At 42.4% G+C, this 72,089-nt stretch overlaps 3 protein-coding genes and 2 long non-coding RNA genes across 5 annotated transcripts; all 5 read left to right on the top strand.

The window, feature by feature from the left end:
* The first annotated feature begins 16,714 nt into the window (after nucleotides 1-16,714).
* Nucleotides 16,715-18,589, top strand: LOC138583825 (uncharacterized). The gene is made up of 3 exons (XR_011305434.1): nucleotides 16,715-16,735; nucleotides 18,067-18,128; nucleotides 18,336-18,589. It is a non-coding gene; the product is annotated as an uncharacterized lncRNA (long non-coding RNA).
* Nucleotides 18,590-18,826: 237 nt separating this feature from the next.
* On the top strand, nucleotides 18,827-22,524 carry LOC138583726 (uncharacterized). The gene is made up of 9 exons (XM_069655688.1): nucleotides 18,827-18,987; nucleotides 19,149-19,431; nucleotides 19,636-19,820; nucleotides 19,961-20,243; nucleotides 20,447-20,610; nucleotides 20,772-21,054; nucleotides 21,258-21,421; nucleotides 21,583-21,865; nucleotides 22,041-22,524. Exons 1-9 carry the CDS (start codon nucleotides 18,882-18,884, stop codon nucleotides 22,216-22,218), a joined length of 1,929 nt encoding a protein of 642 aa, XP_069511789.1. The 5' UTR covers nucleotides 18,827-18,881; the 3' UTR covers nucleotides 22,219-22,524.
* Nucleotides 22,525-45,741: 23,217 nt separating this feature from the next.
* LOC138583826 (uncharacterized) lies at nucleotides 45,742-47,392 on the top strand. Its single transcript, XR_011305435.1, has 3 exons — nucleotides 45,742-45,762; nucleotides 47,094-47,155; nucleotides 47,363-47,392. It is a non-coding gene; the product is annotated as an uncharacterized lncRNA (long non-coding RNA).
* Nucleotides 47,393-47,445: 53 nt separating this feature from the next.
* Nucleotides 47,446-48,864, top strand: LOC138583725 (fucolectin-like; the record flags this gene model as incomplete). The annotated part of the gene is made up of 4 exons (XM_069655687.1): nucleotides 47,446-47,645; nucleotides 47,851-48,014; nucleotides 48,176-48,458; nucleotides 48,663-48,864. Coding segments are annotated over 4 exons (849 nt in total), but the record flags the coding sequence as incomplete, so codon positions are not given.
* Nucleotides 48,865-49,210: 346 nt separating this feature from the next.
* On the top strand, nucleotides 49,211-51,551 carry LOC138583824 (uncharacterized). The gene is made up of 6 exons (XM_069655835.1): nucleotides 49,211-49,270; nucleotides 49,474-49,637; nucleotides 49,799-50,081; nucleotides 50,285-50,448; nucleotides 50,610-50,892; nucleotides 51,068-51,551. The coding sequence occupies exons 2-6, from the start codon at nucleotides 49,532-49,534 to the stop codon at nucleotides 51,243-51,245; spliced, it is 1,014 nt and encodes a 337-aa protein (XP_069511936.1). The 5' UTR covers nucleotides 49,211-49,270; nucleotides 49,474-49,531; the 3' UTR covers nucleotides 51,246-51,551.
* The last annotated feature ends 20,538 nt before the right edge of the window (nucleotides 51,552-72,089 follow it).

The following is a 72,089-nucleotide window of genomic DNA, read 5'->3' as shown; positions in this document are numbered from 1 at the left end:
CCGCAACCTAAGATCGACTGATGCCAACCTCCTCACCCCTCTCACCCGAACCAAATACCGGACCTGGGGGGACAGAGCCTTTTCCATTGCTGCCCCCTCCCTCTGGAACTCTCTCCCCCAACACCTCAGGACCTCTCCCTCTCTTCCTTCCTTTAAAACTGCACTCAAAACCCACCTATTTAAATCTGCTTTTAACCAATGACCTGTTATTTGTGCATTGTATATGTTCTCAATGTTTTTAATGTATTTGCTATTGTTGCTTCTGTTCTTTCTTTTATGTAAAGTGCCTTTGAGTACCTTTTAAAGCGCTATATAAATAAAATGTATTATTATTATTATTATTTATGATGTTTGGTACATGGAGAGAGGTAATATTTATTTTCAGTCTGTTCAAACAATATGCAATACACACACAGACATAGGTTGACCATTTTTTTTTCTCTCAATTTTCTTCTTAGACAGCTGCACATACTAGTGCTCTTTCCTGTCAAGGCTTGGAGTACAAACTCCAATAGAATAATACTTTATTTACTATGTGTTAATTAACTACGTTCCTGCATTACTAGGACTGTCCAAGCAACTTGAAAGGATCTGCAAAGTCAAGGATTGTGAGACGTTGAAGGATGCGCAGTAGTAAGTAAGACACAATACCGTCTAAAGCAGGGGTCGGCAATTAAGTTTGGCCTTGGGCGAAACATTTTTTAAGGTATTAGGTGGCAGGCCAGAACATGAGTTTATCAAAATAGGCCTAATCAAAGACTGAAATGCGAAATTGATTTGTTGTAACTGCATACAGCTGTGGCCAAAAGTATTGAGAATGACACAAGTATTGGTTTTCACAAAGTTTGCTGCTTCAGTGTTTTTACATCTTTATGTCAAATGTTACTATGGTATACTGAAGTATAATTACAAGCATTCCATAAGTGTCAAAGGCGTTTATTGACAATTACATAAAGTTTATGCAAAGAGTCAATATTTGCAGTGTTGACCCTTCTTTTTCAAGACCTCTGCAATTCGCCCTGGCATGCTGTCAATCAACTTCTGGCCAATATACTGACTGATGGCAGCCCATTCTTGCATAATCAATGCTTGGAGTTTGTCATAATTCGTGGGTTTTTGTTTGTCCACCCACCTCTTGAGGATTGACCACAAGTTCTCAAATGGGATTAAGGTCTGGGGAGTTTCCAGGCCATGGACCCAAAATTTTGATGTTTTGTTCCCTGAGCCACTTAGTTATCACTTTTGCCTTATGGCAAGATGCTCCATCATGCTGGATAAGGCATTGTTCGTCACCAAACTGTTCTTGGGTGGTTGGGAGAAGTTGCTCTCGGAGGATGTTTTGGTACCATTCTTTATTCATGGCTGTGTTCTTAGGCAAAATTGTGAGTGAGCCCACTCCCTTGGCTGAGAAGCAACCCCACACATGAATGGTCTCAGGATGTTTTACTAATGGCATGACACAGGACTGATGGTAGCGCTCACCTTTTCTTCTCCGGACAAGCCTTTTTCCGGATGCCCCAAACAATCGGAAAGGGGATTCATCAGAGAAAATGACTTTACCCCAGTCCTCAACAGAATATCAGTCTGTCCCTGATGTTTTTCCTGGAGAGAAGTGGCTTCTTTGCTGCCCTTCTTGCCACTAGGCCATCCTCCAAAAGTCTTCGCCTCACTGTGCGTGCAGATGCACTCACACCTGCCTGCTGCCATTCCTGAGCAAGCTCTGCACTGGTGGTGCCCCGATCCCGCAGCTGAATATACTTTAGGAGACGGTCCTGGCGCTTGCTGGACTTTCTTGGGCTCCCTGAAGCCTTCTTCACAACAATTGAACCTCTCTCCTTGAAGTTCTTGATGATCCGATAAATGGTTGATTTAGGTGCAATCTTACTAGCAGCAATATCCTTGCCTGTGAAGCCCTTTTTGTGCAAAGCAATGATGACTGCACGTGTTTCCTTGCAGGTAACCATGGTTAACAGAGGAAGAACAATGATTTCAAGCACCACCCTCCTTTTAAAGCTTCCAGTCTGTTATTCTAACTCAATCAGCATGACAGAGTGATCTCCAGCCTTGTCCTCGTCAACAGTCTCACCTGTGTTAACGAGAGCATCACTGAAATAATGTCAGCTGGTCCTTTTGTGGCAGGGCTGAAATGCAGTGGAAATGTTTTTTGGGGGATTAAGTTAATTTCCATGGCAAAGAGGGACTTTGCAATTAATTGCAATTCATCTGATCACTCTTCATAACATTCTGGAGTATATGCAACTTACCATCATATAAACTGAGGCAGCAGAATTTGTGAAAATTAATATTTGTGTCATTCTCAAAACTTTTGGCCATGGCTGTAGTAGTCCACTGCACCAACCTGTGATTTAATTGTGTAGGACAGCCAGAAAAAAAGAGCTCCACTTGTCTGATCTAAAGGTTTGTGTTAGTGAGTGTTTTTGTGATGTATTTCTTTATTTCCCTAAAGACTCTACCTGTCTGCCCTGCATTTCAACGAAAATGCTAACCGACCTCAAAAGACAGCTGACGGTGGACTGCTTTTCAAGGTCCACTTTCAGAAATCCAAGGAGGGAGAGTGCACAGCCAAGCCAGTCAAAACAGATGCAACCTTCAGTACGTTTACCAAGGCACATATTTATTGCACACATAAAACTTTGAAAATCTAAAATTTACATAAAAGTAAAAATGTTAGAACAAAGTATAAAATATATTACAAAATAAAATATATAAAACAGAATTTGAGTATTTACGTGAGTCAATACACACTCGGATCTAATGTGACATTAATGATATTTTTTTTCTCCACAGATCACGTCGATGAGTTGATGGACCTCATCTTCTATCAGGTCTTCCAGGATCCTGCCCCTTTCGTGAAAGAGGTGTTGGAGATCCCCATCCCAGTAGACCTGTGTGCACAGTTTGACAGGCCAGCATAAGAGGAGGTCATTGCCAGCTATGTCCCACGGTTCAATCAAGAGGCAGTCTGAACCCTTCATATGTGCCTTGAGCGTCAGGGAGCTCAAGGCGTATGCGTAGCACCACACGAGCCGGTATGACAACTCTGATCCTGCAACCCAAAAATCCCCAGCACCAGCTCACAAAGCTTCTGTACGCTAGGTACCTGTAACGACTGAGTAGAGGGGACACATACATCCACTTGGTATGGGTTTTAGAATGCAACGAGTATTCAAGTGAAACTTGAGTAGGTACTTAAAGTACAGTATAACATAACACAACAGCAGGTCACTATGATCCTGCAACTGTTCATACAAACAGGATTTTCTTATGTTTCCCTTTTATAATAAATTATTTTTTGCACCGACAGTCAGTGTTGTGGTGACTTCTTGTACTCACATTTAGTCACATGGATGTATTATGAAAATAGACAATCATAATGAAGCACCATGTAATTGTACAGTGTGTAAAATTATAGAACTATCTTCAGCGTAAAGAAGAACAAGAAGTCCTGAAAGTGATGGTATAGCCCCCACAGAGCCCTGATCTTAACATCATCAAGTCTGTCTGGGATTACATGAAGAGACAAAAGGATTTGAGGAAGCTTACGTCCACAGAAGATCTGTGGTTAGTTCTCCAAGATGTGTGGAACAACCTACCAGCCGAGTTCCTTCAAAAACTGTGTGCAAGTGTACCTAGAAGAATTGATGCTGTTTTGAAGGCAAAGGGTGGTCACATCAAATATTGTTTTGATTTAGATTTCTCGCCTGTTCTTTCACTGCATTTTGTTAATTGATGAAAATAAACTATTTTTGAAAGCATTCTTAGTCTACGGCATTTTTTTGCACCAAAAACGTTGCACAGTACTGTATATATTAGTAGTTAATTATATACATGTTAGTAGTAAATACAAATAACTTTTGTCTTGTCCAGAGAACCATCTAGCAGGGCTTTGAAGCTGAACTCAACATTTAAAAGAGCTAAAAGAAACTAAAATAACACGTCTTTGACTTCCAGCCGTCAACTCTCCTCTCATCAACAGCCGCTATATTTTACACATGCGGCTGATGCTGCATTTTCACTGAAGTTGAACGTTAGAGTGGGGACTTCCTGTGAGTTCTCATAAAATAAAAGTTGATTTATTTCTGATGGAAAGTTTAAAGCGCTGAGTTACAACTGCTATGGACTGTTCAATCATGTCCTGCCTCCTGCATCCGTCCCCAGAGACCACATCTGACAGGACAATCTCCTGTTGTGTGCTTTCATTGTGAAAGGGCAACTCCGGAAAATGTCCTCACCTGATTCTCCGGACATTGTATGCTAACTGAGTAGAAGTAGGTGTTGAGTCAAAAGTCAAAATCAATCAAGGTCAAAGAAACCATGACATCTGTAGGACGAGTGGAGCAGTGTATTGCCTCCCTGCTGAGGAGAGGAAAATCTGTGTGGCATTGGAGTTCACAGCCCATTCTCAAGTATGGAATGCAGGTGGGGGACTTCATGTTGGCTGTGAATATCCTCCTCTCTGGAAATAACTATGCAAAGGGGCACTGCTCTTCAAATTCATGAACATGGGGATGGTGGGAAGGTCGACCTTTTTCAAAATCCAAGACACCGACTGTGTAGACACCATCAAGCACTTTTTACACAGATTTTTTTTTTATGAAGGCTATTAGTCAGTGTCATATTGTTTACGTTTCTGAATGTTTCTGAATATTTTATTTGTATTTTGTTTTAAATGCACAATACTGCACAATACAGCGTAATGGAGAATGACTCTCTATCTCTATGGTGACAGTGGACAAGCGAGAAACAGCACTGAACAGTGTCATCATGGACTGTACTTAATGAACCACATTCATACCCGTTGGCTATGCCACCGGGAGCACTTTGGGGTTCAGTGTCTTGCCCAAGGACACTTCGACATGTAGCCTGAGGGAGCTGGGGATCGAACCTCCGACCTTCCGATTGAAAGACGACCGACTCTACCACTGAGCCACAGCCGCCCCTTCATGGAGAAGGAAGGACTTTTGACATACTTCGTCAGGACCTGGCAAATCTGAGAGAAATATGTACTGACGCTCGTAGCCAGATAAATGCACTTTTTAGTAAGTATATAGTTTATTTGTTTTGTTCATTTCTCATTCATGTGTTAACTCATGTAGGAGTGCTACAGATGTCTATACTGATACATTTATTTTGTTAAATTTTCATACAGCCAAAGGCATATATAAATCTCGGGAAGTTCATCATACCCTTGACATGTGGCACGGATCGAAAAAATCAATTTTACTCCGTTGGACCAAGGATGTGTGTAACCACTTTTGGTTTTGCGCCAAAATGGCAGACAACTATGACGACTTCTTTGTAAGTAATACATGAAAAGTAATTTCTGATGCTAACCAGATGAGACTCGACAATCAACCGTTTCCAGGCTTTCTGCCTACTAAAGCTTTAAGCGGCAGATAAACACAACATTAGAGACTGAACACACACAAAAAGACCAATTAAAAGAATGTAATTCAAGAATTAACACACACACGTCAGACCTGAGATATGCAAGTGAAGTCAACAGAGCGTGGCATCATTAGAAATGCAGGCATGACCTACTTTTGAGTATCCTTTATAGTGACTATGTGCCTTGTCACATGTATACAATTCAATAGAGACTACGGGTGTGCATCTCTCTCGATCAGATACAAAATACTAGATTCTTACTAATGGCACAAATTTGAGCTCTGTGTGCCTGCTAAGAAAGGATGGTGCGTTACATTTGTACTCGGAAGTCGGAATTTCCGAGTCCCAAGTCGGAAATTCCAACTGGAACGCCCCCTGAAGTCAGATTTCCGACTCGGAAGGTCGGAGGAACCTCACCAACCCCGACCTCATATCTCCATCAACAGTGAATGAAAGTTGTAGTGTCAACTGTTTATCATCACTTCTATCTTATTTGTGTCTCAATTAAATCAGCAGTACTCACATGTCCAACTACTATCTCTGGACATGTTGTTATGGTGTTTGTATACGCAAAATACCGCATAATGTGTTGTTATCAACTGGTATTGCTAACGATGGCTAAAGCAGAGAGCAAGTCAGGTGTGACGTCATTCCCAGTTCCGAGGTAAATGGAACGCACCAGGAAAGCAATGAGCATGCAGTTGTCTTAAAATGATAATCACAAAAATATAAAGATTTCAGTTTTCTCATACCTTAATTTTGCTGTTTGTCACATATGAATTGGTTTCACATAACGTGCAGTCACCAATTATTTCCATTTCAAACTCGGTTGTATGACAACTCCGAACTCCCGGTGGTCTGAGCTCCTGTGCTAGTCTGAAAAGTGACCAGTAACCAGTGATGTTGCTCTGTATATGTCCTGCGTCTCTGACGCCAGTGTTGTGACCAAGTCATCTTTGCTCAAGTCCCAAGTAAGTCTCAAGTCATTTGGTCCAAGTCTCAAGGAGTCTTGAGTCATTTTTTCTTGGGCAAGTCAAGTCACGTCACAGGTAATGTCAAGTCAAGTCGAGTCCTTAGTTAAGGCAAGTCAAGTCCCATGTCAAGTCTCTTTTTTCCACCCAAGATACAGCACTCTTACCTGTAGTATCTGGTCTTTATAAAGAAAAAATACAAGGTGTAAGTAGCCCGTCTAATAATGATGTTATTGGCCAATTTATATAACCTGTTCAAAAAGTATGACAATGAATTGTACCTGTATTATCTTGTCACAGACGCAGCCATAATGATGGTCTGAGACCGTATTGAGTTGTAACGAGTACGACTCACGAGGCTTCTCTTTGGAAGGAAAACATCAGGTATCCTTGGTCATCCAATCATGGCAGACTGGGGAGCTTTTTGAGTCGTCCAATCATGATTCCCAGTTTGCGCTGCATACATACCTGATAGACAGAAACTTTGAATTATATCATTTAATATTGAACAGCTTACATTCAAACTTATGAACACACGCAAGTCATCCAAGTCATCATGCCTCAAGTCAAGTCTCAAGTCATTAACCTGCAAGTCCAAGTCGAGTCTCAAGTCATTTATTCGATTATTATTCAATACCCGATGTGAGAAAAAGAGAGAAAGAGATCAGCACCTTCACTGAGTCGGACATATCTAATGCGGAGGAGTTCATCCAGGTCATGAAGCCAGTCAAGGTGGCTACAAGTGTTATGTCAGATGAGAACAACCCCACAGTCTGTCATAGCCCCACTCCATGCGCAACTCCTGCAAGCCACCCAGGAAACCCTCGGAGATCCTCCGTTTGTTAGAGACCTGAAAGATGCCGTTCACCAAGACCTAAGAGGTACACGTTGGAGGTGGAGAAGGCCACACTTAATCTAGCTTCAGCGCTATATCCAAGGTTTAAAGTGCTGCCATTCCTGCCAGAGGAAGAGAAACAAGAAACATTTTCAAGAATGGTCGCTGAAGCTGCAGCCACTGTGGAGCATTGTCAGGTAAATAAATAAATATATACATACATACATATATAAACAAATAAATAAATAAAGCATTAGAGACATGTTCTAGGAGTCTTTCATTCACAATTTAGTACTACAGGGTTTTGTGTGTGTTTTTACACTGAACATTCTGGAGGTGTATTTATTTTAAAATGTTCACATTATGATTATGAATCATAATGTATGTAGAACACTTTGCTAATATTGTGTCATGATGTGTTGCAATGTAATTATCAAATAAGTAGAATGCTGTCAAAGAAAGAACATGAAGACATTTATATAGTGTACTAATTATTATTTTTGTACCACTGTGTCTTATTTGTTGTAGGAAGTGGTGAGGCAGGACTAGGAGGAACTTGGCGATTGTGCAGCTGCTGCAGAAGAGGGTCAGAATAGTGAGGGCACCCAACCTTTCGGCCCTGTGAGAGTGGTGAAAGAATCAACTCACTGCAATCAGGTGTGTGTGGCACTGATTGGCTTTGATTAAGCCCAGGTGTGGGGAGTCTTCATATACCCTGAGTCTCCAGTGCCCTGTGCTGACTCATTATCTCACCTTCAGAGGTAGTGAGAGGTTCTCCATGTGGCTTCTCTAGTTGTCAGTTTATCTGCAAACACCAACTCAGAACTTTGTGTGTATTTGTGGTCAATTGCCTGTTTCCCAGGGAATAATTTGGGGTGCTGGAGAGTTTGTGTGACTCCAGCCTTTTGGGTTATCAAAGGCCTCCCTGGCAGCCTTTGCCTTTAGCTTCGAGTTTTCTGGGTCTCCTGGACAATTTTGGTTTTGAGTCAGCTGCTTGGCAGCGGTGATTAAGTTAATCATTTTAGTGCTTTATTTCATTAAGGAAGCCTGTAGCGGCTCTATACAGTTTAGTTGTCTTTCTTCCTCCCCTTTCCAATCTATTGCTACTGCACCCCTGGGTCTGCACCTGCGTCGAACCCCTGCGTTTGTTGTTGAGGTTGATGCCTCTGATGTGGGAGTTGGGGCAGTTGTGTCCCAACGTTCTCCAAAGGACCAAAAGCTCCATCCGTGTGCATTCTTCTCTCGGCGTCTTCTACCAGCCGAGAGAAATTATGATGTGGGTAACAAGGAGCTGCTTGCACTGAAGTTGGCCCTGGAGGAGTGGCGCCATTGGCTTGAGGGTTCCGAGCATCCGTTTCAGGTCTGGACAGACCATAAGAATCTGGCTTATATCCAGCAGGCCGAACGCTTAAACCCTCGCCAAGCTTGCTGGGCCCTGTTTTTCAACAGGTTTGATTTCAACCTATCCTACCGTCCTGGTTCGAAGAATCTGAAGCCAGGTGCCCTATCTCGCCGATCTGAGTGTTCAGAAAGTGACAGTTCTCCAGAGCCCATTGTGCCCCTTACTCGCATTCTTGCCCCACTCACCTGGGAGATTGACACTGTGGTTCAGGGGGCTCAACAGCAGGAGCCAGACCCAGGAGGGGGTCCCCCAGGCTGTCGGTATGTTCCGGCAGGAGTGCGATCACAAGTGCTTCAGTGGGGTCACTCCTCACGCCTCACCAATCACCGTGGAGTTCGTCGCACTCTTGGTTTTCTCAAACGGAGATTCTGGTGGCCCCAGATGGGGAGAGATGTGAGCGAGTTTGTGGCGGCTTGCACTATTTGCGCCCGAAACAAGACGTCACAACAACCTCCTGCTGGTCTGCTCCGGTCTTTACCTATCCCAAATCGCCCTTGGTCTCATGTGGCCCTGGAATTTATTACAGGACTACCCTCATCTAAAGGGTTCACTGTCATTATGGTTGTTGTAGATCTGTTCTCAAAGGCAGCCCATTTCATCCCTCTCCCAAAGCTTCCTTCCAGCCTAGAGACCGCCCGACTTGCAGTCAAGCATGTCTTTCGCTACCATGGCCTCCCCCAAGACATTGTGTCTGACCGAGGTCCTCAGTTTACTTCCCGTTTCTGGAGGGCATTTTGTTCCCTTGTGGGTGCTTCAGCTAGTCTTTCGTCAGGGTTTCACCCCGAGACCAACGGTCAGACTGAGTGCAACAATCAGACAATCGAGAGAACACTTCGTTGCCTGGTCTCCTCCAACCCTACCACATGGGGCGAACAACTGGTGTAGGCTGAGTATGCTTATAACACCTTACAGAATGCATCCACTAATTTCTCTCCTTTTGAGTGTCAGTATGGCTATCAGCCGCCGTTGTTCCCAGAACAGGAGACAGATGTGGGAGTGCCTTCTGCTGCTCAGTTCATCCAGCGGTGCCGTGCTACCTGGAGGCGTGTTCGTGCGTCTCTTCAACACTCTGTGGCACGACAGAAGCACTACGCAGACCAGCATCGCCGTCCAGCCCCAAACTATTGGGTTGGTCAGAGGGTGTGGCTCTCCACAAGGGATCTCCCACTGCGGGTAGAGTCTCGCAAATTGGTGCCACGCATCGTTGGCCCCTTCAAGATCATTTGAAGGATTGACCCTGTCACTTTTCGCCTCCTGCTCCCCCGGTCCATGAGGGTTCACCCCTCGTTTCATGTTTCCCACCTCAAGCCAGTCTGCTCCAGTCCACTGGCACCTCCAGGGAGGCCTCTGCCTCAACCCAGGTTGGTTGGGGGTCACCCGGCGGATATTGAACAGTTGTCGTGTGGGACGTTGGGTTCATTACCTAGTGGACTGGGAGGGATATGGTCCTGAGGAGCGTGCCTGGGTCCCAGCTAGGGACATATTGGACCCAGCTCTTATCCGTGATTTTTCGCCGCGTCCGGCCTGGTGGCCCTGTTGGAACGTCAGGTGCCGTTCCTTAGAGGGGGGGTCCTGTGAGGGCACTCAACCTTTCAGCCCTGTGAGAGTGGTGAAAGAATCAACTCACTGCAATCAGGTGTGTGTGGCACTGATTGGCTTTGATTAAGCCCAGGTGTGGGGAGTATTCATACCTGAGTCTCCAGTGCCCTGGGCTGACTCATTATCTCACCTTAAGAGGTAATGAGAAGTTCTCCATGTGGCTTCTCTAGATGTCGGTGTATCTGCAAACACCAACTCAGAACTTTGTGTGTATTTGTGGTCAATTGCCTGTTTCCCAGGGAATAATTTGGGGTGCTGGAGAGTTTGTGTGACTCCAGCCTTTAGGGTTATCAAAGGCCTCCCTGGCAGCCTTTGCCTTTAGCTTCGAGTTTTCTGGGTCTCCTAGACAATTTTGGTTTTGAGTCAGCTGCTTGGCAGCGGTAATTTAGTTAATCATTTTAGTGCTTTATTTCATTAAGGAAGCCTGTAGCGGCTCTATACAGTTTTGTTGTCTTTTTCCTCCCCTTTTCAATCTGTCGCTACTGCGATTTTGTGGCTATTCCTCTGGGATAACTTTGAGACACCCCTGGGTCTGCACCTGGCCCTGGCAAAGCTCTTTTCTTTACAATATGCTTGTTGCAACATTATATCAATGCTTTTTATGAAGCAGTTGTGAAGTTAACAAGGTTATGATTTCCACCTTAAACATTTTTGTCTATTAAATGTACTTTGAATGTAAGTACATAAGATGGCCAGGGTGTATAAAGTAGTATCTAAATAGAGGTTATTTAGCATAATCCTTGTTTTCTGAAGACTAAAATGTTTCATTGTCTTTTCCTGATTCGAACACATCACAACAAGACCCCCGCAACCCATGCTACTATACAGTACAGTGACATTGGCTGCCAAACAGACCCAGAACCAACAGTCTCTGCTGCAACGCTGTTCTCCCACCAGATGGTATCTGTTGGTCCGCAGTTATACAGCTCTGCTTTTGCTAAATCTGTTGGGACACAGTTGTCCTATGGGAGATTGAAACATGTGAGAAGCAGGTAATTACAAGGTGTGTATGTAATTTGGACTATATGTTGGTGTTACTTAGTGCAGCAGTTAAAAAAAACATTACTTTAAGAACTAATAAAATATACAGATACATATTGGGTTGTGTCACATTACCACCAAAGGCCACAGTTTCTAGTAAAGGTATTGGCATAGAGACCACCCAACAACACAGAGCGTGTCATCTACACCCACAAGCTTCTGCACCTTTACTGGGTTTCAGTACTGCAAAGAGGCCCCGTCTTGAATTCCTTGAAGAGGAGGGGGGTGAAAGTTCTTTTAAAATCATACAGCCACATGATTCAACATATCAGCCTGGTGACTCTATGACAGAGCCATCTGAGTTAAGGTAAAGTGACTTTGCTAGTTACAGTCGACACAATTTGTGGGTGTATACATCTTTTGCTGAGGATCTCCTAAACTGAAAAAAGACTTTCCAGCTGTACTTCATACACTTGTACAAAGTCTGAAACACTTTGACAAAAGCTTGAGACAAATGTATAATTTGGAAAACATTTTTACATTTAATAAAACAATATTACATTTTTAAAAACATATTTACATTTTAGAAAACAAATTTACAAGTGGCAGAACACTTTACAAATACAGATCTCTCATGGAAAGGGATTGTACCAAATACTGGAAGTGAACCAAAAGTGATTGAGTGACAGGTCAATTTGTTTGTTTGGGGGGAAAAACTGTGTGGAGTGTGCTACCTTTGACAATGCAGGAAGAATACTTATAGGTCTGTAATAATTCATAAAGGTTGGATCACCTGCTTTAAAAACAGGTGTAATTATAGACGATTTCCAGGCTTTAGGATAAACCCTCTGATTAAAGAATGGATTAATAACCTTACAGACTTACCTCACTGACTGAAGTTCCAAACGGAAACCACACATCGTGAGGACCTGTTCCCAGTAGCCTCCCAGCACCGGGGAACTTCAACTTGTTTACTGTGGCCAAAGTGCTTGCATCCTTCTTATGAAGTTACAAACAAACAAGATCCATTGCAGCTCAGAATAAATCCGTGGAATAAAACCACAGCCAGCATACTGAGCACCGGCAGGCCTGACTTGCCTTCCACTATCTTATTTCAAAGTCTCTATTATGGTTCTACTATGTGAAACCTTGACTCAAAATACTGAAAGTTTTGTGTATATATATATGTATATATATATATATATATATGTATATATGTATACACATTGAACAAAAATATGAACGTAACACTTTTGTTTTTGCTCCCATTTTTCATTAAATGAAATCTGTGTTAGTGGGCACTTCTCCTTTGCCAAGATAATCCATCCACCTCACAGGTGTGGCATATCAAGATGCTGATTAGGCAGCATGATTATTGCACAGGTGTGCCTTAGGCTGACCACAATAAAAGGCCACTCTAAAATGTGCAGTTTTACTGTATTGGGGGGGTCCGGGGGGGTCAGAAAACCAGTCAGTATCTGGTGTGACCACCATTTGCCTCACGCAGTGCAACACATCTCCTTCGCATAGAGCTGATCAGGTTGTTGATTGTGGCCTGTGGAATGTTGGTCCACTCCTCTTCAATGGCTGCGCGAAGCTGCTGGATATTGGCAGGAACTGGAACACGCTGTCGTATACGCCGATCCAGAGAATCCCAAACATGCTCAATGGGTGACATGCAAGAACTGGATGTTTTCAGCTTCCAGGAATTGTGTACAGATCCTTGCAACATGGGGCCGTGTATTATCATGCTGCAACATGAGGTGATGGTCGTGGATGAATGGCACAAAAATGGGCCTCAGGATCTCATAAAATGCACCTGTGTTCGTTGTCCATAACAGACGCCTGCCCAAACGATAACCCCACCGCCACCATGGGCCACTCGATTCACAACGTTGACATCAGCAAACCGCTCACCCACACGACGCCATACACGCTGTCTGCCATCTGCCCTGTACAGTAAAAAACCGGGATTCATCCGTGAAGAGAACACCTCTCCAAAGTGCCAGACACCATCGAATGTGAGCATTTGCCAACTCAAGTCAGTTAGGATGAGAAACTGCAGTCAGGTCGAGACCCCGATGTGGACGACGAGCATGCAGATGACCTTCCCTGAGACGGTTTCTGACAGTTTATGCAGAAATTCTTTGGTTATGCAAACCGATTGTTGCAGCAGCTATCTGGGTGGCTGGTCTCAGACGATCTTGGAGGTGAAGATGCTGGATGTGGAGGTCCTGGGCTGGTGTGGCTACACGTGGTCTGCGGTCGGAGGCCGGTTGGATGTACTGCCAAATTCTCTGAAACGCCTTTGGAGACGGCTTATGGTAGAGAAATGAACATTCAATTCACGGGCAACAGCTCTGGTGGACATTCATGCAGTCAGCATGCCAACTGCACCCTCTCACAAAACTGCGACATCTGTGGCATTGTGCTGTGTGATAAAACTGCACATTTTAGAGTGGCCTTTTATTGTGGCCAGCCTAAGGCACACCTGTGCAATAATCATGCTGTCTAATCAGCATCTTGATATGCCACACCTGTGAGGTGGATGGATTATCTCAGCAAAGGAGAAGTGCTCACTAACACAGATTTAGACAAATTTGTGAACAATATTTGAGAGAAATAGGCCTTTTGTGTACATAGAAAAAGTCTTAAATCTTTGCGTTCAGCTCATGAAAAATGGGAGCAATCACAAAAGTGTTGCGTTAATATTTTTGGTCAGTATATATATATATATATATATTTTTTTTTACATTATAATAACTCTGTTCCTTCTCAGGCTTGTCCAAAAAGTTGGGAAATCTGGCCAACAAGGTAGTCTTCACACCCATAATAGACACACATGCAGAAACACAGGTTCAATGTGGGATAAAATGAAAAGACGACACAAAACTGAATAGAAGTTAAGACAGAGTATATTAATGGTGAATTAACAATGGGAAAATGGGGGATACAAAGAAAAAGATGTTATGGAGACACAGATTGGACAGTGGAGAAGGTCACAGGATAACCGATACGCTGAAGTTGGAAAGATAAGAAGAAGGTTGACAATGAGTAAGCACAAGGGAAGCTAAGAGGAAAGAGGGATAATGAATGAAAAGTAGATGGAGTAGACAAATAATGGAGAGGAACTTAAGCAAACAGGGTGAAGAGAGCAAAGAATAAAATCAAGGGATGTAGTTCTGAGAGGTAGCTGTATGTAAAAAGTGAAGCCGAAAGTTCAAAAAGATAGGCGAGAAAATAACATGATAGCATGGTAGAGCATTGAGACAGGGTGTGAAGGAGAGGCGTGGATGGTATGGAACAGCTTTTATAAGCTTTATAAACAGCGACAATTAATGCATTTACAATAGGGACATGATACACAGTAGGAATGTTTACATTGCGTTACAGAACTGCATATGATTGTGTGCGGACAGAGAGCGTCCTGATGACTCCTACTTTTTCAGTGCTATTCCTCAACAAGGAGAGTGGGCGAACGACCGTTTATTTGGAGCGTAGTCGTTTAATTGCACAGAAGCAGCGGCAGTGCTGCGGCAAAATGTATGTAGCGGAAACACTGCCGGTGGTAACTCAGTTTACATCGATAGTAAATACAAAAAACTTTTGTCTTGTCCAGAGAACCATCTAGCGGGGCTTTGAGGCTGAACTTGCCATTTAAAAGACCCATTTCTTTATCCATTTCTGCTCACGGAGGTTTGTTTCTGCATGCTATCCACAACATTGCGGTTGCATCGCTTCCTGATTTCTCAAACTACAGGGCGGGCGTAGGGTGTTAAAGGGAATGTGCGTTAACACGTTATTAATGTGTTAACTTTGACAGCCCTAGTATTAATGTTAAATGCCAATGTGACACAGTGTCCACTTTCACAAAGGCACTGAGCTCCTGAAAATTTCCCCATGATGCAAATGGCCAAATCCACCTGGACTTTAACATCACGTTGAGCAGAGTTTTGCAGCTTAATATGCAACACTGCTTGCCTCAGTTGCCAGTATTATGTTTTCTACTACTGGGTTTGTATTGCAGAGACATCCGTATACATGTTGTAGTGACACTAGCCCAGTAACGGTCACCATTATGGAATGCTCCACCTCCTCCTGCACGTTTTAACCCAGGCGCCCCCTTCACCTAAACCAAACGGAGTATTTTGAGTTGTGAGAGTGTGTCCGACACTGACAATCTCCCGCTCTGTGGGACATGTGTGAAAGGCAATTCCGGTAAATTTCAGGACCTGAATGTCCTGAAATTGTCAAGAAGATGTCAGGAGTTCATGAGTGAAAGGTAATAATGTGTAGCGGTTAGCGGTCAGCGGTCAGCGGGACATCACCTTCCTAGTGAGACTGCTTGGTGTGGACTGCGGCCAGCTCTTTTCTCTTTACTCAGGCTGAAGTGAGTGAAGGACGTTCACTACCTGTTGCCTGTCACATTATTTCTTTACAAAACAAAAGGCCAAACCCATTTTCAATCCAAAGCTGGAGAAACCCCTCTAGTATCCTTTGTGGACGTTTCTTCTAGCATTTTGTTTTAATATGGAAGTAACTAAGGGTGTTAGCTACGTATGTACGTCAGTCAGGTGTTACGTAACCTGAGTACATTCCTTTTTATTTAAACCCCAATCAAGATCTTTTTCCAAAACCTAACCAAGTATTTTTGTGCGTCAACCTGTGTAGTGTTTGTGCCTACACCTGTGAAAAGTGCTACAGTTTCACAATGTTAAACATGTGTTTAAGATTGAGGCATTTAAACATGTTGGTCAGCTTTATTTTAAAAATGTATTCGACATTGCTGTACAGTTATATTTTCAAAGTCTATCCCGATCTTACATACTTATTATTGTTACTATGGTATTGTCTGGGGTCAGGGGAGTATGGTATGCGTAAATATTACAAAATGAATAAGAAATCCCCTTAAATGTTACTTCTTCTGTCTACTGTCTTCTCCCTCAAAAGACCTCAGCATGATATGATTTGTTAGAAATGATCTGACCTGCTGAGGATACATCACTCTGCAGGAATTCTTAGGCAAAAAAGGAGTGAGAAGCAGAGGCAGGCAAACAGGTACAATTTTAAACAGGATTCTCCTTGGCAATGGCATGCTCCATGTTCTAAGTTGTAAAGGAAAAGGAATACATTAATGGAGGATTAAATCAAAATGAAAAAAGTAATTTTCCTATTTTTGCAAACATAAAAACCAAATAAATCTCCCCATCTAGGTCAAAACTCAGATTAGAAATCAGTAAATCAATAATGGCTTTATAAAAATCTAAAAAAGTTTAAAAAAACATGTCAGGCCTCTTTCTTTAATATGTGTGCACATATAGGTGTGATTAAGGCTAGTAATAATATTGATACTTCGGGTGTGTCCACAAATGTGTTCATTTGACACTTCTTTTTGGCTATACATACTTACATAAACAACTTACTTTAACAGGATGTTACCTAATCAAACAGGTTCAAAACACCCTACAAAAAAGTATAAAATGCTTGCTTGAACACTGGCAGATCACAGCTGCTTCCAAGGTGGTCAAGAGTTCCAAGGTAGGATTCTAGTGTAACTACTGATCAACTTTGTTGTTTCTTTATTTTCTACCATGTGTCTTTTTTTTATATTAGGAATGAACAAATAATTTCCGGCAGAACTGTATATAACAGCTTTTATATTACAGCGTTGTAATTATTTGTAATATGATGCAGTTTCAAAGGAGATTATCAATATGAAAGAGATAGAATATTGGATGCCATCTGCTCATCGAAGGTCACATAAAAATTCATATATACTGTATTGATATTAATATTGAGAGTTTGATACAGGGCCTACTACTCCCATTATTGATGATAAAAAGTTGTTTTAGTGAACTTAATTCATTTAATAGTTAATAGCTTTTTTCTTAACAATTAACAGTGTTGCATTTGAGTTATTACACATTAGTATTAAAGGGAAAGGATAAAGCTAGGGTGAAGAGTTTGTGAGACAATTCTTAATATTTTTATATTAACCTAATTTATTTACTTTTTCCAATTTTCAGTAATTAAAGCAAATTTTATATGGCCCTCTGACTTGTATTTTTCCACCAAGAATTTTCAACGTAGATTAACATTCGGACCATTATTAGATGCACATTTTTAAATTGAGGCTTCTTTTTCTTTTGATGATGGTGGGATTCAAAAAGATCCATTGTAAAATTGCATCAGTCAGGTGCAGGCCATACATTTTCTGGCAGCCGAAAATATAGATATAAGTAAGAGGAGTATGACTGGTAATAAAAATGTTAAATGCTGACAATTATTTAGAGAACTTTAGAATTTCTAACCTCTTAAAAAAAGCTTTGCATTGCAATCCTCATCCAGACATTGACCAGGCATGTAAGATAAGATAAGATAAGATGCTCCTTTATTGATCCCCAGGGAGGAAATTCAGGGGTTACCGCAGTACCAAGACAAAGCAGCAAGACAGTGAATAAAGTTTTAAAAAATAAGAATAGATAAATAGAAAATAAAAAATATGAGGGATACATATAAAAATACAAGATAAGATAAGTAAAGTGACAGTTGTGGGATAAAGTGACATGGTATGCAGAATGAGGTAATACAGGATGGTATGACCGTTATTCTATGGTAATTAGAATAATAGAAAAAGATTGCAATTATAGTATAATATAGCATCGTGTAATATAATATGGTATACCATATGGTATGGTAACAAAGTGAAAAACTATTTGGATTTCTCAACTGTGGGTATATTTGTGTGTGTGTGTGTGTGTGTCTGTGTGATTGTGTTCGCAAAGTGTTTCTAAAATCAAAATGTAAGTTATATGACTGTGTCTGACAGAAATGTGTTAATTCATAATTGTGTTAAATTTTCTCCACAGGATGACTCCAGCTGTGGTCTTTGTATTGTTGGCTGTTCTAGGACAGACATGTGGCCTAATGAGTAAGATAATTATTTGAAATGTTTCAATAAAATTGTGGATATTTCCAAAAGTTGTTGGGATTAAATGTTTTTCACTGTGTAGTCACAGTTAAAGTTCCATCAAATGTACTGACGGCCATTTCTTTCGTGTTCTTGGTAAAATCAGCATATGTACTTATGAATGTCTTTCTCATATCTATATTAAATATCAAGTTTTCAAAGTTCAAGGTCCCAATATTGCTCGAGGTGGGAAAGTGGCTCAGTCCTCCTTGCACGGAAACGCTGTGCCTGAAAGGGCCATTGATGGAAATCGTGCCAGCAACTGGGGACAGGGATCCTGTACCCAAACCAAAAAAGACATGAGTCCATGGTGGAGACTGGACCTTCTCAAGCAGTACAAGGTCTACACTGTCACCATCACCAACCGAAAGGATTGTTGCCACGGAAGACTCAATGGTGCCGAGCTCCGCATTGGAGATTCACTTGATAACAATGGCAATACTAATCCCAAGTAGGTTATGCTGGATGACTTTACATTTGTTCTGTCGATTACAGAAATGAGCATGAGTGTGCAAGATATTTTTTTTAACAGAAGCTATATTTTTTCCTGCAACTCTACATAATTATTTCCCAAATACAGCTGCTGGTGAGTTCTAGGCATTTGTCTGGTGACATTGTTTGACTCAAGATTATTTTTTGATTCTTTTTTACTTCAGATGTGCTTCGATCACATCCATCGGACCTGGGGTATCTAAAACCTTTCAGTGTAAAGGAATGGTAGGCCGTTATGTCAACATTGTGATTCCTGGAAGAGCTGAATATCTGACTCTGTGTGAGGTGGAAGTCAAGGGTCAACCTACAGGAAACACTCCACAAACTGGTGACTTAAACCATATGAAGGGTCAATTAGATAACTAAGCACAGATAGTCACAGTAAAAGTTCAATCAAATATGCTAATAGCCTATGTTCAGATCAAAGGTGTTAATACTTCCTGTACTTCTTCAACCATCTTTGAAAATATATTTTATATTGTTGTCCAGGTGTCAATATTGCTCGAGGTGGAAAAGTGGCTCAGTCCTCCTCACACGGAAACGCTGTGCCTGAAAGGGCCATTGATGGAAATCGTGCCAGCAACTGGGGACAGGGATCCTGTACCCACACCAAAAAAGACAAGAGTCCATGGTGGAGACTGGACCTTCTCAAGCAGTACAAGGTCTACACTGTCACCATCACCAACCGAAAGGATTGTTGCCACGGAAGACTCAATGGTGCCGAGCTCCGCATTGGAGATTCACTTGATAACAATGGCAATACTAATCCCAAGTAGGTTATGCTGGATGACTTTACATTTGTTCTGTCGATTACAGAAATGAGCATGAGTGTGCAAGATATTTTTTTAACAGAACCTATATTTTTTCCTGCAACTCTACATAATTATTTCCCAAATACAGCTGCTGGTGAGTTCTAGGCATTTGTCTGGTGACATTGTTTGACTCAAGATTATTTTTTGATTCTTTTTTACTTCAGATGTGCTTCGATCACATCCATCGGACCTGGGGTATCTAAAACCTTTCAGTGTAAAGGAATGGTAGGCCGTTATGTCAACATTGTGATTCCTGGAAGAGCTGAATATCTGACTCTGTGTGAGGTGGAAGTCAAGGGTCAACCTACAGGAAACACTCCACAAACTGGTGACTTAAACCATATGAAGGGTCAATTAGATAACTAAGCACAGATAGTCACAGTAAAAGTTCAATCAAATATGCTAATAGCCTATGTTCAGATCAAAGGTGTTAATACTTCCTGTACTTCTTCAACCATCTTTGAAAATATATTTTATATTGTTGTCCAGGTGTCAATATTGCTCGAGGTGGAAAAGTGGATCAGTCCTCCTCACACGGAAACGCTGTGCCTGAAAGGGCCATTGATGGAAATCGTGCCAGCAACTGGGGACAGGGATCCTGTACCCACACCAAAAAAGACAAGAGTCCGTGGTGGAGACTGGACCTTCTCAAGCAGTACAAGGTCAACACTGTCACCATCACCAACCGAAGGGATTGTTGCCACGAAAGACTCAATGGTGCCGAGCTCCGCATTGGAGATTCACTTGATAACAATGGCAATACTAATCCCAAGTACGTTATGCTGGATGACTTTACATTTGTTCTGTCGATTACAGAAATGAGCATGAATGTGCAAGATATTTTTTTAACAGAACCTATATTTTTTCCTGCAACTCTACATTATTATTTCCCAAATACAGCTGCTGGTGAGTTCTAGGCATTTGTCTGGTGACATTGTTTGACTCAAGATTCTTCTCTGATTTATTTTACTTCAGATGTGCTTCGATCACATCCATCGGACCTGGGGTATCTAAAACCTTTCAGTGTAAAGGAATGGTAGGCCGTTATGTCAACATTGTGATTCCTGGAAGAGCTGAATATCTGACTCTGTGTGAGGTGGAAGTCAAGGGTCAACCTACAGGAAACACTCCACAAACTGGTGACTTAAACCATATGAAGGGTCAATTAGATAACTAAGCACAGATAGTCACAGTAAAAGTTCAATCAAATATGCTAATAGCCTATGTTCAGATCAAAGGTGTTAATACTTCCTGTACTTCTTCAACCATCTTTAAAAATACATTTTATATTGTTGTCCAGCTGTCAGTATTGCTCGAGGTGGAAAAGTGGCTCAGTCCTCCTTGCACGGAAACGCTGTGCCTGAAAGGGCCATTGATGGAAATCGTGCCAGCAACTGGGGACAGGGATCCTGTACCCACACCAAAAAAGACAAGAGTCCATGGTGGAGACTGGACCTTCTCAAGCAGTACAAGGTCAACACTGTCACCATCACCAACCGAAGGGATTGTTGCCACGAAAGACTCAATGGTGCCGAGCTCCGCATTGGAGATTCACTTGATAACAATGGCAATACTAATCCCAAGTACGTTATGCTGGATGACTTTACATTTGTTCTGTCGATTACAGAAATGAGCATGAATGTGCAAGATATTTTTTTAACAGAACCTATATTTTTTCCTGCAACTCTACATTATTATTTCCCAAATACAGCTGCTGGTGAGATCTAGGCATTTGTCTGGTGACATTGTTTGACTCAAGATTCTTCTCTGATTTATTTTACTTCAGATGTGCTTCGATCACATCCATCGGACCTGGGGTATCTAAAACCTTTCAGTGTAAAGGAATGGTAGGCCGTTATGTCAACATTGTGATTCCTGGAAGAGCTGAATATCTGACTCTGTGTGAGGTGGAAGTCAAGGGTCAACCTACAGGAAACACTCCACAAACTGGTGACTTAAACCATATGAAGGGTCAATTAGATAACTAAGCACAGATAGTCACAGTAAAAGTTCAATCAAATATGCTAATAGCCTATGTTCAGATCAAAGGTGTTAATACTTCCTGTACTTCTTCAACCATCTTTAAAAATACATTTTATATTGTTGTCCAGCTGTCAGTATTGCTCGAGGTGGAAAAGTGGCTCAGTCCTCCTTGCACGGAAACGCTGTGCCTGAAAGGGCCATTGATGGAAATCGTGCCAGCAACTGGGGACAGGGATCCTGTACCCACACCAAAAAAGACATGAGTCCATGGTGGAGACTGGACCTCCTCAAGCAGTACAAGGTCTATACTGTCACCATCACCAACCGAAGGGATTGTTGCCACGAAAGACTCAATGGTGCCGAGCTCCGCATTGGAGATTCACTTGATGACAATGGCAACGTTAATCCCAAGTAGGTTATGCTGGATGACTTTACATTTGTTGTTTGTTATTTTTTTGAACAGAAACGTATATTTTTTCCAGCAATTTTAATTGGCATTTCCTAAATACAACTGTAGGTGAGGTCTAGGCATTTGTCTGGTGACATTGTTTGACTCAAGATTCTTTTTTGATTTATTTTACTTCAGATGTGCTTCGATCACATCCATCGGACCTGGGGTATCTAAAACCTTTCAGTGTAAAGGAATGGTAGGCCGTTATGTCAACATTGTGATTCCTGGAAGAGCTGAATATCTGACTCTGTGTGAGGTGGAAGTGACTGGGATTGCATCAGATGGTGATGTGGAGGAATACATCTGCAACTGAGTCTGAAACAATTCTTGGTATTGTTTTGACTAAGCTAATGCATGTTTCGGATTCTTTTCTTTTAATTAGATATCTCAACCAATGGCCAATGACCATTATGTTAAGCTTTAACTGACATTAGTTTAGTTTTTGAAAGATGTCATGTTGCTTTCAAGTTCCATGAATTTCACATAACTTGTATCACAGTTTACGACTGTTTTGTTGTTGAAGCAGTTATGTCAAGTCTTCTTAGAAAAGGATGGAATGAAAACTATATGTATTCAAGTGAAAGTACTGCTTCTTCAAATAAATTTCACTCCTGTGCAATTAATTTGACTTGTGTAAGAGTGTTCTCTCTCAAAAACGAGGATTAGTTCAAATGTTCTCAGAGTTAATGTGACACCTTTACATTTTAAAAGGGTTAAAGAAGCGATTTTATATGATGATGTTAGAAGTCGCCGGAAGCAATTTCAAGCACCAAAGTTAAATAACCTGCCAATTCTTAAAGAACTGAAAGCAGAATTAAACATCACCAAGGCATAAAACGTGGACATGTTTTAACAGTTGAGACTCCAAAGCAACTGCAGCAAGAAACGCATATTACGGTAAAAAAAAAGATACCTGTACAGATTTTGCAGAGCATGTGGCTCACACAAGTTTAATCTCAAATCCTGGTAGATTCACACTTTGGCATTTTCAAAGAGCCTGCTAATCCAGCTGACCTGTAACAGAACCAAACGGGGGCAGATTCACTAAAGATTTACTGAGCATTATTTCCCAGTGATAGAAATATTTCCATTAAAATATTGCTTTAAAATGTCCCATGTTGTGAAAAACACTTTTTTCCTTGTTTATACAAATATACTTTAGTCATCCTTCACTCTAGCAAACCTCAGAATGTGGAAAGTGCAAGTGTCAGCATTGTTTCTCTGGCCCTCCTTCAGGGGAAATATGCATTTAAATGGGCTGTTTTGATTCTGTGCCTGTTGTTACATCACAACAGGCTAACGCCAACCTCCAAGGTAGAAACCACTCCCAGAGCGCCCCTTAACCACTCCCGTCCCCTCGGCTGTCTCTGAGCCACCGCCGCCATTGTCGTACTTCACCTCAAGTGGAAGATGTCTAAGTTTTGAGCCAGCCACGCTACATGTTCTGTTTTGTGATGCCAAAATGAACATACTTGTTCATTTTCACTTCCAGTAGTACTTCCAGAGGACAAGAAGAAACGATGGATTTGTTCTATTTACCATAACAACGTTCCAGCTGCAGTTCCTACAAGACTGCTTGTTTGTGCAAACCATTTCACCTCAGACAGCTTCAGCAACTTTGGTCAGTACAGCACTGGCTTTGCATTAAAAGGTAGGTTATGTGAGGAGGGGAAGGGGGTGAATGTACATTGAGTGGGAGAATTATAAAACACTAGTAATTACTGAGTCTGCGGTAATGACGTATTGTATTGCAGTATATTGCTGGGTGTTACATTTATGTTGTCCAGAGCCAGCGTGTTACTCATGATGAAGTATTTTATTGTCTAAACGTTTCTATTCTGTTTTTAGGCCAGCACATCTCATTCAGTAGCAAAGGTACAACATGTTGTCTGCCAGACAGACCCAGTTTGCACTGTCCCATTTCTCACCGCAGAACCTTGCATGACGTCCAAGAGGCCTCGTTTGGAGATAACGGACGAGGCAGAGGATGACGATGATCCTAGGGAGGGCAGCTCATTTATGGTGGCTCCAGGACCACATGACTCGACATATGACCCAGAGGAGTCTGTAACTGTTGTAACAGAGTCAACAGACATGTCGTAAATTATTCTATATTACCCTTACACATTTAACAGATCATTTCTTTTTGTTTTGGTTATCGCTTGTCAGTGAATTTGACATCTCGTGATGTTCTTTATTGTCTGAAAATAGAGAAGCCTCTATTCCCATCCAGACAATACTCAAATACATTGTGTATGAGACCTGCCTCCTGGAGCTGTTTGAAGTTTGCCCAGTGTGCCAGAGGGTGTGTGATGTCACCACAAGAAGAATGGGTACATTCCTTGTAGTTAACCAGCGGTGCCCCCAGGAATCAGCCTGTTATGGGCACAACACCGGCTGGGAACCTCCCACTTCTGCTACCGTCTACTTCACTGGGGCATCATTTGTAAAGCTGGAAAAGGTATTTGGAAAGCAGCTAATAATTTTTAATGCCAAGTGTATGCTGCTAATGTTCCACTTCAGAAGTGTGTCAGCAAAAAACACCACTATACAAAAAAGGTAAGTTGGATAAATGATACAAATGTTTTTGTATTTGATATCATTTTGTATTTCGGGCAATGCAGTTGACTGTGTTCAGGTATGACACATTCAGAAGACATGCCAGGGCGTACCTTGAGCCAGCCATTGTGCATAAATGGAAGACGGAGTAGAATGCCATATTGCAGCGGCTCTGTCAATAGTAGAGCGTTATTGTTGGTGGTGACATGAGGGCTGACTCACCAGGTACTTTTCTTATCACATTGCTTGGTTATTTTTACACATGGTCATAAAAATTGACCCTCTGGCTGAATAAGACTAATTTATTTTGTTGAATTTCTATTCTCTAAATACATTTTCTCAGGACATTGTGCCAGGTATGGTAGTTACTCGCTGATGGACCTGAGGAGCAACACTGTCATCGATACACAACTAGTGCAGGTAAGTGAGAATGTATGTTTCTGATGGCATTTCTGATGGTAACTATTTGCTGATGTCATTTTATTTCATGGCTTAATTGTGAAGACAACATAAATTGAAAAAGTATTGATGACAAAAATGATGACGAATTCTCTATTCATTATGCCCTGATGAGATGAAGACCAAACAAAAATAGTTGGCTTTGTTCAGGCAAACAAGCAGGTGTAACCACAGTTCAACCAATGAAACCTATCCTCTTATATTACAGATATCATAACATCTACATATTATGTCACATCCCCTTCCCCCTCTTACTTGTCTTCTATACCAGAGCAATAAAGTTGGTGGAAGTTACCATTTGGAGAAAGAGGGCCTGAAACGGAGCCTTGCACTCTTGGAAGAACGTGGTGTAACCCTGGATTGCATAGTGACAGATCGTCACCCGCAGATCCAGAAATTCCTGAGGGATGGCAACAAATTCCTGAGGGATGGCAACATCAACAAGTATTATCACATGTATTGACTACGCATGCGCTGGCGTGTGCCTGCAAGGAGCTCTGCCCTAGTTTTGCCATTTTTGCTTAGTTTTTACCTAGTTTTCAAGTCATCTTTTATATTGCACCTTTGGATCCTGACTGTTTTTATCCGCACGTTTAAGCATATTAAACTGTTCAAGCGATCGGGCTCTCGGATCTTAAGGTTTTTGCTTCCCAGCCCGGACCGCCTGCCGAGGCTAGCATTACCACCGGCTTGTTTTTAGCCCTTAGCTCTGGGAGCTAACGCTACGGGAACTGCAGCCGCCTGCGCCCCGAAGAGCTACAATCCATAGAGCGATGCCGAATCTCCGCAGCGGGTCCACTTGTTGGACCGGTGTCGGTAAGTTTTGCTGCTGAATGCTGATTGACGTCCTATCTGTGGTCCCAGGCTCAGCCATATCAACGCTGTGGGCTCCGTGTAGGAGCCCCTGCGTGTAAGTGCCTGTGTCCTCCCTGTCCGTGACTGCTTTCCACCTCTGATCGCTAAAAACCCAAGTCATATTGCATGCACTTTTAGCCCTGTACTGGCCTCTTCTCTCTTTTTCTGCTCCCCAGCCACCACATACCCATGGCTCCACTCACCTCTCCGTCCGGCTGTGGTAGCTGCGCCCGCCTGGCCGATAAGATTGCAGAGCTGGAAGGAAGAATCTTTACACTGTACCAGATCCAAGAAGCTGAGAAACTCATGGACACCATAACCTTCGGTCCAGCACATGGAAACACCACTCTTAGCCTATCAGAGTTCATGATGCCACGACTCACTGTCCTGCTGCTGTCGCCCCTCCTCCGGCCACCGACCCTGGCGACTCCTGGTCACGGCTCGGGGCTAAGCCAAAATCCCTGGCCAGCTCCACTCCATCCCATCCCGAACCCTGGTCTCTGGTCAGTGCTCGCAGCAGGAGAGGGTGCCACGTTTCTCATGCACCTCCTCGCCATAACATCCATCTTGAGAATAAATATGGTATCCTTGGCATGCACGATTTCCCTCTCCTTGCTGCGGGGTCCAAGCCTCCTCCTCCACCTCCACCTCCCACCCGTGAGTCGCCCTCCGCCCCGGCCGCTTCCATTCTGTCCACCAGACACTGCTGAGCTCTCCTCCCACGCCAGGACTCGCCGCTCTATACCGCATTAAACACCAGAGCCGCGGCGAGCTCCGGCCGCTCTCTCTGTCTGTCCCTCGCCCTCCCCTCCTCCGCCAGCATTGACAAACTCTCCTGCATTGTCAACTCCTTCTCCTCCTCCCCTTTTCTCCCCGACTACGTTGATTGTCGGGGATTCCATAATCAGGAACATTCGTTTCTTTAACGCTGCAACCCATTGTTTTCTTGGAGCTACGGTCCCCGACATCCTCTTGAAACTTCCATGTCTGCTGCGCACTCTCCCTGCCTCCATCCAAAGAATCACAATCCATGTGGGAATAAATGACACTGCCTTTCAACAGTCTGAATTGACAAAAAATGATTTTGAAAAACTTTTTAACTTTTTAAAAAGCGCTGGAAAATCTGCTTTTATCAGCGGTCTAACTCCCACACTCTGCCGTGGATCACAGCGTTTTAGCAGAATCCTCAGTCTACACACCTGGCTCCAGTCCACCCGCAGGGCTCACCACATTGGCTTCATTGACAATTGACTCTCCGCGCATGCACCCCCCCCTCTTCCACTACGTCACCACCCCATAGCACTGTTCACTGTGAGAGCGCCCCCGACTGGCCTCACCTGCCATTGCCTCCCTCAGCTCCCGGTCACCCAATTCTCTCCTCTGTAACCCACTGGCTGTCCTGCCCCCAACGCACTATTAAAGCTGATAATAAGAACAACCTCATCCAGATCCACTCAGCAACAAAAGCCTCATCCTCAATAAATTCATTATTGACAATAACCTGGATTTTCTCTGTCTCACTGAAACCTGGCATAAACCCCTGGATTACTTCACATTCAACCAAACGACCCCCAATGGTTACTGCTTCCTGGACGAAGCAGGCCCGGACAGCTGCGGTGGCGGAATTGCTGCCCTCCACTGCCAACATTTCAAAACCAGCCTCGCCACTATCCTTTCCCCATCCTCATTTGAACACCTGACCTTCAAACTCTCTCATTTCAATAATATACCGCCCCCCCAAACATAATCCTGTCTTTCTTTCTGACCTCTCTGAATTTCTCACTCAGCTCTGCTCCATCTCACCCTCCATCCTGCTGCTGGGTGATTTCAACATCCACATTGACTCTACCGACTGCAAATTAGCCTTAGAATTCCTGGACATACTTAAATGCTTCAACCTCACCCAACATATCAACTTCCCCACCCATAACCATGGCCACATTCTTGACCTGGTCTGCTCCACCGGTATTACCATCAACCACCTCTCCAGCTCTGACCCCTCCATGTCGGACCACCTAGTCATCATCATGAACATTGACATCCCCATTCCAGAGCCCAAACACATCCGCACTATAACTTTCCGTAATATCAAGTCCATCTGCCCTTCCTCCCTGTCATCCTGCCTCACAGGAAAACTTTCCACCCTCACCTCCCCCCTGAGCACCTCCCCCACTGACCTGGTCAACCTCTACAATAACTCACTATCCTCCTGTCTTGACCAGCTTGCTCCCCTCAAAACCAGGACAGTGTCATTCACCCACACTGCTCCCTGGTACACCCCTGAACTCTGTCTGATGAAATCCCGGAAACGACAACTAGAACGACTCTACAAGAAAACCGGCCTCACTGTACACACCCTAGCATACAAAGACTACATACAACAATACAAACATGCCCTCAACACTGCCCGCTCCACCTACTACTCTTCCCTCATCGATTCTGGCTTCGCTAACCCCAAGACATTATTCTCCACAATCAACAAACTTCTCAAACCCATGGACAACTCCACCCACTCCTTTACAGCTGACAAATGCAACTCATTTATGTCATTCTACCAAACAAAAATTTATTTAATCTACAACCAACTTGCCACGTCAAGTCCCCCCCCCCACTTAATCCTGATCCTAATCCTGATCCTGACTCTGCCACTCCCTGTCTTACAGATCACTCACTCTCCCAATTCTCCCTGATCTCCTGGATGCAAGCAAACTTTCTCAAACTCAACAGCAACAAATCAGAAATCCTCATCATCGGTCCCAAATCACTCATCTCATCCTGCCCCGACTTCACCCTTCGTATTGATGGCTCCACTGTTCCTGCTTCCACCCACATCCGCAACCTTGGTGTCATCTTTGATCAATCTCTCTCCTTTGAACCTCACGTCAACTACATCACCTAAACTGCCTTCTTCCACCTCAAAAACATTGCCCGTCTTCGCCCCTCCCTCACCTTCTCAGCTGCTGAAACACTCATTCACGCCTTCATCCGGTCACGACTGGACTATTGCAATAGCATTCTTTATGGCACATCCTCCACAATCCTTAATAAAATCCAGTACATCCAAAACTCTGCTGCCTGTCTGCTCACCCACTCTCGCTCCAGAGACCACATCACCCCTGTCCTACAACACCTCCACTGGCTTCCCATCAAATTTTGTATTCAATTCAAAATCCTACTTATCACCTACAAGGCCCTTCACAATCTTGCCCCCTCCTACCTCACCGACCTCCTTCTCCAATACACCCCCATCCGCAACCTAAGATCGACTGATGCCAACCTCCTCACCCCTCTCACCCGAACCAAATACCGGACCTGGGGGGACAGAGCCTTTTCCATTGCTGCCCCCTCCCTCTGGAACTCTCTCCCCCAACACCTCAGGACCTCTCCCTCTCTTCCTTCCTTTAAAACTGCACTCAAAACCCACCTATTTAAATCTGCTTTTAACCAATGACCTGTTATTTGTGCATTGTATATGTTCTCAATGTTTTTAATGTATTTGCTATTGTTGCTTCTGTTCTTTCTTTTATGTAAAGTGCCTTTGAGTACCTTTTAAAGCGCTATATAAATAAAATGTATTATTATTATTATTATTTATGATGTTTGGTACATGGAGAGAGGTAATATTTATTTTCAGTCTGTTCAAACAATATGCAATACACACACAGACATAGGTTGACCATTTTTTTTTCTCTCAATTTTCTTCTTAGACAGCTGCACATACTAGTGCTCTTTCCTGTCAAGGCTTGGAGTACAAACTCCAATAGAATAATACTTTATTTACTATGTGTTAATTAACTACGTTCCTGCATTACTAGGACTGTCCAAGCAACTTGAAAGGATCTGCAAAGTCAAGGATTGTGAGACGTTGAAGGATGCGCAGTAGTAAGTAAGACACAATACCGTCTAAAGCAGGGGTCGGCAATTAAGTTTGGCCTTGGGCGAAACATTTTTTAAGGTATTAGGTGGCAGGCCAGAACATGAGTTTATCAAAATAGGCCTAATCAAAGACTGAAATGCGAAATTGATTTGTTGTAACTGCATACAGCTGTGGCCAAAAGTATTGAGAATGACACAAGTATTGGTTTTCACAAAGTTTGCTGCTTCAGTGTTTTTACATCTTTATGTCAAATGTTACTATGGTATACTGAAGTATAATTACAAGCATTCCATAAGTGTCAAAGGCGTTTATTGACAATTACATAAAGTTTATGCAAAGAGTCAATATTTGCAGTGTTGACCCTTCTTTTTCAAGACCTCTGCAATTCGCCCTGGCATGCTGTCAATCAACTTCTGGCCAATATACTGACTGATGGCAGCCCATTCTTGCATAATCAATGCTTGGAGTTTGTCATAATTCGTGGGTTTTTGTTTGTCCACCCACCTCTTGAGGATTGACCACAAGTTCTCAAATGGGATTAAGGTCTGGGGAGTTTCCAGGCCATGGACCCAAAATTTTGATGTTTTGTTCCCTGAGCCACTTAGTTATCACTTTTGCCTTATGGCAAGATGCTCCATCATGCTGGATAAGGCATTGTTCGTCACCAAACTGTTCTTGGGTGGTTGGGAGAAGTTGCTCTCGGAGGATGTTTTGGTACCATTCTTTATTCATGGCTGTGTTCTTAGGCAAAATTGTGAGTGAGCCCACTCCCTTGGCTGAGAAGCAACCCCACACATGAATGGTCTCAGGATGTTTTACTAATGGCATGACACAGGACTGATGGTAGCGCTCACCTTTTCTTCTCCGGACAAGCCTTTTTCCGGATGCCCCAAACAATCGGAAAGGGGATTCATCAGAGAAAATGACTTTACCCCAGTCCTCAACAGAATATCAGTCTGTCCCTGATGTTTTTCCTGGAGAGAAGTGGCTTCTTTGCTGCCCTTCTTGCCACTAGGCCATCCTCCAAAAGTCTTCGCCTCACTGTGCGTGCAGATGCACTCACACCTGCCTGCTGCCATTCCTGAGCAAGCTCTGCACTGGTGGTGCCCCGATCCCGCAGCTGAATATACTTTAGGAGACGGTCCTGGCGCTTGCTGGACTTTCTTGGGCTCCCTGAAGCCTTCTTCACAACAATTGAACCTCTCTCCTTGAAGTTCTTGATGATCCGATAAATGGTTGATTTAGGTGCAATCTTACTAGCAGCAATATCCTTGCCTGTGAAGCCCTTTTTGTGCAAAGCAATGATGACTGCACGTGTTTCCTTGCAGGTAACCATGGTTAACAGAGGAAGAACAATGATTTCAAGCACCACCCTCCTTTTAAAGCTTCCAGTCTGTTATTCTAACTCAATCAGCATGACAGAGTGATCTCCAGCCTTGTCCTCGTCAACAGTCTCACCTGTGTTAACGAGAGCATCACTGAAATAATGTCAGCTGGTCCTTTTGTGGCAGGGCTGAAATGCAGTGGAAATGTTTTTTGGGGGATTAAGTTAATTTCCATGGCAAAGAGGGACTTTGCAATTAATTGCAATTCATCTGATCACTCTTCATAACATTCTGGAGTATATGCAACTTACCATCATATAAACTGAGGCAGCAGAATTTGTGAAAATTAATATTTGTGTCATTCTCAAAACTTTTGGCCATGGCTGTAGTAGTCCACTGCACCAACCTGTGATTTAATTGTGTAGGACAGCCAGAAAAAAAGAGCTCCACTTGTCTGATCTAAAGGTTTGTGTTAGTGAGTGTTTTTGTGATGTATTTCTTTATTTCCCTAAAGACTCTACCTGTCTGCCCTGCATTTCAACGAAAATGCTAACCGACCTCAAAAGACAGCTGACGGTGGACTGCTTTTCAAGGTCCACTTTCAGAAATCCAAGGAGGGAGAGTGCACAGCCAAGCCAGTCAAAACAGATGCAACCTTCAGTACGTTTACCAAGGCACATATTTATTGCACACATAAAACTTTGAAAATCTAAAATTTACATAAAAGTAAAAATGTTAGAACAAAGTATAAAATATATTACAAAATAAAATATATAAAACAGAATTTGAGTATTTACGTGAGTCAATACACACTCGGATCTAATGTGACATTAATGATATTTTTTTTCTCCACAGATCACGTCGATGAGTTGATGGACCTCATCTTCTATCAGGTCTTCCAGGATCCTGCCCCTTTCGTGAAAGAGGTGTTGGAGATCCCCATCCCAGTAGACCTGTGTGCACAGTTTGACAGGCCAGCATAAGAGGAGGTCATTGCCAGCTATGTCCCACGGTTCAATCAAGAGGCAGTCTGAACCCTTCATATGTGCCTTGAGCGTCAGGGAGCTCAAGGCGTATGCGTAGCACCACACGAGCCGGTATGACAACTCTGATCCTGCAACCCAAAAATCCCCAGCACCAGCTCACAAAGCTTCTGTACGCTAGGTACCTGTAACGACTGAGTAGAGGGGACACATACATCCACTTGGTATGGGTTTTAGAATGCAACGAGTATTCAAGTGAAACTTGAGTAGGTACTTAAAGTACAGTATAACATAACACAACAGCAGGTCACTATGATCCTGCAACTGTTCATACAAACAGGATTTTCTTATGTTTCCCTTTTATAATAAATTATTTTTTGCACCGACAGTCAGTGTTGTGGTGACTTCTTGTACTCACATTTAGTCACATGGATGTATTATGAAAATAGACAATCATAATGAAGCACCATGTAATTGTACAGTGTGTAAAATTATAGAACTATCTTCAGCGTAAAGAAGAACAAGAAGTCCTGAAAGTGATGGTATAGCCCCCACAGAGCCCTGATCTTAACATCATCAAGTCTGTCTGGGATTACATGAAGAGACAAAAGGATTTGAGGAAGCTTACGTCCACAGAAGATCTGTGGTTAGTTCTCCAAGATGTGTGGAACAACCTACCAGCCGAGTTCCTTCAAAAACTGTGTGCAAGTGTACCTAGAAGAATTGATGCTGTTTTGAAGGCAAAGGGTGGTCACATCAAATATTGTTTTGATTTAGATTTCTCGCCTGTTCTTTCACTGCATTTTGTTAATTGATGAAAATAAACTATTTTTGAAAGCATTCTTAGTCTACGGCATTTTTTTGCACCAAAAACGTTGCACAGTACTGTATATATTAGTAGTTAATTATATACATGTTAGTAGTAAATACAAATAACTTTTGTCTTGTCCAGAGAACCATCTAGCAGGGCTTTGAAGCTGAACTCAACATTTAAAAGAGCTAAAAGAAACTAAAATAACACGTCTTTGACTTCCAGCCGTCAACTCTCCTCTCATCAACAGCCGCTATATTTTACACATGCGGCTGATGCTGCATTTTCACTGAAGTTGAACGTTAGAGTGGGGACTTCCTGTGAGTTCTCATAAAATAAAAGTTGATTTATTTCTGATGGAAAGTTTAAAGCGCTGAGTTACAACTGCTATGGACTGTTCAATCATGTCCTGCCTCCTGCATCCGTCCCCAGAGACCACATCTGACAGGACAATCTCCTGTTGTGTGCTTTCATTGTGAAAGGGCAACTCCGGAAAATGTCCTCACCTGATTCTCCGGACATTGTATGCTAACTGAGTAGAAGTAGGTGTTGAGTCAAAAGTCAAAATCAATCAAGGTCAAAGAAACCATGACATCTGTAGGACGAGTGGAGCAGTGTATTGCCTCCCTGCTGAGGAGAGGAAAATCTGTGTGGCATTGGAGTTCACAGCCCATTCTCAAGTATGGAATGCAGGTGGGGGACTTCATGTTGGCTGTGAATATCCTCCTCTCTGGAAATAACTATGCAAAGGGGCACTGCTCTTCAAATTCATGAACATGGGGATGGTGGGAAGGTCGACCTTTTTCAAAATCCAAGACACCGACTGTGTAGACACCATCAAGCACTTTTTACACAGATTTTTTTTTTATGAAGGCTATTAGTCAGTGTCATATTGTTTACGTTTCTGAATGTTTCTGAATATTTTATTTGTATTTTGTTTTAAATGCACAATACTGCACAATACAGCGTAATGGAGAATGACTCTCTATCTCTATGGTGACAGTGGACAAGCGAGAAACAGCACTGAACAGTGTCATCATGGACTGTACTTAATGAACCACATTCATACCCGTTGGCTATGCCACCGGGAGCACTTTGGGGTTCAGTGTCTTGCCCAAGGACACTTCGACATGTAGCCTGAGGGAGCTGGGGATCGAACCTCCGACCTTCCGATTGAAAGACGACCGACTCTACCACTGAGCCACAGCCGCCCCTTCATGGAGAAGGAAGGACTTTTGACATACTTCGTCAGGACCTGGCAAATCTGAGAGAAATATGTACTGACGCTCGTAGCCAGATAAATGCACTTTTTAGTAAGTATATAGTTTATTTGTTTTGTTCATTTCTCATTCATGTGTTAACTCATGTAGGAGTGCTACAGATGTCTATACTGATACATTTATTTTGTTAAATTTTCATACAGCCAAAGGCATATATAAATCTCGGGAAGTTCATCATACCCTTGACATGTGGCACGGATCGAAAAAATCAATTTTACTCCGTTGGACCAAGGATGTGTGTAACCACTTTTGGTTTTGCGCCAAAATGGCAGACAACTATGACGACTTCTTTGTAAGTAATACATGAAAAGTAATTTCTGATGCTAACCAGATGAGACTCGACAATCAACCGTTTCCAGGCTTTCTGCCTACTAAAGCTTTAAGCGGCAGATAAACACAACATTAGAGACTGAACACACACAAAAAGACCAATTAAAAGAATGTAATTCAAGAATTAACACACACACGTCAGACCTGAGATATGCAAGTGAAGTCAACAGAGCGTGGCATCATTAGAAATGCAGGCATGACCTACTTTTGAGTATCCTTTATAGTGACTATGTGCCTTGTCACATGTATACAATTCAATAGAGACTACGGGTGTGCATCTCTCTCGATCAGATACAAAATACTAGATTCTTACTAATGGCACAAATTTGAGCTCTGTGTGCCTGCTAAGAAAGGATGGTGCGTTACATTTGTACTCGGAAGTCGGAATTTCCGAGTCCCAAGTCGGAAATTCCAACTGGAACGCCCCCTGAAGTCAGATTTCCGACTCGGAAGGTCGGAGGAACCTCACCAACCCCGACCTCATATCTCCATCAACAGTGAATGAAAGTTGTAGTGTCAACTGTTTATCATCACTTCTATCTTATTTGTGTCTCAATTAAATCAGCAGTACTCACATGTCCAACTACTATCTCTGGACATGTTGTTATGGTGTTTGTATACGCAAAATACCGCATAATGTGTTGTTATCAACTGGTATTGCTAACGATGGCTAAAGCAGAGAGCAAGTCAGGTGTGACGTCATTCCCAGTTCCGAGGTAAATGGAACGCACCAGGAAAGCAATGAGCATGCAGTTGTCTTAAAATGATAATCACAAAAATATAAAGATTTCAGTTTTCTCATACCTTAATTTTGCTGTTTGTCACATATGAATTGGTTTCACATAACGTGCAGTCACCAATTATTTCCATTTCAAACTCGGTTGTATGACAACTCCGAACTCCCGGTGGTCTGAGCTCCTGTGCTAGTCTGAAAAGTGACCAGTAACCAGTGATGTTGCTCTGTATATGTCCTGCGTCTCTGACGCCAGTGTTGTGACCAAGTCATCTTTGCTCAAGTCCCAAGTAAGTCTCAAGTCATTTGGTCCAAGTCTCAAGGAGTCTTGAGTCATTTTTTCTTGGGCAAGTCAAGTCACGTCACAGGTAATGTCAAGTCAAGTCGAGTCCTTAGTTAAGGCAAGTCAAGTCCCATGTCAAGTCTCTTTTTTCCACCCAAGATACAGCACTCTTACCTGTAGTATCTGGTCTTTATAAAGAAAAAATACAAGGTGTAAGTAGCCCGTCTAATAATGATGTTATTGGCCAATTTATATAACCTGTTCAAAAAGTATGACAATGAATTGTACCTGTATTATCTTGTCACAGACGCAGCCATAATGATGGTCTGAGACCGTATTGAGTTGTAACGAGTACGACTCACGAGGCTTCTCTTTGGAAGGAAAACATCAGGTATCCTTGGTCATCCAATCATGGCAGACTGGGGAGCTTTTTGAGTCGTCCAATCATGATTCCCAGTTTGCGCTGCATACATACCTGATAGACAGAAACTTTGAATTATATCATTTAATATTGAACAGCTTACATTCAAACTTATGAACACACGCAAGTCATCCAAGTCATCATGCCTCAAGTCAAGTCTCAAGTCATTAACCTGCAAGTCCAAGTCGAGTCTCAAGTCATTTATTCGATTATTATTCAATACCCGATGTGAGAAAAAGAGAGAAAGAGATCAGCACCTTCACTGAGTCGGACATATCTAATGCGGAGGAGTTCATCCAGGTCATGAAGCCAGTCAAGGTGGCTACAAGTGTTATGTCAGATGAGAACAACCCCACAGTCTGTCATAGCCCCACTCCATGCGCAACTCCTGCAAGCCACCCAGGAAACCCTCGGAGATCCTCCGTTTGTTAGAGACCTGAAAGATGCCGTTCACCAAGACCTAAGAGGTACACGTTGGAGGTGGAGAAGGCCACACTTAATCTAGCTTCAGCGCTATATCCAAGGTTTAAAGTGCTGCCATTCCTGCCAGAGGAAGAGAAACAAGAAACATTTTCAAGAATGGTCGCTGAAGCTGCAGCCACTGTGGAGCATTGTCAGGTAAATAAATAAATATATACATACATACATATATAAACAAATAAATAAATAAAGCATTAGAGACATGTTCTAGGAGTCTTTCATTCACAATTTAGTACTACAGGGTTTTGTGTGTGTTTTTACACTGAACATTCTGGAGGTGTATTTATTTTAAAATGTTCACATTATGATTATGAATCATAATGTATGTAGAACACTTTGCTAATATTGTGTCATGATGTGTTGCAATGTAATTATCAAATAAGTAGAATGCTGTCAAAGAAAGAACATGAAGACATTTATATAGTGTACTAATTATTATTTTTGTACCACTGTGTCTTATTTGTTGTAGGAAGTGGTGAGGCAGGACTAGGAGGAACTTGGCGATTGTGCAGCTGCTGCAGAAGAGGGTCAGAATAGTGAGGGCACCCAACCTTTCGGCCCTGTGAGAGTGGTGAAAGAATCAACTCACTGCAATCAGGTGTGTGTGGCACTGATTGGCTTTGATTAAGCCCAGGTGTGGGGAGTCTTCATATACCCTGAGTCTCCAGTGCCCTGTGCTGACTCATTATCTCACCTTCAGAGGTAGTGAGAGGTTCTCCATGTGGCTTCTCTAGTTGTCAGTTTATCTGCAAACACCAACTCAGAACTTTGTGTGTATTTGTGGTCAATTGCCTGTTTCCCAGGGAATAATTTGGGGTGCTGGAGAGTTTGTGTGACTCCAGCCTTTTGGGTTATCAAAGGCCTCCCTGGCAGCCTTTGCCTTTAGCTTCGAGTTTTCTGGGTCTCCTGGACAATTTTGGTTTTGAGTCAGCTGCTTGGCAGCGGTGATTAAGTTAATCATTTTAGTGCTTTATTTCATTAAGGAAGCCTGTAGCGGCTCTATACAGTTTAGTTGTCTTTCTTCCTCCCCTTTCCAATCTATTGCTACTGCACCCCTGGGTCTGCACCTGCGTCGAACCCCTGCGTTTGTTGTTGAGGTTGATGCCTCTGATGTGGGAGTTGGGGCAGTTGTGTCCCAACGTTCTCCAAAGGACCAAAAGCTCCATCCGTGTGCATTCTTCTCTCGGCGTCTTCTACCAGCCGAGAGAAATTATGATGTGGGTAACAAGGAGCTGCTTGCACTGAAGTTGGCCCTGGAGGAGTGGCGCCATTGGCTTGAGGGTTCCGAGCATCCGTTTCAGGTCTGGACAGACCATAAGAATCTGGCTTATATCCAGCAGGCCGAACGCTTAAACCCTCGCCAAGCTTGCTGGGCCCTGTTTTTCAACAGGTTTGATTTCAACCTATCCTACCGTCCTGGTTCGAAGAATCTGAAGCCAGGTGCCCTATCTCGCCGATCTGAGTGTTCAGAAAGTGACAGTTCTCCAGAGCCCATTGTGCCCCTTACTCGCATTCTTGCCCCACTCACCTGGGAGATTGACACTGTGGTTCAGGGGGCTCAACAGCAGGAGCCAGACCCAGGAGGGGGTCCCCCAGGCTGTCGGTATGTTCCGGCAGGAGTGCGATCACAAGTGCTTCAGTGGGGTCACTCCTCACGCCTCACCAATCACCGTGGAGTTCGTCGCACTCTTGGTTTTCTCAAACGGAGATTCTGGTGGCCCCAGATGGGGAGAGATGTGAGCGAGTTTGTGGCGGCTTGCACTATTTGCGCCCGAAACAAGACGTCACAACAACCTCCTGCTGGTCTGCTCCGGTCTTTACCTATCCCAAATCGCCCTTGGTCTCATGTGGCCCTGGAATTTATTACAGGACTACCCTCATCTAAAGGGTTCACTGTCATTATGGTTGTTGTAGATCTGTTCTCAAAGGCAGCCCATTTCATCCCTCTCCCAAAGCTTCCTTCCAGCCTAGAGACCGCCCGACTTGCAGTCAAGCATGTCTTTCGCTACCATGGCCTCCCCCAAGACATTGTGTCTGACCGAGGTCCTCAGTTTACTTCCCGTTTCTGGAGGGCATTTTGTTCCCTTGTGGGTGCTTCAGCTAGTCTTTCGTCAGGGTTTCACCCCGAGACCAACGGTCAGACTGAGTGCAACAATCAGACAATCGAGAGAACACTTCGTTGCCTGGTCTCCTCCAACCCTACCACATGGGGCGAACAACTGGTGTAGGCTGAGTATGCTTATAACACCTTACAGAATGCATCCACTAATTTCTCTCCTTTTGAGTGTCAGTATGGCTATCAGCCGCCGTTGTTCCCAGAACAGGAGACAGATGTGGGAGTGCCTTCTGCTGCTCAGTTCATCCAGCGGTGCCGTGCTACCTGGAGGCGTGTTCGTGCGTCTCTTCAACACTCTGTGGCACGACAGAAGCACTACGCAGACCAGCATCGCCGTCCAGCCCCAAACTATTGGGTTGGTCAGAGGGTGTGGCTCTCCACAAGGGATCTCCCACTGCGGGTAGAGTCTCGCAAATTGGTGCCACGCATCGTTGGCCCCTTCAAGATCATTTGAAGGATTGACCCTGTCACTTTTCGCCTCCTGCTCCCCCGGTCCATGAGGGTTCACCCCTCGTTTCATGTTTCCCACCTCAAGCCAGTCTGCTCCAGTCCACTGGCACCTCCAGGGAGGCCTCTGCCTCAACCCAGGTTGGTTGGGGGTCACCCGGCGGATATTGAACAGTTGTCGTGTGGGACGTTGGGTTCATTACCTAGTGGACTGGGAGGGATATGGTCCTGAGGAGCGTGCCTGGGTCCCAGCTAGGGACATATTGGACCCAGCTCTTATCCGTGATTTTTCGCCGCGTCCGGCCTGGTGGCCCTGTTGGAACGTCAGGTGCCGTTCCTTAGAGGGGGGGTCCTGTGAGGGCACTCAACCTTTCAGCCCTGTGAGAGTGGTGAAAGAATCAACTCACTGCAATCAGGTGTGTGTGGCACTGATTGGCTTTGATTAAGCCCAGGTGTGGGGAGTATTCATACCTGAGTCTCCAGTGCCCTGGGCTGACTCATTATCTCACCTTAAGAGGTAATGAGAAGTTCTCCATGTGGCTTCTCTAGATGTCGGTGTATCTGCAAACACCAACTCAGAACTTTGTGTGTATTTGTGGTCAATTGCCTGTTTCCCAGGGAATAATTTGGGGTGCTGGAGAGTTTGTGTGACTCCAGCCTTTAGGGTTATCAAAGGCCTCCCTGGCAGCCTTTGCCTTTAGCTTCGAGTTTTCTGGGTCTCCTAGACAATTTTGGTTTTGAGTCAGCTGCTTGGCAGCGGTAATTTAGTTAATCATTTTAGTGCTTTATTTCATTAAGGAAGCCTGTAGCGGCTCTATACAGTTTTGTTGTCTTTTTCCTCCCCTTTTCAATCTGTCGCTACTGCGATTTTGTGGCTATTCCTCTGGGATAACTTTGAGACACCCCTGGGTCTGCACCTGGCCCTGGCAAAGCTCTTTTCTTTACAATATGCTTGTTGCAACATTATATCAATGCTTTTTATGAAGCAGTTGTGAAGTTAACAAGGTTATGATTTCCACCTTAAACATTTTTGTCTATTAAATGTACTTTGAATGTAAGTACATAAGATGGCCAGGGTGTATAAAGTAGTATCTAAATAGAGGTTATTTAGCATAATCCTTGTTTTCTGAAGACTAAAATGTTTCATTGTCTTTTCCTGATTCGAACACATCACAACAAGACCCCCGCAACCCATGCTACTATACAGTACAGTGACATTGGCTGCCAAACAGACCCAGAACCAACAGTCTCTGCTGCAACGCTGTTCTCCCACCAGATGGTATCTGTTGGTCCGCAGTTATACAGCTCTGCTTTTGCTAAATCTGTTGGGACACAGTTGTCCTATGGGAGATTGAAACATGTGAGAAGCAGGTAATTACAAGGTGTGTATGTAATTTGGACTATATGTTGGTGTTACTTAGTGCAGCAGTTAAAAAAAACATTACTTTAAGAACTAATAAAATATACAGATACATATTGGGTTGTGTCACATTACCACCAAAGGCCACAGTTTCTAGTAAAGGTATTGGCATAGAGACCACCCAACAACACAGAGCGTGTCATCTACACCCACAAGCTTCTGCACCTTTACTGGGTTTCAGTACTGCAAAGAGGCCCCGTCTTGAATTCCTTGAAGAGGAGGGGGGTGAAAGTTCTTTTAAAATCATACAGCCACATGATTCAACATATCAGCCTGGTGACTCTATGACAGAGCCATCTGAGTTAAGGTAAAGTGACTTTGCTAGTTACAGTCGACACAATTTGTGGGTGTATACATCTTTTGCTGAGGATCTCCTAAACTGAAAAAAGACTTTCCAGCTGTACTTCATACACTTGTACAAAGTCTGAAACACTTTGACAAAAGCTTGAGACAAATGTATAATTTGGAAAACATTTTTACATTTAATAAAACAATATTACATTTTTAAAAACATATTTACATTTTAGAAAACAAATTTACAAGTGGCAGAACACTTTACAAATACAGATCTCTCATGGAAAGGGATTGTACCAAATACTGGAAGTGAACCAAAAGTGATTGAGTGACAGGTCAATTTGTTTGTTTGGGGGGAAAAACTGTGTGGAGTGTGCTACCTTTGACAATGCAGGAAGAATACTTATAGGTCTGTAATAATTCATAAAGGTTGGATCACCTGCTTTAAAAACAGGTGTAATTATAGACGATTTCCAGGCTTTAGGATAAACCCTCTGATTAAAGAATGGATTAATAACCTTACAGACTTACCTCACTGACTGAAGTTCCAAACGGAAACCACACATCGTGAGGACCTGTTCCCAGTAGCCTCCCAGCACCGGGGAACTTCAACTTGTTTACTGTGGCCAAAGTGCTTGCATCCTTCTTATGAAGTTACAAACAAACAAGATCCATTGCAGCTCAGAATAAATCCGTGGAATAAAACCACAGCCAGCATACTGAGCACCGGCAGGCCTGACTTGCCTTCCACTATCTTATTTCAAAGTCTCTATTATGGTTCTACTATGTGAAACCTTGACTCAAAATACTGAAAGTTTTGTGTATATATATATGTATATATATATATATATATATGTATATATGTATACACATTGAACAAAAATATGAACGTAACACTTTTGTTTTTGCTCCCATTTTTCATTAAATGAAATCTGTGTTAGTGGGCACTTCTCCTTTGCCAAGATAATCCATCCACCTCACAGGTGTGGCATATCAAGATGCTGATTAGGCAGCATGATTATTGCACAGGTGTGCCTTAGGCTGACCACAATAAAAGGCCACTCTAAAATGTGCAGTTTTACTGTATTGGGGGGGTCCGGGGGGGTCAGAAAACCAGTCAGTATCTGGTGTGACCACCATTTGCCTCACGCAGTGCAACACATCTCCTTCGCATAGAGCTGATCAGGTTGTTGATTGTGGCCTGTGGAATGTTGGTCCACTCCTCTTCAATGGCTGCGCGAAGCTGCTGGATATTGGCAGGAACTGGAACACGCTGTCGTATACGCCGATCCAGAGAATCCCAAACATGCTCAATGGGTGACATGCAAGAACTGGATGTTTTCAGCTTCCAGGAATTGTGTACAGATCCTTGCAACATGGGGCCGTGTATTATCATGCTGCAACATGAGGTGATGGTCGTGGATGAATGGCACAAAAATGGGCCTCAGGATCTCATAAAATGCACCTGTGTTCGTTGTCCATAACAGACGCCTGCCCAAACGATAACCCCACCGCCACCATGGGCCACTCGATTCACAACGTTGACATCAGCAAACCGCTCACCCACACGACGCCATACACGCTGTCTGCCATCTGCCCTGTACAGTAAAAAACCGGGATTCATCCGTGAAGAGAACACCTCTCCAAAGTGCCAGACACCATCGAATGTGAGCATTTGCCAACTCAAGTCAGTTAGGATGAGAAACTGCAGTCAGGTCGAGACCCCGATGTGGACGACGAGCATGCAGATGACCTTCCCTGAGACGGTTTCTGACAGTTTATGCAGAAATTCTTTGGTTATGCAAACCGATTGTTGCAGCAGCTATCTGGGTGGCTGGTCTCAGACGATCTTGGAGGTGAAGATGCTGGATGTGGAGGTCCTGGGCTGGTGTGGCTACACGTGGTCTGCGGTCGGAGGCCGGTTGGATGTACTGCCAAATTCTCTGAAACGCCTTTGGAGACGGCTTATGGTAGAGAAATGAACATTCAATTCACGGGCAACAGCTCTGGTGGACATTCATGCAGTCAGCATGCCAACTGCACCCTCTCACAAAACTGCGACATCTGTGGCATTGTGCTGTGTGATAAAACTGCACATTTTAGAGTGGCCTTTTATTGTGGCCAGCCTAAGGCACACCTGTGCAATAATCATGCTGTCTAATCAGCATCTTGATATGCCACACCTGTGAGGTGGATGGATTATCTCAGCAAAGGAGAAGTGCTCACTAACACAGATTTAGACAAATTTGTGAACAATATTTGAGAGAAATAGGCCTTTTGTGTACATAGAAAAAGTCTTAAATCTTTGCGTTCAGCTCATGAAAAATGGGAGCAATCACAAAAGTGTTGCGTTAATATTTTTGGTCAGTATATATATATATATATATTTTTTTTTTTACATTATAATAACTCTGTTCCTTCTCAGGCTTGTCCAAAAAGTTGGGAAATCTGGCCAACAAGGTAGTCTTCACACCCATAATAGACACACATGCAGAAACACAGGTTCAATGTGGGATAAAATGAAAAGACGACACAAAACTGAATAGAAGTTAAGACAGAGTATATTAATGGTGAATTAACAATGGGAAAATGGGGGATACAAAGAAAAAGATGTTATGGAGACACAGATTGGACAGTGGAGAAGGTCACAGGATAACCGATACGCTGAAGTTGGAAAGATAAGAAGAAGGTTGACAATGAGTAAGCACAAGGGAAGCTAAGAGGAAAGAGGGATAATGAATGAAAAGTAGATGGAGTAGACAAATAATGGAGAGGAACTTAAGCAAACAGGGTGAAGAGAGCAAAGAATAAAATCAAGGGATGTAGTTCTGAGAGGTAGCTGTATGTAAAAAGTGAAGCCGAAAGTTCAAAAAGATAGGCGAGAAAATAACATGATAGCATGGTAGAGCATTGAGACAGGGTGTGAAGGAGAGGCGTGGATGGTATGGAACAGCTTTTATAAGCTTTATAAACAGCGACAATTAATGCATTTACAATAGGGACATGATACACAGTAGGAATGTTTACATTGCGTTACAGAACTGCATATGATTGTGTGCGGACAGAGAGCGTCCTGATGACTCCTACTTTTTCAGTGCTATTCCTCAACAAGGAGAGTGGGCGAACGACCGTTTATTTGGAGCGTAGTCGTTTAATTGCACAGAAGCAGCGGCAGTGCTGCGGCAAAATGTATGTAGCGGAAACACTGCCGGTGGTAACTCAGTTTACATCGATAGTAAATACAAAAAACTTTTGTCTTGTCCAGAGAACCATCTAGCGGGGCTTTGAGGCTGAACTTGCCATTTAAAAGACCCATTTCTTTATCCATTTCTGCTCACGGAGGTTTGTTTCTGCATGCTATCCACAACATTGCGGTTGCATCGCTTCCTGATTTCTCAAACTACAGGGCGGGCGTAGGGTGTTAAAGGGAATGTGCGTTAACACGTTATTAATGTGTTAACTTTGACAGCCCTAGTATTAATGTTAAATGCCAATGTGACACAGTGTCCACTTTCACAAAGGCACTGAGCTCCTGAAAATTTCCCCATGATGCAAATGGCCAAATCCACCTGGACTTTAACATCACGTTGAGCAGAGTTTTGCAGCTTAATATGCAACACTGCTTGCCTCAGTTGCCAGTATTATGTTTTCTACTACTGGGTTTGTATTGCAGAGACATCCGTATACATGTTGTAGTGACACTAGCCCAGTAACGGTCACCATTATGGAATGCTCCACCTCCTCCTGCACGTTTTAACCCAGGCGCCCCCTTCACCTAAACCAAACGGAGTATTTTGAGTTGTGAGAGTGTGTCCGACACTGACAATCTCCCGCTCTGTGGGACATGTGTGAAAGGCAATTCCGGTAAATTTCAGGACCTGAATGTCCTGAAATTGTCAAGAAGATGTCAGGAGTTCATGAGTGAAAGGTAATAATGTGTAGCGGTTAGCGGTCAGCGGTCAGCGGGACATCACCTTCCTAGTGAGACTGCTTGGTGTGGACTGCGGCCAGCTCTTTTCTCTTTACTCAGGCTGAAGTGAGTGAAGGACGTTCACTACCTGTTGCCTGTCACATTATTTCTTTACAAAACAAAAGGCCAAACCCATTTTCAATCCAAAGCTGGAGAAACCCCTCTAGTATCCTTTGTGGACGTTTCTTCTAGCATTTTGTTTTAATATGGAAGTAACTAAGGGTGTTAGCTACGTATGTACGTCAGTCAGGTGTTACGTAACCTGAGTACATTCCTTTTTATTTAAACCCCAATCAAGATCTTTTTCCAAAACCTAACCAAGTATTTTTGTGCGTCAACCTGTGTAGTGTTTGTGCCTACACCTGTGAAAAGTGCTACAGTTTCACAATGTTAAACATGTGTTTAAGATTGAGGCATTTAAACATGTTGGTCAGCTTTATTTTAAAAATGTATTCGACATTGCTGTACAGTTATATTTTCAAAGTCTATCCCGATCTTACATACTTATTATTGTTACTATGGTATTGTCTGGGGTCAGGGGAGTATGGTATGCGTAAATATTACAAAATGAATAAGAAATCCCCTTAAATGTTACTTCTTCTGTCTACTGTCTTCTCCCTCAAAAGACCTCAGCATGATATGATTTGTTAGAAATGATCTGACCTGCTGAGGATACATCACTCTGCAGGAATTCTTAGGCAAAAAAGGAGTGAGAAGCAGAGGCAGGCAAACAGGTACAATTTTAAACAGGATTCTCCTTGGCAATGGCATGCTCCATGTTCTAAGTTGTAAAGGAAAAGGAATACATTAATGGAGGATTAAATCAAAATGAAAAAAGTAATTTTCCTATTTTTGCAAACATAAAAACCAAATAAATCTCCCCATCTAGGTCAAAACTCAGATTAGAAATCAGTAAATCAATAATGGCTTTATAAAAATCTAAAAAAGTTTAAAAAAACATGTCAGGCCTCTTTCTTTAATATGTGTGCACATATAGGTGTGATTAAGGCTAGTAATAATATTGATACTTCGGGTGTGTCCACAAATGTGTTCATTTGACACTTCTTTTTGGCTATACATACTTACATAAACAACTTACTTTAACAGGATGTTACCTAATCAAACAGGTTCAAAACACCCTACAAAAAAGTATAAAATGCTTGCTTGAACACTGGCAGATCACAGCTGCTTCCAAGGTGGTCAAGAGTTCCAAGGTAGGATTCTAGTGTAACTACTGATCAACTTTGTTGTTTCTTTATTTTCTACCATGTGTCTTTTTTTTATATTAGGAATGAACAAATAATTTCCGGCAGAACTGTATATAACAGCTTTTATATTACAGCGTTGTAATTATTTGTAATATGATGCAGTTTCAAAGGAGATTATCAATATGAAAGAGATAGAATATTGGATGCCATCTGCTCATCGAAGGTCACATAAAAATTCATATATACTGTATTGATATTAATATTGAGAGTTTGATACAGGGCCTACTACTCCCATTATTGATGATAAAAAGTTGTTTTAGTGAACTTAATTCATTTAATAGTTAATAGCTTTTTTCTTAACAATTAACAGTGTTGCATTTGAGTTATTACACATTAGTATTAAAGGGAAAGGATAAAGCTAGGGTGAAGAGTTTGTGAGACAATTCTTAATATTTTTATATTAACCTAATTTATTTACTTTTTCCAATTTTCAGTAATTAAAGCAAATTTTATATGGCCCTCTGACTTGTATTTTTCCACCAAGAATTTTCAACGTAGATTAACATTCGGACCATTATTAGATGCACATTTTTAAATTGAGGCTTCTTTTTCTTTTGATGATGGTGGGATTCAAAAAGATCCATTGTAAAATTGCATCAGTCAGGTGCAGGCCATACATTTTCTGGCAGCCGAAAATATAGATATAAGTAAGAGGAGTATGACTGGTAATAAAAATGTTAAATGCTGACAATTATTTAGAGAACTTTAGAATTTCTAACCTCTTAAAAAAAGCTTTGCATTGCAATCCTCATCCAGACATTGACCAGGCATGTAAGATAAGATAAGATAAGATGCTCCTTTATTGATCCCCAGGGAGGAAATTCAGGGGTTACCGCAGTACCAAGACAAAGCAGCAAGACAGTGAATAAAGTTTTAAAAAATAAGAATAGATAAATAGAAAATAAAAAATATGAGGGATACATATAAAAATACAAGATAAGATAAGTAAAGTGACAGTTGTGGGATAAAGTGACATGGTATGCAGAATGAGGTAATACAGGATGGTATGACCGTTATTCTATGGTAATTAGAATAATAGAAAAAGATTGCAATTATAGTATAATATAGCATCGTGTAATATAATATGGTATACCATATGGTATGGTAACAAAGTGAAAAACTATTTGGATTTCTCAACTGTGGGTATATTTGTGTGTGTGTGTGTGTGTGTCTGTGTGATTGTGTTCGCAAAGTGTTTCTAAAATCAAAATGTAAGTTATATGACTGTGTCTGACAGAAATGTGTTAATTCATAATTGTGTTAAATTTTCTCCACAGGATGACTCCAGCTGTGGTCTTTGTATTGTTGGCTGTTCTAGGACAGACATGTGGCCTAATGAGTAAGATAATTATTTGAAATGTTTCAATAAAATTGTGGATATTTCCAAAAGTTGTTGGGATTAAATGTTTTTCACTGTGTAGTCACAGTTAAAGTTCCATCAAATGTACTGACGGCCATTTCTTTCGTGTTCTTGGTAAAATCAGCATATGTACTTATGAATGTCTTTCTCATATCTATATTAAATATCAAGTTTTCAAAGTTCAAGGTCCCAATATTGCTCGAGGTGGGAAAGTGGCTCAATCCTCCTTGCACGGAAACGCTGTGCCTGAAAGGGCCATTGATGGAAATCGTGCCAGCAACTGGGGACAGGGATCCTGTACCCAAACCAAAAAAGACATGAGTCCATGGTGGAGACTGGACCTTCTCAAGCAGTACAAGGTCTACACTGTCACCATCACCAACCGAAAGGATTGTTGCCACGGAAGACTCAATGGTGCCGAGCTCCGCATTGGAGATTCACTTGATAACAATGGCAATACTAATCCCAAGTAGGTTATGCTGGATGACTTTACATTTGTTCTGTCGATTACAGAAATGAGCATGAGTGTGCAAGATATTTTTTTTAACAGAAGCTATATTTTTTCCTGCAACTCTACATAATTATTTCCCAAATACAGCTGCTGGTGAGTTCTAGGCATTTGTCTGGTGACATTGTTTGACTCAAGATTATTTTTTGATTCTTTTTTACTTCAGATGTGCTTCGATCACATCCATCGGACCTGGGGTATCTAAAACCTTTCAGTGTAAAGGAATGGTAGGCCGTTATGTCAACATTGTGATTCCTGGAAGAGCTGAATATCTGACTCTGTGTGAGGTGGAAGTCAAGGGTCAACCTACAGGAAACACTCCACAAACTGGTGACTTAAACCATATGAAGGGTCAATTAGATAACTAAGCACAGATAGTCACAGTAAAAGTTCAATCAAATATGCTAATAGCCTATGTTCAGATCAAAGGTGTTAATACTTCCTGTACTTCTTCAACCATCTTTGAAAATATATTTTATATTGTTGTCCAGGTGTCAATATTGCTCGAGGTGGAAAAGTGGCTCAGTCCTCCTCACACGGAAACGCTGTGCCTGAAAGGGCCATTGATGGAAATCGTGCCAGCAACTGGGGACAGGGATCCTGTACCCACACCAAAAAAGACAAGAGTCCATGGTGGAGACTGGACCTTCTCAAGCAGTACAAGGTCTACACTGTCACCATCACCAACCGAAAGGATTGTTGCCACGGAAGACTCAATGGTGCCGAGCTCCGCATTGGAGATTCACTTGATAACAATGGCAATACTAATCCCAAGTAGGTTATGCTGGATGACTTTACATTTGTTCTGTCGATTACAGAAATGAGCATGAGTGTGCAAGATATTTTTTTAACAGAACCTATATTTTTTCCTGCAACTCTACATAATTATTTCCCAAATACAGCTGCTGGTGAGTTCTAGGCATTTGTCTGGTGACATTGTTTGACTCAAGATTATTTTTTGATTCTTTTTTACTTCAGATGTGCTTCGATCACATCCATCGGACCTGGGGTATCTAAAACCTTTCAGTGTAAAGGAATGGTAGGCCGTTATGTCAACATTGTGATTCCTGGAAGAGCTGAATATCTGACTCTGTGTGAGGTGGAAGTCAAGGGTCAACCTACAGGAAACACTCCACAAACTGGTGACTTAAACCATATGAAGGGTCAATTAGATAACTAAGCACAGATAGTCACAGTAAAAGTTCAATCAAATATGCTAATAGCCTATGTTCAGATCAAAGGTGTTAATACTTCCTGTACTTCTTCAACCATCTTTGAAAATATATTTTATATTGTTGTCCAGGTGTCAGTATTGCTCGAGGTGGAAAAGTGGATCAGTCCTCCTCACACGGAAACGCTGTGCCTGAAAGGGCCATTGATGGAAATCGTGCCAGCAACTGGGGACAGGGATCCTGTACCCACACCAAAAAAGACAAGAGTCCGTGGTGGAGACTGGACCTTCTCAAGCAGTACAAGGTCAACACTGTCACCATCACCAACCGAAGGGATTGTTGCCACGAAAGACTCAATGGTGCCGAGCTCCGCATTGGAGATTCACTTGATAACAATGGCAATACTAATCCCAAGTACGTTATGCTGGATGACTTTACATTTGTTCTGTCGATTACAGAAATGAGCATGAATGTGCAAGATATTTTTTTAACAGAACCTATATTTTTTCCTGCAACTCTACATTATTATTTCCCAAATACAGCTGCTGGTGAGTTCTAGGCATTTGTCTGGTGACATTGTTTGACTCAAGATTCTTCTCTGATTTATTTTACTTCAGATGTGCTTCGATCACATCCATCGGACCTGGGGTATCTAAAACCTTTCAGTGTAAAGGAATGGTAGGCCGTTATGTCAACATTGTGATTCCTGGAAGAGCTGAATATCTGACTCTGTGTGAGGTGGAAGTCAAGGGTCAACCTACAGGAAACACTCCACAAACTGGTGACTTAAACCATATGAAGGGTCAATTAGATAACTAAGCACAGATAGTCACAGTAAAAGTTCAATCAAATATGCTAATAGCCTATGTTCAGATCAAAGGTGTTAATACTTCCTGTACTTCTTCAACCATCTTTAAAAATACATTTTATATTGTTGTCCAGCTGTCAGTATTGCTCGAGGTGGAAAAGTGGCTCAGTCCTCCTTGCACGGAAACGCTGTGCCTGAAAGGGCCATTGATGGAAATCGTGCCAGCAACTGGGGACAGGGATCCTGTACCCACACCAAAAAAGACAAGAGTCCATGGTGGAGACTGGACCTTCTCAAGCAGTACAAGGTCAACACTGTCACCATCACCAACCGAAGGGATTGTTGCCACGAAAGACTCAATGGTGCCGAGCTCCGCATTGGAGATTCACTTGATAACAATGGCAATACTAATCCCAAGTACGTTATGCTGGATGACTTTACATTTGTTCTGTCGATTACAGAAATGAGCATGAATGTGCAAGATATTTTTTTAACAGAACCTATATTTTTTCCTGCAACTCTACATTATTATTTCCCAAATACAGCTGCTGGTGAGATCTAGGCATTTGTCTGGTGACATTGTTTGACTCAAGATTCTTCTCTGATTTATTTTACTTCAGATGTGCTTCGATCACATCCATCGGACCTGGGGTATCTAAAACCTTTCAGTGTAAAGGAATGGTAGGCCGTTATGTCAACATTGTGATTCCTGGAAGAGCTGAATATCTGACTCTGTGTGAGGTGGAAGTCAAGGGTCAACCTACAGGAAACACTCCACAAACTGGTGACTTAAACCATATGAAGGGTCAATTAGATAACTAAGCACAGATAGTCACAGTAAAAGTTCAATCAAATATGCTAATAGCCTATGTTCAGATCAAAGGTGTTAATACTTCCTGTACTTCTTCAACCATCTTTAAAAATACATTTTATATTGTTGTCCAGCTGTCAGTATTGCTCGAGGTGGAAAAGTGGCTCAGTCCTCCTTGCACGGAAACGCTGTGCCTGAAAGGGCCATTGATGGAAATCGTGCCAGCAACTGGGGACAGGGATCCTGTACCCACACCAAAAAAGACATGAGTCCATGGTGGAGACTGGACCTCCTCAAGCAGTACAAGGTCTATACTGTCACCATCACCAACCGAAGGGATTGTTGCCACGAAAGACTCAATGGTGCCGAGCTCCGCATTGGAGATTCACTTGATGACAATGGCAACGTTAATCCCAAGTAGGTTATGCTGGATGACTTTACATTTGTTGTTTGTTATTTTTTTGAACAGAAACGTATATTTTTTCCAGCAATTTTAATTGGCATTTCCTAAATACAACTGTAGGTGAGGTCTAGGCATTTGTCTGGTGACATTGTTTGACTCAAGATTCTTTTTTGATTTATTTTACTTCAGATGTGCTTCGATCACATCCATCGGACCTGGGGTATCTAAAACCTTTCAGTGTAAAGGAATGGTAGGCCGTTATGTCAACATTGTGATTCCTGGAAGAGCTGAATATCTGACTCTGTGTGAGGTGGAAGTGACTGGGATTGCATCAGATGGTGATGTGGAGGAATACATCTGCAACTGAGTCTGAAACAATTCTTGGTATTGTTTTGACTAAGCTAATGCATGTTTCGGATTCTTTTCTTTTAATTAGATATCTCAACCAATGGCCAATGACCATTATGTTAAGCTTTAACTGACATTAGTTTAGTTTTTGAAAGATGTCATGTTGCTTTCAAGTTCCATGAATTTCACATAACTTGTATCACAGTTTACGACTGTTTTGTTGTTGAAGCAGTTATGTCAAGTCTTCTTAGAAAAGGATGGAATGAAAACTATATGTATTCAAGTGAAAGTACTGCTTCTTCAAATAAATTTCACTCCTGTGCAATTAATTTGACTTGTGTAAGAGTGTTCTCTCTCAAAAACGAGGATTAGTTCAAATGTTCTCAGAGTTAATGTGACACCTTTACATTTTAAAAGGGTTAAAGAAGCGATTTTATATGATGATGTTAGAAGTCACCGGAAGCAATTAGACTTAGACTTAGACTTAGACTCAACTTTATTGATCCCTTTGGGATGACTCCCTCTGGGAAATTCAGTCTCCAGCAGCTTATACAGTACAATACAATAGGAAAGAATCAGCACACAGAGGGTAAAAAATAAAGATCAAAATATATATATCTATCGATATATATATATATATATAAAAAAAGTACAAAATTAGATAACAATTTCAAGCACCAAAGTTAAATAACCTGCCAATTCTTAAAGAATTGAAAGCAGAATTAAACATCACCAAGGCATACAACGTGGACATGTGGCTCACACAAGTTTAATCTCAAATCCTGGTAGATTCACACTTCGGCATTTGCAAAGAGCCTGCTAATCCAGCTGACCTGTAACAGAACCAAACAGGGGGGCAGATTCACTAAAGATTTACTGAGCATTATTTCCCTGTGATAGAAATATTGCCATTAAAATATTGCTTTAAAGGTCCCATGTTGTGAAAAACACTTTTTTCCTTGTTTATACAAATATACTTTAGTCATCCTTCACTCTAGCAATCCACAGAATGTGGAAAGTGCAAGCGTCAGCATTGTTTCTCTGGCCCTCCTTCAGGGGAAATATGCATTTAAATGGGCTGTTTTGATTCTGTGCCTGTTGTTACATCACAACAGGCTAACGCCAACCTCCAAGGTAGAAACCACTCCCAGAGCGCCCCTCACCACTCCCGTCCCCTCGGCTGTCTCTGAGCCACCGCTGCCATTGTCGTACTTCACCTCAAGTGGAAGATGTCTAAGTTTTGAGCCAGCCACGCTACATGTTCTGTTTTGTGAAGCCAAAATGAACATACTTGTTCATTTTCACTTCCAGCAGTACTTCCAGAGGACAAGAAGAAACAATGGATTTGTTTTATTTACCATAACAACGTTCCAGCTGCAGTTCCTACAAGACTGCTTGTTTGTGCAAACCATTTCACCTCAGACAGCTTCAGCAACTTTGGTCAGTACAGCGCTGGCTTTGCATTAAAAGGTAGGTTATGTGAGGAGGGGAAGGGGGTGAATGTACATTGAGTGGGAGAATTATAATACACTAGTAATTACTGAGTCTGCGGTAATGACGTATTGTATTGCAGTATATTGCTGGGTGTTACATTTATGTTTTCCAGAGCCAGCGTGTTACTCATGATGAAGTATTCTATTCTCTAAACGTTTCTATTCTGTTTTTAGGCCAGCACATCTCATTCAGTAGCAAAGGTACAACATGTTGTCTGCCAGACAGAACCTCCAGCAACAACAGTTGGCTCACAGCTGTCATGGAAAACTCTGCAGCCTGATGTCAGAAGTTCAGGTTTGTGGTCTTGGCAGATTATTTCATATGATGAAAGTAATGATTAATTGCAGCTAATAATTTTTCATAACCTCATATTGCACGCTTAAGTCAATATGTGCTTCTGTACATATACAAGGTACCCAGGCAAAACAAGTGTCCACGGTTGATTTTGGAGTTGGCACTGTCCCATTTCTCACCGCAGAACCTTGCATGACGTCCAAGTGGCCTCGTTTGGAGATAACGGAGGAGGAAGAGGATGACGATGATCCTAGGGAGGGCAGCTCATTTATGGTGGCTCCAGGACCACATGACTCGACATATGACCCAGAGGAGTCTGTAACTGTTGTAACAGAGTCAACAGACATGTCGTAAATTATTCTATGTTACCCTTACACATTTAACAGATCATTTCTTTTTGTTTTGCTTATCGCTTGTCAGTGAATTTGACATCTCGTGATGTTCTTTATTTTCTGAAAATAGAGAAGCCTCTATTCCCATCCAGACAATACTCAAATACATTGTGTATGAGACCTGCCTCCTGGAGCTGTTTGAAGTTTGCCCGGTGTGCCAGAGGGGGTGTGATGTTACCACAAGAAGAATGGGTACATTCCTTGCAGTTAACCAGCGGTGCCCCCAGGAATCAGCCTGTTGTGGGCACAACACCGGCTGGGAACCTCCCACTTCTGATGATACAATGATACAAATGTTTTTGTATTTAATATCATTTTGTATTTTGGGCAATGCAGTTGACTGTGTTCAGGTATGACACATTCAGAAGACATGCCAGGGCGTACCTTGAGCCAGCCATTGTGCATAAATGGAAGACGGAGTAGAATGCCATGCTGCAGCGGCTCAGTCAATAGTAGAGCGTTATTGTTGGTGGTGACATGAGGGCTGACTCACCAGGTACTTTTCTTATCACATTGCTTGGTTATTTTCACACATGGTCATAAAAATTGACCCTCTGGCTGAATAAGACTAATTTAGGCAAACAAGCAGGTGTAACCACAGTTCAACCAATGAAACCTATCCTCTTATATTACAGATATCATATCATCTACATATTATGTCACATCCCCTTCCCCCTCTTACTTGTCTTCTATACCAGAGCAATAAAGTTGGTGGAAGTTAACATTTGGAGAAAGAGGGCCTGAAACGGAGCCTTGCGTTCTTGGAAGAACGTGGTGTAACCCTGGATTGCATAGTGACAGATCGTCACCCGCAGATCCAGAAATTCCTGAGGGATGGCAACAAATTCCTGAGGGATGGCAACATCAAGTATTAGTAGTCAACAAGTATTATCACATGTATTGACTACGCATGCGCTGGCGTTGTGAGTGCCTGCAAGGAGCTCTGCCCTAATTTTGACATTTTTGCTTAGTTCTTACGTAGTTTTCAAGTCATCTTTTATACTGCACCTTTGGATCCTGACTGTTTTTATCCGCACGTTTAAGCATATTAAACTGTTCAAGCGATCGGGCTCTCGGATCTTAAGGTTTTTGCTTCCCTTTTAGCCCTGTACTGGCCTCTTCTCTCTTTTTCTGCTCCCCAGCCACCACATACCCATGGCTCCACTCACCTCTCCGTCCGGCTGTGGCAGCTTCGCCCGCCTGGCCGATAAGATGGCAGAGCTGGAAGGAAGAATCTCCACACTGTACCAGATCCAAGAAGATGAGAAACTCATGGACACCATAACCTTCGGTCCAGCACATGGAAACACCACTCTCCGAGTTCATGATGCCACGGCTCACTGTCCTGCTGCTGTCGCCCCTCCTCCGGCCACCGACCCTGACGACTCCTGGTCACGGCTCGGGGCTAAGCCAAAATCCCTGGCCAGCTCCATCCCATCCCGAACCCTGGTCTTTGGTCGGTGCTCGCAGCAGGAGAGGGTGCCACGTTTCTCATGCACCTCCTCGCCATAACATCCATCTTGAGAATACATATGATATCCTTGGCATGCACGATTCCCCTCTCCTGGCTGCGGGGTCCAAGCCTCCTCCTCCACCTCCACCTCCACCTCCCACCGCGAGTCGCCCTCCGCCCGGCCGCTTCCGTTCTGTCCACCAGACACTGCTGAGCTCTCCTCCCACGCCAGGACTCGCCGCTCTATACCACATTATACACCAGCACCGCGGCGAGCTCCAGCCAATCTCTCTGTCCGTCCCTCGCCCTCTCCTCCTCCATCAGCATTGACAAACTCTCGTACATTGTCAACTCCTTCTCCTCGTCCCCTTTTCTCCCGGACTACGTTGATTGTCGGGGATTCCATAATCAGGAACATTCGTTTCTTTAACGCTGCAACCCATTGTTTTCTTGGAGCTACGGTCCCCGACATCCTCTTGAAACTTCCATGTCCTGTTCCTGCTGCGCACTCTCCCTGCCTCCATCCAAAGAATCATAATCCATGTGGGAATAAACAACACTGCCTTTCAACAGTCTGAATTGACAAAAAATGATTTAAAAAAAACTTTTTAACTTTTTAAAAAGCGCTGGAAAATCTGCTTTTATCAGCGGTCCAACTCCCACACTCGGCCGTGGATCACAGCGTTTTAGCAGAATCCTCAGTCTACACACCTGGCTCCAGTCCACCCGCAGGGCTCACCACATTGGCTTCATTGACAATTTTAATTTGTTTTGGGAACGCCACTCGTTTTATAAAAGTGATGGTATCCACCACAACAAGAGTGGCAGCCGCACGCTAGCGGCTGATTTACGGCACGTGATACAGGCATATCCACGTGACTGACTATTTACTCTCTGCGCATGCACCCCCCCCTCTTCCACTACGTCACCAGCCCATAGCACTTTTCACTGTGAGAGCGCCCCCGACTGGCCCCACCTGTCATTGCCTCCCTCAACTCCCGGTCACCAGATTCTCTCCTCTGTAACACACTGGCTGTCCCGTCCCCAACGCACTATTAAAGATGATATTAAGAACAACCTCATCCAGATCCAACCCAGTTATGCTCATCAAGGCTCCCGGCGCAAGTTTATTTATAATTCCACCTCTGCCAATTCCATTCCATCCCTGTGGACTCAGCAACGCACCAAAAAAAAAATCTGCTTCCTCATTACTACACTGCAATAAACAGCATGTGAATCCAGCCAACCTCCGTACCCTACCCAAATCCTCCCATCCCATAAATAAAAAACACAGTATGAAACTTGCTCTGTTCAACACCCGGTCACTTAGCAACAAAAGCCTCATCCTCGAAGAATTCATCACTGACAATAACCTGGATTTTCTCTATCTCACTGAAACCAGGCATAAACCCCTGGACTACTTCACACTCAACCTAACAACCCCCAATGGTTACTGCTTCCTGGACAAAGCAAGCCCGGACAGCCGCGGTGGCGGAATTGCTGCCCTCCACCGCCAACATTTCAAAACCAGCCTCACCACTATCCTTTCCCCATCCTCATTTGAACACCTGACCTTCAAACTCTCTGGCCCTAAACCCCTTGTCATTTCAATAATATACCGCCCCCGCAAACATAATCCTGTCTTTCTTTCCGACCACTCTGAATTTCTCACTCAGCTCTGCTCCATCTCACCCTCCATCCTGCTGCTGGGTGATTTCAACATCCACATTGACTCCACCGACTGCAAATTAGCCTTAGAATTCCTGGACATACTTAAATGCTTCAACCTCACCCAACATATCAACTTCCCCACCCATAACCATGGCCACATTCTTGACCTGGTCTGCTCCACCGGTATTACCATCAACCACCTTTCCAGCTCTGACCTCACCATCTCGGACCACCTAGCCATCATCATGAACATCGACATCCCCATTCCAGAGCCCAAACACATCCGCACTATAACTTTCCGTAATATCAAGTCCATCTGCCCTTCCTCCCTGTCATCCTGCCTCACTGGAAAACTTTCCACCCTCACCACCCCCCTGAGCACCTCCCCCACTGACCTGGTCAACCTCTACAATAACTCACTATCCTCCTGTCTTGACCAGCTTGCTCCCCTCAAAACCAGGACAGTGTCATTCACCCACACTGCTCCCTGGTACACCCCTGAACTCCGTCTGCTGAAATCCCGGAAACGACAACTAGAACGACTCTACAAGAAAACCGGCCTCACTGTACACACCCTAGCATACAAAGACTACATACAACAATACAAACACGCCCTCAACACTGCCCGCTCCACCTACTACTCTTCCCTCATCGATTCTGGCCCCGCTAACCCCAAGACATTATTCTCCACAATCAACAAACTTCTCAAACCCATGGACAACTCCACCCACTCCTTTACAGCTGACAAATGCAACTCATTTATGTCATTCTACCAAACAAAAATGTATTTAATCTACAACCAACTTGCCACGTCAAGTCCCCCCCCCCCCCTTAATCCTGATCCTAATCCTGATCCTGACTCTGCCACTCCCTGTCTTACAGATCGCTCACTCTCCCAATTCTCCCTGATCTCCTGGATGCAAGCAAACTTTCTGAAACTCAACAGCAACAAATCAGAAATCCTCATCATCGGTCCCAAATCACTCATCTCATCCTGCCCCGACTTCACCCTTCGTATTGATGGCTCCACTGTTCCTGCTTCCACCCACATCCGCAACCTTGGTGTCATCTTTGATCAATCTCTCTCCTTTGAACCTCACGTCAACTACATCACCTAAACTGCCTTCTTCCACCTCAACAACATTGCCCGTCTTCGCCCCTCCCTCACCTTCTCAGCTGCTGAAACACTCATTCACGCCTTCATCCGGTCACGACTGGACTTTTGCAATAGCATTCTTTATGGCACATCCTCCACAATCCTTAATAAAATCCAGGACATCCAAAACTCTGCTGCCTGTCTGCTCACCCACTCTCGCTCCAGAGACCACATCACCCCTGTCCTACAACACCTCCACTGGCTTCCCATCAAATTTCGTATTCAATTCAAAATCCTACTTATCACCTACAAGGCCCTTCACAATCTTGCCCCCTCCTACCACACCGACCTTCTTCTCCAATACACCCCCACCCGCAACCTAAGATCGACTGATGCCAACCTCCTCACCCGAACCAAATACCGGACCTGGGGGGACAGAGCCTTTTCCATTGATGCCCCCTCCCTCTGGAACTCTCTCCCCCAACACCTCAGGACCTCTCCCTCTCTTCCTTCCTTTAAAACTGCACTCAAAACCCACCTATTTAAATCTGCTTTTAACCAATGACCTGTTATTTGTGCATTGTATATGTTCTCAATGTTTTTAATGTATTTGCTATTGTTGCTTCTGTTCTTTCTTTTATGTAAAGTGCCTTTGAGTACCTTTTAAAGCGATATATAAATAAAATGTATTATTATTATTATTATGATGTTTGGTACATGGAGAGAGGTAATATTTATTTTCAGTCTGTGCAATCAATATTGAATACACACACAGACATAGATTGACCATTATTTTTTCTTTCATCATGGCCACATTTCTGTTAATTTTCTTCTTAGGCAGCTGCACATACTAGTGCTCTTTCCTGTCAAGGCCTGGAGTACTAACTCCAATAAAATAATACTTTATTTACTATGTGTTAATTAACTATGTTCCTGCATTACTAGGACTGTCCAAGCAACTTGAAAGGATCTGCAAAATCAAGGATTGTGAGACGTTGAAGGATGCACAGTAGTAAGTAAGACACAATACTGTCTAAAGCAGGGGTCGGCAATTAAGTTTGGCCTTGGGCGAAAATTTTTTTAAGGTATTAGGTGGCAGGCCAGAACATGAGTTTATCAAAATAGGCCTAATCAAAGACTAAAATGCTAAATTGATTTGTTGTAACTACATACAGCTGTGGCCAAAAGTATTGAGAATGACACAAGTATTGGTTTTCACAAAGTTTGCTGCTTCAGTGTTTTTACATCTTTATGTCAAATGTTACTATGGTATACTGAAGTATAATTACAAGCATTTCATAAGTGTCAAAGGCTTTTATTGACAATTACATTAAGTTTATGCAAAGATTCAATATTTGCAGTGTTGACCCTTCTTTTTCAAGACCTCTGCAATTCGCCCTGGCATGCTGTCAATCAACTTCTGGCCAACATACTGACTGATGGCAGCCCATTCTTGCATAATCAATGCTTGGAGTTTGTCATAATTTGTGGGTCTTTGTGAGACTGGAAAGAGTTTTTAAAAATCGATTTTTGGAAGTTATGAATCGATTTAGAATCTTAGAAGGTAGGAATCGCGATTTTTACATTAATCGATTTTTTTGCCCACCCTGAACCGCAGCACTTTATAGGCATTTCAAATACCTGCAAACTCTTGCTATAAAAGATGCAAAGCAGCTGAATTTTTAACCCAGACTATCCCTACTTGGGCTACTTTGTTTAATTTGTGTTTTTGTCATCTGTGGTGTTAGAGCCCGTCATCACGTTGACTGAGTGTAAGGAATGTAATTCAGGGATGCACCAATTGACTGACAACCAGATATTTTTCAGTGTGAATGGCCCTGACCAGAGAACATCCAGTCAGGGTCACATATCCAGTTATGTATAGTTTATGATTTAATTGTGCTCCCTTTGTTAATAATTTGATATGGCCTGGCTGTAACCTGGAGCACTTTCGTAGAAAATGGAAGAGTTATTATAGTCAGTGTGTTATTCTAAACATTAATTTAATTTTTCCTTAAAGAAAAGTTTCTAAAATGTTTGTGTTACAAAAGTTACAAAAATATTTTTTTATTCCCTTAAAAATGTAAATTGTAACAGCCCAAGAAAATGCCAATTGATGCATCTCTCATGTAATATAATAAGTTTCCTATATAGCTGTAATGATATAGCTCTTTGATAGTTCAGTGTTAGTAGTGCGTTATACTGTTCCAACAGAACTGGAGGTGCTCTCAAAACAAGCATTCGCTTGGATGCGTTTACAGCCATCAGTATGGTGGACACAGTGCAGGATTCCTCAGACGTGGATCCAACTTGTACAGATGCGCCTGAGATGCCTGAGAAGATCCAGCCTCAGAGTGAAAAAGACGTCATTGGCCAGCAGGCTTCTATGGCCTATCATCTGAACTTGAAGCTGTTGGCTGAGTACCTTCAGCTGCCCATCCCCATGTGTACAGCCAAGGAACCTGTGACCTTTGCGGAGTGTCAGACCCCTGGACCATTTGAGGTGAAGGTCACATCCAGGGCCACAGCAGCCATCATTGAGTGGGTGGGTACTTATTTTGCAGTATTGATATTATGGTTTTTTTGTAATATTTAAACTTTTTGTCAATGTGACGTATAGTTGTATGGCACTAAATATATGCATCACAAGTAGTTGCAGTCTCGGTCTTTAGTAGGAACCATAAAACACCTTGGTTCATTTGCTACTACACTGCCCTTACAGTAAATATTTTATATAATAAATATAAGTACATATTTTGCTTTCTTTCTTTCATTTTTTTTCCTCAGGTGTGTCCCTTTGGTCACACTGTGTGGCATTGGAGTTCACAGCCCATTCTCAAGTATGGAATGCAGGTGGGGGACTTCATGTTGGCTGTGAATATCCTCCTCTCTGGAAATAACTATGCAAAGGGGCACTGCTCTTCAAATTCATGAACATGGGGATGGTGGGAAGGTCGACCTTTTTCAAGACACCTACTGTGTAGCCACCATCAAGCAGTTCTGGGAAGAGAAGCGAAGTGCCATCATTTCCCAGCTACAGCCAAAACCCAGTGTTATCGTCCTGGGTAAGTTCCACTTTTTACACAGATTTTTTTTTTATGAAGGCTATTAGTCAGTGTCATATTGTTTACAGTGAAGAATAAAAAAGTGTGGTACAATTTCTGAATATTATATTAAAGGAGATGGTCGGATACTGCACAATATTGCACATACAGCGTAATGGAGAATGACTCTCTCAGTGTCATCATGGACTGTACTTATATAGCGCTTTTCTAGTCTTTGCGACCACTCAAAGCTGCTTTTACACTACATATCACATTCACCCATTCACACACTGATGAGCACCGGGAGCACTTTGGGGTTCAGTGTCTTGCCCAAGGACACTTCGACATGTAGCCTGAGGGAGCTGGGGATCGAACCTCCGACCTTCCAATTGAAAGACGACCGACTCTACCACTGAGCCACAGCCGCCCCTTCATGGAGAAGGAAGGGTTCATCCAGACTTTTGACATACTTCGTCAGGACCTGGCAAATCTGAGCGAAATATGTACTGACGCTCGTAGCCAAATAAATGCACTTTTTAGTAAGTATATAGTTTATTTGTTTTGTTCATTTCTCATTCATGTGTTAACTCATGTAGGAGTGCTACAGATGTCTATACTCATACATTTATTTTGTTAAATTTTTATACAGCCAAAGGCATATATAAATCATGGGAAGTTCATCATACCCTTGACATGTGGCACGGATCGAAAAACCTTGGGAAGAAGATCCACCAGGTAATATTATGGAATGTACTTTGTTTGACGTCGTTGTTATTGCTTCCACAATAATAGCCTGCTTTCACCAATAATTTTTTCCTAATTTGGTTTGGAATTTCATTACGTGTTCAGGCCGGCCAGAAGAAGGGGTGCTCCATTTTACTCCGTTGGACCAAGGATGTGTGTAACCACTTTTGGTTTTGTGCCAAAATGGCAGACAACTATGACGACTTCTTTGTAAGTAATACATGAAAAGTAATTTCTGATGCTAACCAGATGAGACTCGACAATCAACCGTTTCCAGGCTTTCTGCCTACTAAAGCTTAAAGTGGCAGATAAACACAACATTAGAGACTGAACACACACAAAAAGACCAATTAAAAGAATGTAATTCAAGAATTATCACACACACATCAGACCTGAGATAGGCAAGTGAAGTCAACAGAGCGTGGCATCATTAGAAATGCAGGCATGGCCTACTTTTGAGTATCCTTTATAGTGACTATGTGCCTTGTCACATGTATACAATTCAATAGAGACTACGGGTGTGCATCTCTCTCAATCAGATACAAAATACTAGATTCTTACTAATGGCACAAATTTGACTTCTGTGTGCCTGCTAAGAAAGGATAGTGCGTTACATTTGTACTCCCAAGTCGGAAATTCCAACTGGAACGCCCCCTGAAGTCGGATTTCCGACTCGGAAAGTCGGAGGAACCTCACCAACCCCGACCTCATATCTCCATCAACAGTAAATGAAAGCTGTAGTGTCAACTGTTTATCATCACTTCTATGTTATTTGTGTCTCAATTAAATCAGCCGTACTCACATGTCCAACTACTATCTCTGGACATGTTGTTATGGTGTTTGTATACGCAAAATACCGCATAATGTGTTGTTATCAACTGGTATTGCTAACGATGGCTAAAGCAGAGAGCAAGTCAGGTGTGACGTCATTCCCAGTTCCGAGGTAAATGGAACGCACCAGGAAAGCAATGAGCATGCAGTTGTCTTAAAATGATAATCACAAAAATATAAAGATTTCAGTTTTCTCATACCTTAATTTTGCTGTTTGTCACATATGAATTGGTTTCACATAACGTGCAGTCACCAATTATTTCCATTTCAAACTTGGTTGTGTGACAACTCCGAACTCCTGGTGGTCTGAGCTCCTGTGCTAGTCTGAAAAGTGACCACTAACCAGTGATGTTGCTCGGTATACGTCCTGCGTCTCTGACGCCAGTGTTGTGACCAAGTCATCTTTGCTCAAGTCCCAAGTAAGTCTCAAGTCATTTGGTCCAAGTCTCAAGGAGTCTTGAGTCATTTTTTCTTGGGCAAGTCAAGTCACGTCACAGGTTATGTCAAGTCAAGTCGAGTCCTTAGTTAAGGCAAGTCAAGTCCCATGTCAAGTCACTTTTTTCCACCCAAGATACAGCACTCTTACCTGTAGTATCCGGTCTTTATAAAGAAAAAATACAAGGTGTTAGTAGCTCGTCTAATAATGATGTTATTGGCCAATTTATATAACCTGTTAAAAAAGTATGACAATGTACTCTCTTGGCACAGACGCAGCCATGATGATGGTCTGAGACCGTATTGAGTTGTAACGAGTACGACTCACGAGGCTTCTCTTTGGAAGGAAAACATCAGGTATTCTTGGTCATCCAATCATGGCAGACTGGGGAGTCCAATCATGATTCCCAGTTTGTGCTGCATACATACCTGATAGACAGAAACTTTGAATTATATCATTTATTATTGAACAGCTTACATTCAAACTTATGAACACACGCAAGTCATCCAAGTCATCATGCCTCAAGTCGAGTCTCAAGTCATTAACCTGCAAGTCCAAGTCGAGTCTCAAGTCATTTATTTGATTATTATTCATTACCCGATGTGAGAAAAGAGAGAAAGAGATCAGCACCTTCACTGAGTCGGACATATCTAATGCGGAGGAGTTCATCCAGGTCATGGAGCCAGTCAAGGTGGCTACAAGTGTTATGTCAGATGAGAACAACCCCACAGTCTGTCATAGCCCCACTCCATGCGCAACTCCTGCAAGCCACCCAGGAAACCCTCGGAGATCCTCCGTTTGTTAGAGACCTGAAAGAAGCCGTTCACCAAGACCTAAGTAAGAGGTACACGTCGGAGGTGGAGAAGGCCACAATTAATCTAGCTTCAGCGCTAGATCCAAGGTTTAAAGTGCTGCCATTCCTGCCAGAGGAAGAGAAACAAGAAACATTTTCAAGAATGGTCGCTGAAGCTGCAGCCACTGAGGAGCATTGTCAGGTAAATAAATAAATATATACATACATACATACATACATACATACATAAATAAATAAAGCATTAGAGACATGTTCTAGGAGTCTTTCATTCACAATGTAGTACTACAGGGTTTTGTGTGTGTTTTTACACTGAACATTCTGGAGGTGTATTTATTTTAAAATGTTCACATTATGATTATGAATAATAATGTATGTAGAACACTTTGCTAATATTGTGTCATGATGTGTTGCAATGTAATTATCAAATAAGTAGAATGCTGTCAAAGAAAGAACATGAAGACATTTATATAGTGTACTAATTATTATTTTTGTACCACTGTGTCTTATTTGTTGTAGGAAGTGGTGAGGCAGGACCAGGAGGAACTTGGCGATTGTGCAGCTGCTGCAGAAGAGGGTCAGAATAAAGGAGGAGAAGAAGATTTCCAGGGCCCCCCCCCCATCTGCGAAAAGAAGAGTGTCCTGTGCACTAGATGAATTGGAGCCAGTCAAGGTGGCTACAAGTGTTATGTCAGATGAGAACAACCCCACAGTCTGTCATAGCCCCACTCCATGCGCAACTCCTGCAAGCCACCCAGGAAACCCTCGGAGATCCTCCGTTTGTTAGAGACCTGAAAGAAGCCGTTCACCAAGACCTAAGAGGTACACGTCGGAGGTGGAGAAGGCCACAATTAATCTAGCTTCAGCGCTAGATCCAAGGTTTAAAGTGCTGCCATTCCTGCCAGAGGAAGAGAAACAAGAAACATTTTCAAGAATGGTCGCTGAAGCTGCAGCCACTGTGGAGCATTGTCAGGTAAATAAATAAATATATACATACATACATACATACATACATAATAAATAAAGCATTAGAGACATGTTCTAGGAGTCTTTCATTCACAATGTAGTACTACAGGGTTTTGTGTGTGTTTTTACACTGAACATTCTGGAGGTGTATTTATTTTAAAATGTTCACATTATGATTATGAATAATAATGTATGTAGAACACTTTGCTAATATTGTGTCATGATGTGTTGCAATGTAATTATCAAATAAGTAGAATGCTGTCAAAGAAAGAACATGAAGACATTTATATAGTGTACTAATTATTATTTTTGTACCACTGTGTCTTATTTGTTGTAGGAAGTGGTGAGGCAGGACCAGGAGGAACTTGGCGATTGTGCAGCTGCTGCAGAAGAGGGTCAGAATAAAGGAGGAGAAGAAGATTTCCAGGGCCCCCCCCCCATCTGCGAAAAGAAGAGTGTCCTGTGCACTAGATGAATTACTTGGGAACACTTTTGGGGAAACCAGCAGGCAGGCACCAGCACTTCCAGAGAAGTCAGCCTTTGACAGTGCCGCAGAGGAGGTGAAAAGTACAACAGAGCTGCTCCTTTGCCACTGCCTGAAAGCCCGTTAGAGTGGTGGAAAGAACATCATCGTGAGAACCCTCTCCTGGCCAAACTAGCCAAGCGGTACTTATGTGTACCAGGGACAAGCGTCTCTGCTGAACGTGTCTTCTCTACAGCCGGGGACATTGTCACCGCTCAGAGGAGCAGCCTCACCACAGAGCATGTTGACCAGCTCTTGTTTTTGCACAATTATCTTGACATTCCCAAGCACCAGCTTGATGAAGAGCATACTTAAATATAGCATAGTACTTGAAAAAGTATATATTTTTGTTCATTGTATTGTACATTTTATTTACTACTTTTGAAGTCCAGGGTAAAAACACTTTTCAAATTCAATTTCATACAAAGTTAGAGGCTCACATTTGAGTTTTCAGGGGCTCTATTCATTTTGGCCTGACATTTGTTTTCTTATAGCACTGACTGAGCAGGAACAGCTAAATATTTTTTTATATTGTACATTTTTTTGCCTCTTTTACATGCAGTTTGAAAAGAGAGTTTAAGTTCACTTTATTGTGGAGTATGTTAATTTTAAGGCTCCTATTTGTGTTGTGTGCAGATAAATGTAGCAGTTTACTTCAGAAAGTCTATATTTTTCGTTCATTCTGTTAGACAGGTTTCAGATGTGGAAAGTATAACCTTCAGAAAACATTTATTTTTTCTATACTATTTTTTTTTTGCCTCTTTTATATGCAGTCCAGGCTTTTGAAAAGAGAGAAGTTCAAACAGCTGGTTGAAATATATTGCTGCTGAATAAATCTTAAAAACTGACTCACGTGATGTGCATTTTTTGGGGAAATATGGCTCCTGATATACTCTGTAGACATCATCATCATTCAACTTTTTCACATGGTCTGGTGTTAAAAAAGCGAACTAAAAATCGCAAAAATCAGCAATATTGAAGAATCGCAATTTAAATCGAATCGGCACCCCAAAAATCGTAAAAGAATCGAATCGGGAGAAAAGCATATCGTCCCAGCCCTAATAATTACATTTTGCATGAGAGCCAGTTCTTCAATTAAACAGTTCCTACCAGGCAGCAGAGATGAAGAGTCTCAGGCAGCAGAGAGGAGGAAAGCAGCAGCCCAGGGGTCCGCCAATGATAGCGTCCAGGGGCACACCGTGCCCAGCCGCGACGCCAAGGGAGCAGCCCAACTCGCACCACAGAGTTTTTAATGAAAGAGAGTGACGGGACGCCAGGACGCTGTCACACCACCGCCAAATGCTCCCACACCACACACTCCCATGCCACACCGTCGGCTCCACGCAGGAAGAAGAGGAAGAGGCCGTCCTGGTGTATATATAAGGGCACGGCGCCGCCCCTTATTCTATGTGCCGTGCTTTTGGCAATAAACAAAACATGGATAACAGAAAATCTGGAAGCGTTTTATGAACTCTCTCGGCAAGGAGTATGGATTATATATGGACAGCCAGGCACAGGGGAGAAGGCTACGTCACATTAGGTAGGACAAAAAGTTTTGTTTTGACAACTGACTAACGGTAACTTGTTTATAGCTATCAGCTGTCAAGTAGGTGCTGATCGGGTCTGTTTCACCCGTCCGGGGTCGGGTCCAACGTATCTCAGTTCTGCATGGGTAAAGGCCCAAGCTTTCAAATAATAGACGGGTCCAGTTCGGTTCTGGGTTGTACATTTCCGGGTCTCTTAGTGTTGGGCCATAAAATTTTGGACCTGAGAAGACCTCTACTCTGCAGTCTCACGAAGTGACTGTAGATAAGCAAGACAGCAGCAAAAATATTAACAAAGCATACAAACAGAAAAACTTTTGCAAAGTTTCCTTTCCCTTAGATGTGGAGTACTGTGAATCGCTTCGGCGTTTATGGACCTGTTGTTGTTTTCTCTTTACAAGCCTCCTAACAATAATGTTAGTCTCATAAAAGTCAGTAAAATAAGTCAGTGTCATAGTCTACAAAGATTGGGAGTTATGATTTAAAACAATCATAACTTCATAATCAGGCCATCAACCAGTTCATTTTACATTCAAACTGACCCTGGGCTCTGTGTCCCTATGTAGTTGCATCTTTAACATTAAAATCGTTGAAAGATTCTGTAAATCATTACACCTGTAATAGACACACATGCAGGAAGACAGATACAATGTGGGACAAAATGAAAGGAAGGCTTCTGAATTTAAGTTATGAAAGAGGAAATAGGAGGTGAATTAACATGGGAAAAATGAGGGATAGAAGGAATAGTTGGAAAGAGAAAAAGGCTGACAATGAGTAAGCACAAGAGAAGCTAAGAGGAAAGAGGCATAATGAATGAAAAGTAGATTGAGTAGACAAATAATGGAGAGGAACTGAAGCATACTGGAGAGAGTGAAGAATAAAATCAAGGGATGTAGTGCTGAGAGGTAGCTGTATGTAAAAAGTGAAGCCAGAATGTTCAAAAAGGAAGGAGAGAAAATAACATGGTAGTATGGTAGAGCATTGAGACAGGGTGGGAAGGAGAGGCGTGGATGGTATGGAATAGAGCCAAAAAAAGAAGAGCTGTTGATAGGCTTATGCAGTTGCTATGGTGATTTTGGGGATGTTTTTTTTAACCCTTTTTTTAACATTTTTGAATAACTAGTATAAAGACGTAGAGTCAGTCTGTTTGCATTAAATGCAGTGTTCATGTGAAGATAAAAACCCAATTTAAAATTTAATTTATATTATTCTTGCATACAATCATAACCTGGTAAACAAACCATCACTTGTTACATTTTTACTAAGCCCAGTATTATGTTTTCTACTACTGGGTAGACATCCGTATACATGTTGTAGTGACACTAGCCCAGTAACGGTCACCATTATGGAATGCTCCACCTCCCCCTTCACCTAAACCAAACAGAGTATTTTGAGTTGTAAGAGTGTGTCCGACACTGACAATCTCCCGCTCTGTGGGACGTGTGTGAAAGGCAATTCCGGTAAATTTCAGGACCTGAATGTCCGGAAATTGTCATGACGATGTCAGGAGTTCATGAGTGAAAGGGACTAATGTGTAGGGTGGAGGTCAGTGGTACATCACCTTCCTAGTAAGACTGCTTGGTGTGGACTGCTGCCAGCTCTTTTCTCTTTACTCAGGCTGAAGTGAGTGAAGGACGTTTACTACCCGTTTTTCTTTCTGGACGCTTCTTCTTGCATTTTGTTTTAATGTGGTGTTCATTAAGAAGATCATGCTTTATTTAAATGTGAAACAAATAATGCAAGTTAACATTTTTCAATAAGTTAACTTTCTTTTAAATTACTTAGACAGCTACATAATGTATGTATGTAAGTCACATACATATGTAAGTTACGTAACATGAGTACATTCACGTTTAATTTAAAACCCAATCATGATCTTTGGCCGAAGTATTTTTTGTGCCTCAATCTAACAAAGTAGTGTTTGTGCCTACACCTGTAAAAAGTGCAACAGTTTCACATTGTTAAACATGTTTAAAATTGTGGCATTTAAATTTCCGTTTGTCAGCAAACTCTACTTTAAAAATGTATCTGGCATTGCTACACGGTTATATTTTTAAATCAAACTGGGTCGTACAAATGTATTACTTAATTAGACCACAGAGCCCTGCACGTTTCACACTGTCACTTGAGTAATATTTTTATGCTTAGGGCCACAGACCAAGCTGTCGTATGTGGTATTTTCTGGGGTCAGGGGAGTATGGTATGAGTGAATATTACAAAATTAAAAAAAAGTAGTCCCCTTAAATCTTACTGTAAACCAGTGGGCACTTGAACTCTACGGTCTTCTCCCTCAAAACACCTCAGCATGTGATGATTTGTGAGAAAATGCTCCGACCTGCCGAGGACACATCACTCTGCAGGAATTGTTATAGAAATTCGGATTATTAATGTATAAAAAACAAGGTAAAACCTCAGGCAAAAAGGGAATTCCCCTTGGCAATGGCAACTGCTCCATATATTAATACGTGTTTACAAGGTGGGAAAAGGAATACATGTTAAAAGTGGATAAACTCAAAATTAAAAAAAGGGATCCTGCACCCACACCAACAAAGACATGAGTCCATGGTGGAGACTGGACCTTTCCAAGCAGTACAAGGTCTATACTGTCACCATCACCAACCGAAGGGATTGTTGCCACCAAAGACTCAATGGTGCCGAGCTCCGCATTGGAGATTCACTTGATGGCAATGCTAATCCTAAGTAAGTTACGCTTGATGACTTTACATTTGTTGTGTTGATTACAGAAATGAGCAGTTTTTGAACAAAAAACCTATTTTCTTCCTTGCAACTTTGCATTGTAATTTCCTAAATACTACAACTGTTGGTGAGATCTAGGCATTTGTCTGGTGACATTGTTTGACTTAAGATTCTTCTCTGATTTATTTTACTTCAGATGTGCTTCGATCACATCCATCGGACCTGGGGTATCTAAAACCTTTCAGTGTAAAGGAATGGTAGGCCGTTATGTCAACATTGTGATTCCTGGAAGAGCTGAATATCTGACTCTGTGTGAGGTGGAAGTCAAGGGTCAACCTACAGGAAACACTCCTCAAACTGGTGACTTAAACCATACGAAGGGTCAATTAGATAACTAAGCACAGATGGTCACAGTGAAACTTCAATCAAATATGCTCATCGACTATGTTCAGATCAATGGTGTTAATACTCCAAGTACTATCTCAACTATCTTCAAAAATACATGTTATATTGTTGTCCAGGTGTCAGTATTGCTGGAGGTGGGAAAGTGGCTCAGTCCTCCTTGTACTTAAAAGCTGTGCCTGAAAGGGCCATTGATGGAAAAGGTGCCAGCAACTGGGGACAGGGATCCTGTACCCACACCAACAAAGACATTTCCAGTCCATGGTGGAGACTGGACCTTCTCAAGCAGTACAAGGTCAACACTGTCACCATCACTAACAGAAGAGAAATTGAGAAATTCACTCAATGACAATTGCAATGCTAATCCCAAGTAGGTTATGCTTGATCACTTGAACTACCAGCTACCGACTGAATTATTTAACACTAACTGCGGAAATTCTGGAAATTAGTGCCCTTGATATTTCCGTGATTTCAAGACAGAAACCCAATTTTTAACTACAATACAATTATCGACATTCAACTACTGGTGAAATCCATTCACCTGGTAACTTGGTTTCTGCTCTTTTCCTCAGGTGCGCTGAGATCCTGTGCATCCCTGCTGGGGCCCAGACAACCTTTCAGTGTAATTGAATGAAAGGCCGTTATGTGAACATTGTGATTCCAGACAAACAACAATTCTTGACTCTGTGTGAGGTGGAAGTGACTGGGATTGAATCAGATGATGATGTGGAGTAATACGTCTGCAACCGAGTCTGAAACAATTCTTGGTACTTTTTGGGCTCCACTCAATCTAATTTTCAAGCTAATGCATGTTTCTGTTTCTTTTCTTTTAGTTACATATCTCAACTGATTGCCAATGACCATTATGTTAAGCTTTAACTGACATAAGTTTAGTTTTTGCAAGATGTAATGTTGCTTTCAAGTTCCATGAATTTCACATAACTTGCTTCACAGTTTACACCTGTTTTGTTGTTGCTGCTGAAGCAGTTTTGTCAAGTCCTCTTGCATAAAGATGGAAAGAAAACTATAATATGCATTCAAGTCAAAACTGCTTTTTAAAATAAATTTCACTCCCGCACAATTAAATTGACTTGTGTAAAAATGTTCTCTCCCCCATCTCTCTCTCTCGCTAAAAAAATACATAAAAGGCAGGTTACTTAAAAGGTTCTCAGAGTTAATGTGACACTATTACATTTTAAAAGGGTTAAAGAATAGACAGGATAAGATTATGTTGGAAGTCACCGAAAGCGATTTTAGGAGACCAAAATTAAATAACCTGCCAATTCTTCTAGAATTGAAAGCAGAATAAAACATCACCAAGGCCTATAACGTGGACATATTTTAACAGTTGAGACTCCAAAGCAACTGCAGCAAGAAACTGAAGCGAGCGTAGCTGCTGCAACAATACGAAGCGATTAAACAGGCTGCCCTTGGGGTGTCAATCCCGAGACTTTCCTGCTCGCGACGGAACGCTCATTAATCTTCAGCCTGTGGCACTCACGGATCGACGGGACTATGCTAGCGGGCCCTTAGCCCTTGAGGAATGATTGACTTAAGATCCCAATTTTAAATCAATAATAAATATTAAATAACATCAATATAGATTTTAAAAGATTAAATTTTAATCTATGGCAATCAAAAGATTCATAAGATTTTTACTTTAAATCTTAATTTTAATCTCTATCTTTAAAGACTAATTTAAATTTAACTTCTATCAGATAATCAACAACTAATTACCTTAAATCTTAACATCAATCTCGGCTAGTTTCTCTTTCCCCTTGTCCGGTTACCACTGTGGATCCCCTAGCGTTCGCTCCTCGCTCACAGGCCTCGTCCTCGACCCGAAACACTTATGAGCCTTGAGGCGTGCGGACACAGGAAGGGGGGGGGGGCGGAGTAAGGCTTCCCTATGTGATTCTCTCCCACTGGCTTCTGTAGGTCTCCCGATTCCCTGACAAACTTTTTACTCCTCACTTAGTTTTGTTGTCTAGTACTTAGCCCCTGTAGGAGTCTCTCTTTGTACCTCCCCAGGGTCACCAAGGTGAACTCCAAAACCTACAGTTATCTCATATCTCCGTCTGAAGAACCTGTAAGGGTCCCTAGCCTCACAAAGCCTAACAGTTATGAGCTTCTAACCAGGCCCCAGCCTGGGGAGGGGCCCTGACCGATTCTATACCTGATGTATGTGTGTGTATATGTGCCCTAAGGTCGTCAGTCGTGTAGCCGTAGTGTGGATGCGCTTGAGCTTACCTTCGGGGGCGCCACGAGGATCTTTGAAAAAAACTCTTGTGTGTGTCCTTGTGTGAGCAACTCACAAAAACAGACAACCAGAATCTCCCTTAAAAGTTTTAAAGGGTCTTTATTAAGTCAGATTCGTTAATACCAATTTAGTCTAAAATGAACTGAAGGTTTGAGTCTTGTGAGAAGACTTGGGAGCAGCACAAGATAGCTGCTTTTATACCGCA

This window comes from Semicossyphus pulcher, unplaced genomic scaffold (genome assembly GCF_022749685.1).
Source record: "Semicossyphus pulcher isolate SPU_LCO1_2020_fin unplaced genomic scaffold, fSemPul1.0.p SCAF_9, whole genome shotgun sequence".
In the NCBI taxonomy this organism is placed as follows: domain Eukaryota; kingdom Metazoa; phylum Chordata; class Actinopteri; order Labriformes; family Labridae; genus Semicossyphus; species Semicossyphus pulcher.
Note: the sequence above shows the minus strand (reverse complement) of the source record. Positions and strands in the feature narration are given on the sequence as shown.

What these genes read in the sequence shown, in the direction of transcription:
- LOC138583726 (XM_069655688.1), top strand. Translation starts at nt 18,882, where the DNA reads ATGGTAGGCCGTTATGTCAACATTGTGATTCCTGGAAGAGCTGAATAT. An exon ending in AGGAAACACTCCACAAACTG is followed by an intron (nt 20,611 to 20,771) that starts GTGACTTAAACC and finishes ATTGTTGTCCAG; the next exon opens with CTGTCAGTATTGCTCGAGGT. An exon ending in AATGGCAATACTAATCCCAA is followed by an intron (nt 21,055 to 21,257) that starts GTACGTTATGCT and finishes ATTTTACTTCAG; the next exon opens with ATGTGCTTCGATCACATCCA.
- LOC138583824 (XM_069655835.1), top strand. Translation starts at nt 49,532, where the DNA reads ATGGTAGGCCGTTATGTCAACATTGTGATTCCTGGAAGAGCTGAATAT. An exon ending in AGGAAACACTCCACAAACTG is followed by an intron (nt 49,638 to 49,798) that starts GTGACTTAAACC and finishes ATTGTTGTCCAG; the next exon opens with CTGTCAGTATTGCTCGAGGT. An exon ending in AATGGCAACGTTAATCCCAA is followed by an intron (nt 50,893 to 51,067) that starts GTAGGTTATGCT and finishes ATTTTACTTCAG; the next exon opens with ATGTGCTTCGATCACATCCA.